This window comes from Mytilus galloprovincialis, chromosome 4, assembly GCF_965363235.1.
Source record: "Mytilus galloprovincialis chromosome 4, xbMytGall1.hap1.1, whole genome shotgun sequence".
Lineage (NCBI taxonomy): Eukaryota > Metazoa > Mollusca > Bivalvia > Mytilida > Mytilidae > Mytilus > Mytilus galloprovincialis.
The window spans coordinates 101,164,431-101,236,519 of NC_134841.1; the positions used below are offsets into that span (position 1 = coordinate 101,164,431).

The 72,089-nt window shown below is 31.9% G+C and overlaps 3 protein-coding genes across 5 annotated transcripts in view; 2 read left to right on the top strand and 1 right to left on the bottom strand.

The window, feature by feature from the left end:
- Window positions 1–1,559: 1,559 nt before the first annotated feature.
- Window positions 1,560–38,129, bottom strand: LOC143073628 (pseudouridylate synthase 1 homolog). Of its 2 annotated transcripts, none has more exons than XM_076249309.1 (17): window positions 37,994–38,129; window positions 34,373–34,435; window positions 33,215–33,306; window positions 32,162–32,255; window positions 29,879–29,947; window positions 29,479–29,548; window positions 26,472–26,572; window positions 26,016–26,043; window positions 25,395–25,473; window positions 24,470–24,515; window positions 23,547–23,640; window positions 22,083–22,153; window positions 21,092–21,136; window positions 20,466–20,540; window positions 20,161–20,231; window positions 19,601–19,715; window positions 1,560–1,903 (listed from the first exon to the last, which is right to left on the bottom strand). In XM_076249309.1, exons 1-17 carry the CDS (start codon window positions 38,081–38,083, stop codon window positions 1,580–1,582), a joined length of 1,527 nt encoding a protein of 508 aa, XP_076105424.1. In that variant the 5' UTR covers window positions 38,084–38,129; the 3' UTR covers window positions 1,560–1,579. The 2 variants fall into 2 exon arrangements, with proteins under 2 accessions (XP_076105424.1, XP_076105423.1); XM_076249308.1 differs by lacking the exon at window positions 19,601–19,715 and adding an exon at window positions 19,824–19,938.
- A 7,198-nt stretch (window positions 38,130–45,327) lies between these two features.
- Window positions 45,328–50,958, top strand: LOC143070883 (M-phase inducer phosphatase 1-A-like). 2 transcript variants are annotated; one of them, XM_076244993.1, is made up of 8 exons: window positions 45,328–45,430; window positions 46,836–46,960; window positions 47,861–47,980; window positions 48,174–48,290; window positions 48,731–48,823; window positions 49,480–49,589; window positions 50,153–50,270; window positions 50,816–50,958. In XM_076244993.1, exons 2-8 carry the CDS (start codon window positions 46,856–46,858, stop codon window positions 50,954–50,956), a joined length of 804 nt encoding a protein of 267 aa, XP_076101108.1. In that variant the 5' UTR covers window positions 45,328–45,430; window positions 46,836–46,855; the 3' UTR covers window positions 50,957–50,958. The 2 variants fall into 2 exon arrangements, 1 of the variants encoding a protein (XP_076101108.1); XR_012976754.1 differs by lacking the exon at window positions 49,480–49,589 and having other exon boundaries at window positions 50,816–50,930.
- Window positions 50,959–56,656: 5,698 nt separating this feature from the next.
- LOC143073802 (synaptic vesicular amine transporter-like) overlaps window positions 56,657–72,089 on the top strand; it is an 18,043-nt gene continuing 2,610 nt past the window's right edge. The window contains exons 1-11 of the mRNA XM_076249559.1: window positions 56,657–56,765; window positions 58,690–59,017; window positions 59,400–59,458; window positions 60,097–60,180; window positions 61,349–61,441; window positions 62,101–62,190; window positions 65,589–65,684; window positions 67,242–67,320; window positions 67,964–68,015; window positions 68,365–68,428; window positions 71,737–71,856. Coding sequence (XP_076105674.1) covers window positions 56,657–56,765; window positions 58,690–59,017; window positions 59,400–59,458; window positions 60,097–60,180; window positions 61,349–61,441; window positions 62,101–62,190; window positions 65,589–65,684; window positions 67,242–67,320; window positions 67,964–68,015; window positions 68,365–68,428; window positions 71,737–71,856 — 1,174 coding nt within the window. The remainder of the gene's footprint in view (window positions 56,766–58,689; window positions 59,018–59,399; window positions 59,459–60,096; window positions 60,181–61,348; window positions 61,442–62,100; window positions 62,191–65,588; window positions 65,685–67,241; window positions 67,321–67,963; window positions 68,016–68,364; window positions 68,429–71,736; window positions 71,857–72,089) is intronic.

The following is a 72,089-nucleotide window of genomic DNA, read 5'->3' on the forward strand; positions in this document are numbered from 1 at the left end:
TGAGGTCAGGAGTGACGTGTAGATGTTGCAAGGGACCTATATACAAATTAAAAATATCCTATTTCTCATAATAAGTGAGAAATTCACATGATAAGAAAACTATAAAATATTTTCAACCATGAAAATGTGGTCAAGGACAATAATCATATAACAGACAGAAACTGTAACATAAGGTATCTGCATACAAGGTATGAAGCATCGAAGTATCCTACCTTCTGAAATATAAATATATACAAATATTTTATACTACAAACAAGACAAAAATGGAAGGTATAGGAAAGAGGAAGAATCTTTGATTTTCAGGACAATATTTCAAAGTTCACTGCTGTTGCTGTTACCATGAAGGAATTTCCTTTGGATAGAACTTACTTACTAGTTGAAGATATTGATTAGGAAATAACTATAGTGCCTAGCAATGGCAACTGACATTCCATAAGAATTTAATTTGATTTTATTTTCTTTGTTTTAAAGCCACTTTTAAGCACCTCATTTTGGGCTATTTCATGGCAGCCATTTTTCATTGGTAGAGGAAGACAGAGTGCCCAGAGAAAATCACCAACCTCAATAACTGGCAATCCTAGTCTATTAAGATTGGTGTCCAGTGCACCTGCACAAACCCACAACCTCAGTGTTGACTGGCTAGTGATTGCAGTAGTAACTATTTAGTCCACTCGGCCATGGAGCCCCCCCCCTCCAATAAAAATTTAAAACTATGTGTAGTGCCTGTGGAAAACAAATCACATTTCTAGAGTAATTGACAAGCTCTTTTTCAAGTTATTCTTTAGTAACTGCCACTCTTTGCAGTGCCCAGAGTAAACAAATATCATTTTTATAGTAACTGACAAATATTGCATTGTCCAGGGTAAACAACTAACCTCTCTTGAGTGACTCACACTCTTTGTAGTGCCTGACAACTGATTATTTTCTTTTGCAACTTAATTTTATTTCAATTTTTAGGAGTACTGTGAAAAGTCTCTAGTATAACCACATCCTTTTACATAATTAGTAACAACAGACATTGAATGTTCAATGTTGAATTAATAATTATCTGCCCTGAAAGCTATTGTTTCCTCTTAACATTTACCATATTAATCAGTTATCTCCCCTGAAAGATATTTTCTCCTCTTACATTTACCATATTAATCAGTTATCTCCACTGAGAGCTATTGTCTCTTAACATTTACCATATTAATCAGTTATCTCCCCTGAAAGCTATTGTCTACTCTTAACATTTCTCTTATTTATCAGTTATTTCCCCTGAAAACTGTAATGTCTCCTCTTTACATTTTATCTTATTAATGAGCATGGTCAGTTTTTACAGTTTTAGCCACATGTCTTGATGTCTTTAAATCATTAAATTATTCGGTTGCTGCCGGACCCAATTAATGCATACCTGGTATCTCCTCGCATTTGTATTTAAGGACATTCTGTTATTCAGTTTTCAATAAGCCCATTGAATTAAAAGATTCTACTATTTCCAAGTTATGAAACATTTCTCTTGCATACTTTGTGAATATACTTGATATAAATCACATGGCTTGAACATTAAAAAAACGTAATTGTTGATGTAAATTTAATGCTATGATTGAACTTTGACAGCTTTAATATCTTGGTCTGCTTCTTCTTCATTTTCCTTGGTCAAGTCTTTATCTTCTATGTTTTCTGAATTTATTTTGACATCAGCTTCAGATTTTAATTTGACTTCAGATTCTGATTTCATTTCAACTTCAGAGTCTAAATGTTTATCTGAGTTATCTTCAATGGTTTCTGATTTTATTTTAACTTCAGATTCTGAATGTCCATCGGAGTTATCTTCATTGGCCTTAGTATTTTCAGAATTGTCAAAATTTGACCTTTTGCTTTTAAAATTAAACCCTGTTTCTGGTGTTATTACAATATCAGTCTGAAATAAACATAAAAACCATTATAAGTAACAGGTATTGTTAATAAAAGTCATTCTATATAAAACCAGGTGCTCTGCAGGGTGCAGCTTTATACAACTGCAGAGGTTGAACCATGAACAGTTGGGGCAAGTATGGACACAACATTCAATATAACTAGAGGCTCTAAAGAGCCTGTGTCGCTCACCTTGGTCTATGTGCATATTAAACAAAGGACACAAATGGATTCATGACAAAATTGTATTTTGGTGATGGTGATGTGTTTGAAGTTCTTTCTTTACTGAACGATTTTGCTTCTTACAATTATATCTATAATGAACTTTGCCCATTAGTAACAGAGAACTATATTTGGTAAAAATTTACATAAATTTACCAAATTAATGAAAATTGTTAAAAATTGACTATAAAGGGCAATAACTCCTTAAGGGGTCAACTGACCATTTTGGTCATGTTGACTTATTTGTAGATCTTACTTTGCTGAACATTATTGCTGTTTACAATTTATCTCTATCTATAATAATATTCAAGATAATAACCAAAAACAGCAAAATTTCCTCAAAATTACCAACTCAGGGGCAGCAACCCAACAACCGATTGACCGATTCATTTGAAAATTTCAGGGCAGATAGATCTTGACCTGATAAACATTTTTATTCCATGTCAGATTTCCTCAAAATGCTTTGGTTTTTGAGTTATAAGCCAAAAACTGCATTTTACCCCTATGTTCTATTTTTAGCGTTGGCGGCCATCTTGGTTGGTTGACCAGGTCATGCCACACATTTTTTAAACTATATACCCCAAAGATGATTGTGGCCAAGTTTGGATTAATTTGGCCCAGTAGTTTCAGAGGAGAAGATTTTTGTAAAAGATTACTTTAATTTACGAAAAATGGTTAAAAATTGACTATAAAGGGCAATAACTCCTAAACAGGTCAACTGACCATTTTGGTCGTGTTGACTTATTTGTAGATCTTACTTTACTGAACATTATTGCTGTTTACAGTTTATCTCTATCTATAATAATATTCAAGATAATAACCAAAAACAGCAAAATTTCCTCAAAATTACCAATTCAGGGGCAGCAACCCAACAACCGATTGACCGATTCATCTGAAAATTTCAGGGCAGATAGATCTTGACCTGATAAACATTTTTATCCCATGTCAGATTTCCTCAAAATGCTTTGGTTTTTGAGTTATAAGCCAAAAACTGCATTTTACCCCTTTGTTCTATTTTTAGCCGTGGCGGCCATCTTGGTTGGTTGACCAGGTCATGCCACACATTTTTTAAACTAGATACCCCAAAGATGATTGTGGCCAAGTTTGGATTAATTTGGCCCAGTAGTTTCAGAGGAGAAGATTTTTGTAAAAGATTACTTTAATTAACGAAAAATGGTTAAAAATTGACTATAAAGGGCAATAACTCCTAAACGGGTCAACTGACCATTTTGGTCATGTTGACTTATTTGTAGATCTTACTTTGCTGAACATTATTGCTGTTTACAGTTTACCTCTATCTATAACTAGAGGCTCTAAAGAGCCTGTGTCGCTCACCTTGGTCTATGTGCATATTAAGCAAAGGACACAAATGGATTCATGACAAAATTGTATTTTGGTGATGGTGATGTGTTTGAAGTTCTTACTTTACTGAACGTTCTTGCTTCTTACAATTATATCTATAATGAACTTTGCCCATTAGTAACAGAGAAAAATATTTGGTAAAAATTTACATAAATTTACCAAATTAATGAAAATTGTTAAAAATTGACTATAAAGGGCAATAACTCCTTAAGGGGTCAATTGACCATTTAGGTCATGTTGACTTATTTGTAGATCTTACTTTGATGAACATTATCGCTGTTAACAGTTTATCGCTATCTATAATAGTAGTCAAGATAATAACCAAAAACAGCAAAATTTCTTTAAAAATTACCAATTGGAGGGCAGCAACCCAACAACTGGTTGTCCAATTCATTTGAATATTTCAGGGCAGATATATATTGACTTGATAAACAATTTAACTCCTTGTCAGATTTCCTCTAAATGATTTGGTTTCAGAGTTATAAGCAAAAAACTACATTTTACCCCTGTTCTATTTTTAGCCGTGGCGGCCATCTTGGTTGGATGGCCAGGTCATCGGACACATTTTTCAAACAAGGTACATCAAAGATGATTGTGGCCAAGTTTGAATTAATTTGGCCCAGTAATTTCAGAGGAGAAGATTTTTGTAAACGATAACTAAGATTTACGAAAAATGGTTAAAAATTGACTATAAAGGGCAATAACTCCTAAAGGGGTCAACTGAACATTTCGGTCATGTTGACTTATTTGTAAATCTTACTTTGATGAACATTATTGCTGTTTACAGTTTATCTCTATCTATAATAATATTCAAGATAATAACCAAAAACAGCAAAATTCCCTCAAAATTACCAATTCAGGGGCAGCAACCCAACAACAGGTTGACCGGTTCATCTGAAAATTTCAGGGCAGATAGATCTTGACCTGATGAACATTTTTACTCCACGTCAGATTTCCTCTAAATGCTTTGGTTTTTGATTTATAAGCCAAAAACTGCATTTTACCCCTATGTTCTATTTTTAGCCGCGGCGGCCATCTTGGTTGGTTGACTGGGTCACGCCACACATTTTTTAAACTAGATACCCCAAAGATGATTGTGGCCAAGTTTGGATTAATTTGGCCCTGTAGTTTCAGAGGAGAAGATTTTTGTAAAAGATTACTTAGATTTATGAAAAATGGTTAAAAATTGACTATAAAGGGCAATAACTCCTAAAGGGGTCAATTGACCATTTCGGTCATGTTGACTTATTTGTAAATCTAACTTTGCCGAACATTATTGCTGTTTACAGTTTATCTCTATCTATAATAATATTCAAGATAATAACCAAAAACAGCAAAATTTCCTCAAAATTACCAATTCAGGGGCAGCAACCCAACAACGGGTTGACCGATTCATCTGAAAATTTCAGGGCAGATAGATCTTGACCTGATAAACATTTTTACCCCATGTCAGATTTCCTCTAAATGTTTTGGTTTTTGAGTTATAAGCCAAAAACTGCATTTTACCCCTATGTTCTATTTTTAGCCGTGGCGGCCATCTTGGTTGGTTGACCGGGTCACGCCACACATTTTTTAAACTAGATACCCCAATGATGATTGTGGCCAAGTTTGGTTCAATTTGGATTAGTAGTTTCAGAGGAGAAGATTTTTGTAAAAGTTAACGACGACGGACGACAGACGACGGACGACGACGACGACGACGACGGACGCCGGACGCAAAGTGATGGGAAAAGCTCACTTGGCCCTTCGGGCCAGGTGAGCTAAAAAAGAAGTTGTGGTATGATTGCCAATGAGACAACTATCCACAAAAGACCAAAATGACACAGACATTAACATATATAGGTCACTGTACGGCCTTCAACAATGAGCAAAGCCCATACCGCATAGTCAGCTATAAAAGGCCCCGATAAGACAATGTAAAACAATTCAAACTAGAAAACTAACGGCCTTATTTATGTAAACTAGAGGGTCCAAGGACCCTGTGTTGCTCACCTTAGATTTTTGTTGACAATTAATGCATGAAATAACAATAACACCTTTTGTTAAAGGAAACTTTGTGAACCAAAATCTAATCTTTCTTGTGATTGATCTACTTTCAACTAGTTTATTATTTTCAGTTTTGAGGTCTAAAACAAACTTTTCAAGTATTGTGTTGTTCTCTCATGGACATACATAAAATTGAGAATGGAAATGTCTATATATTTGTTCTATATAAACTCATCATCGATACCAGGCCTACATTTTGTATATACGCCAGATGCTATCATTACTGGTCAAGGATCATTAAGGAAACTTTAATTGATTTTGACATGTTAATTGATTTTGACATGTTCATCATAGGTGATCTGACCTTTAAATTAACATTCAAAATGAAAAGGTATTACTTGAATTGAACAAGAAGGTAGACACAGAGAACTAAGTTTTTGCTAGCTAAAATAGAGACGACCTTTATAGTAGTTCTAACATGTGTGAAGCTGCATTTTTGGGTTGTGACCATGTTTGTCTCCAACTCATTATTTTTTCTCTTCTTGACTGGAGGTTTTGTTTTTATCAATTTCAAAAATGAATGGGGTGTGAAAAATATTAAAAGACATCAAATTTAATTGTTTATTATGATAAATTTGAACACATCAAATACTTCAAATAAGGCATTATAATATTCATTGTTTTTTACATTTTTTTTTATATATATGTGCATTTAAATAGTTCACCTTTAGAACAATATTTACATTCTATAACAACACAATTTCAAAGTCAAAATATGACAGTAAAAACAGTACATATAAAAAGCAACACAGCGATTATATTATGATATGATTATTGTTTCCATAACTTGACCTTCAAAATGACTTTAAGTTAATTTGAAAAGACTTGTCGAGAAGAATATGCAACAGTTTTTTCCAACTTAAAAGAGTCTAGATTCTATATATAATTTATTTTGTCTTGAGCATTTAACAACTATCTGTCAAAGTAATTGTCATTTTTGTTTCCTTTCTATTCATGGTATACTGAGTTATAGTCCATAGTATCTCTATTTTTAAGTTTATTCATATCAGTTCTGGTGGATTTGCTTTAATGCAAGATTCAAGAGTTTACTCCATACGTTTATCAATTCTTGTATGATGTTAATATAACAACAACTGAAACAATCTATATAATTCTTATTTTCTTCAGTAGTTAGTTTACTGAATTTACTTTACATTGGCTTATTATAAAACAGTCATTAAATGTTCTCAAATTTCTTCTCTAATAAGCAAATGTTCACAAATTTCTGCTCTATTGAGCAAATGTTCACAAATTTCTGCTCTATTAAGCAAATGTTCACAAATTTCTGCTCTATTAACCAAATGTTCACAAATTTCTGCTCTATTAAGCAAATGTTCACAAATTCTTCTCTAATGGCAAATGTCACAAATTTCTGCTCTATTAAGCAAATGTTCACAAATTTCTGCTCTATTAAGCAAATGTTCACAAATTCTTCTCTATTAAGCAAATGTTCACAAATTTCTTCTCTATGAAGCAAATGTTTACATGAATTGTTCATTAGTTTCTGTTTTATAAATGACTTCTACATATTTATCAAACGTATAAGCAATAATGCAACTACATAGTTGAGTAGAATGACAAATTAATGCAATATTTAACTTTTTTTTCTCAACATTTAACCCTTTGCATGAATTAATGATTTACACATTTTGATAAACCTCAGTACTTAGAATAAGACATAATTGAAATCATAAGAAATTGAAAATGTTGGATTTATAGATTGTTTTTCAATTTGGAGAACTCCAAGTAATTATATTATAATAAAATATGTGGTATTTGTACAGAAAATGATTTATTATGTCTGATATGAACATGAGAGCATTTCTTAAACAGAAAAGTCAATGAATATTGGATGAGATAAATATACAGATTAATTTGGCATTACAAAAAGTAAACTGTACATACTTAATCATGATAAATGTTTAGTATATATCATATATATATATATAGTGAACAAAAGTATTGTAAATTGTATCAAGTTATCTATATGTAAATTACAATGAATATATGTACATAACAGCAAGGATTTCAACATTCATAAACATTTTGATTATTTAATCATAGTTCATCAAACAGCCAGTTAAATATAATCATTTTGTAGGAAGAGAAATGAGGCATGGAACTTGTGGTCTTCAAAATTCCCTTTTTACATCTATATTAAAGCAATGGGTTTTGATCGTATTCAAAAACAAATATTTCAAGAATTATATATATATATATATATACATTTATAACAAGTAAATATCAGGAGTGTTCACATGCGAAGTGCACACAACTCTCCACTGATACAATGAGCATTCAGGTAGTTGAGGTTCTAAAATTTGATGTCTCCAATCATTACTGACTTGAAATGAATGGAATTCTACTTTTCTTCCATAGCAAAATGGTTGACCAATCACCAAGGGCCTTTCTGCTTTATGGAAGTCAAAGCAACACAGTTTCAAATTTCTTTACCTCTGCTACCGTTAATCCAGTGTACCTTTAAAGAAGAAAGCTGTAAAGAAGCTTTCTTCTATACAGGTAAAACTGGATATCAGGAGTCTTGAAGCCAACTCATTTCTATTCCTACTTATGAAAAGGCAAATCTGTTGGAGTGGAAACCCATTTTCCGTTAAAACCACTCCTGCACATTTGAGGTTGCATTTTCAGCAACCGCAAATGTGTCATGTTTTTCAGCGGGTTTAATTTTCATTGTTTCAAACAAAGCTGATTTCGGCATATAAAATAATTATTACACTGAATCATTGTGTTTCAATGGCTACATATATAACTTTATGATCGGACCAATAGGAATCAAGAACATCTGTTTCAAAATTTACCTTACTATCAAAATTTAGGAAAATTAAGTCCAACAATGTACCATAAGATGTAGTAGGTTTAGACACAATTTGTGAACAGCAAAATGAATCTCTCATGAACTTTAGAAAAGAAGTGTTCCCAGTGTTTAAATCAATATTAAAGTCTCCCATTATGATAATTTTTGGATGTCTTAAATACACATCAGGAAGAAGGTTTGCAAGGAAAGTATCTTTTAGTTGTTGCAATTTGCAGTTTGGTGCTTTGTAAACAAAGACAACCTGAAAAAGACCTTTGGTGGGTGATATTATGTCTGCTATAACAAACTCTAAAGATGGAGTTGAGAAAGTGACTGTATTGTGAAGTATACAATCATTTCGATAATATAATACCAATCCATGAGGTGGTCTTGTATTAAAGTTTGTTTGCTTTTGGTCTAATCGAACTGGTGTTTCAAAACCAGGTACATGAAAATGGTCATTTTCATCTGTTGAAATAAGTCTTGATTCAGCAATACCAATTACATCAGCATCCAAGATGTTAGGGTCTGATAGAAGATCATTAAAATGAGCATGGAATGACCTTGAGTTGTTAAAAACTACTTTAAAATTGTTACTTGATAAGTTGTACAATGGCTTGAAGCACAACTGTAGAGTTGCATCTGTCCTTAGTCTGTGTAATTCTTGTCGAACACAATCTGCTACCGCTATTGCTTCTTGATTGAGATCTAATATCTGTAATCCAGTTAAAGATGTTACTCTGCTTAGGGCAACATAGTGAATATGTGGTATTTTCCCTTTACGTTTTGATTTCAGACTAACAACAACCTCATGTAATGTATCTCCTTGCGATTTATGAATAGTTTTTCCGGCTGCTGGAAACTGAATTCTTTCAAAGGTCTTATATTTATAAGTAAATGACCTTTTAATGTCAAACATGAAACTGAATTCTTTCAAAGGTCTTATATTTATAAGTAAATGACCTTTTAATGTCAAACATTGGAGTCCATATTTTTTCAACATCTTTTCCGTACAAGTGTGAATATTTTCTTCTATTGTTAGCACCAATTCTGGCATCTTCAAACTTAACCCATATGATACTTGGTCTTAAAGATGATGTTTTGCACTCAATCAATTTAAGTTCACAAGTTGAACCATTTGTAAGACCATCAGTGACTTCAATATTAGCTGTAAGATCATATTTCATACCAATTGCTAATACTACTTCTTTTGCAAGATTGGCTGTATCGGACTGTTTTTCTGGTAAAGAACTAAGTAATTTTGTTTTTACAGATGCTGGTAAATCCCCACAAACTGTGTCAACTGCTTTAACTTTAACCTTTTGTGAGCCTAATTTCGATATGTATTGCAAATTGAAATTATCTACTAAAGCATTTTCAACAAACAAATGAGTTGCATTAGATCTGTATGTTGGATCACTAATTGAAACAGTTCTGGTACTTAACACTGCAAAATCATTTTCAGTCAGCTGATTTTGTCTCAACCTATTTAGTAATAGAGCAAATTCTAAATCATCCTTTTGTCTCATTATTTCGGTAAGTTCATGAAAAGAAAATAATAATTTCCAGTAATTAGGAGCTAAAGCTGTTAATTCTTTGCTTAGATCATTGAAAATCCAGCTGTCAAATACAGGTTGGAGTTGGAAAAAGTCACCAATAGCTATGATACTCACACCACCAAATGAACAGTTGCTTCCCTTGATTTTTTTCAGCCTTCTCTCTAGTAAAGAGAACATTTTGTTTCCAACCATTGAAATTTCATCAATCAAAATCAGAGACAAATTTCTGTATTTCATTCTAAGTGTATTGAGAACATCGCATGACAATGACTGGTCAAGTCCTTTATTTGGTTGTATCTGGAAAGCATTGTGAATGGTCAAACCATTTATATTGTAAGCTGCCTTTCCCGTAGGAGCACAAAGAAGAATTCTTATATCGTCAGGGTCCTCACCTTCAATAGAACATAAGTGTCTGTGTAAAGCTTGAAATGTTGTTCTGACAACTACAGATTTTCCACATCCTGCTCCACCTGTCAAAAATGTATAAAATGGTTCATGTTTTGTTTTAACCCATGTGACAACATGTTGGAAAAATTCCCACTGTTTCTTATTCAAGGATCTTATCAAATCAAAATAATCTCTCTCACTTATTCTGTTTGCATGATTTGTCAATTCTACTGTTCTTGCTTCTATTCCAACTTCACGGGACATATCATACAGTCTATGTTCTGTTGGTCTATCTGGATTGAAGTGTACATACTGTTCAGATTCTGTTGGGCCTATTTCAGCATCTTCCATTTCTACTTGCTGTGTGGCAGGTGCTATTTGATCATTCTCATTACAATCATTTTCTGCCTCTTCTATAGCTTTCTCTAGATCTATCACTTTTCCTTCATATTGCTTAGCTTTTTTTTCTAATAGTCTTGCAACAGTCAAGTACATGTTTTCGAATGTTTTATGTCCGCATTGCAAATCTGAAAGTTCATTTCTCCATGGATAAAATAACATTAAGCGTTCTCTGTAGAAGTTTTCAGAGTCAGTCTTGTAATTGTATTTAACATATCTTATAACCTTAGGTGTTTTTCTTTGATATATTCGAATACCATTCTTCAGGGTTATGTCGATTTTGTTATTGATTTCTTCTATAATATCTGCATTTGCCTCTTCATTTTCACTTTCAGATTCATTTTCTTGCTGTTCTGTTTCATGATCATCTGAGGACTCTGAAGTTTTAGGATACTGCAATTCAAGCTGAGATACATAGTCTGCTAGACACCAGTTCTCCAGTTGTTTTGGTCTACGCGAGTATCTTTTAATATCATTGTCTGATTCTATTTCAGTAGAGTCTGGGCCTAGTTTTTCTAGGGCCGATGATTGCTTGAGGAGAAAAGTTCTTTTGTGTTGTGGAGATGTGTTAATGAATACAACTTGTCTTGTGGCTTTTGTTAAAGGCATCTGTAGTGTTAAGTATGTTGCTTCTTGTGCGCTTGTTTCAACAGAATTTGAAAAGTAATTCCCAATGTGCCTTACTTGATGCTTCAAGTCTAAATTTCCCTGTCGTGCTTCTTTTGCTGCTTGGTCTAGTAATGCACTCATACCTTTTTGTGACTTGCTTATATATGAAACAATATACACTGCACATGCAAATGCATCTAAAACAAACTGTAAATCGTGATTTGCTTGCCAGGCTATCAACACAGTTTTCATGTAACCATTTACACGGACTTCAGATGGTTTTCGTTTGAGAAAAACTTTTGGCCCACTCAAGTTGCTTCTTATGGCCTTAATGTAATTTTCATCATCCATTTGTAACACATCATCTAAAAACATGTCATATGTCATCTGGTCTATATCTTCTGAATTGTGAAGTGTATTAATTTCGTTTTGTATTTCTTTATATATAGTTTTGTACTTTTCTATGTCATCATTTTCTTTCAAAGGCTCTAAGATTACTGTTGCTTTCATAGGTGGAAGGGGGAAACCAAAACGACAAATTGGGTGACCTTTTTTTCTGCATGTTTTTGAATGTTTATGAACCTGCAAATTGACTAAACTAGTATCATTTTCTAAAAGTGAACAGGAGACATATTTATCAATAAATGCTACAACATCTTCATTTGAATTGCTTTCATAAACTGGTGCATTTTCAATCCAGATCAAGATATGAATATGTGGTGAACCTCTCTGTTGAAATTCAACTCTATAAAAAAAATCTGTCAATTTTCCAATAGGATCATGATCACTTTTCAACACCAAGTTAATAAACTGTTGGACACGATAGTCAAAATATCTAGAGCATGTCACAGGGTCTTTCTGAACAAGTTTCGATTTCTGATGCCAATCCATTTCTTCCAATTCATTGTCAGTATATTCTTTGCCATCATTTAATTTGCCAAGAATTCGTAACAAATCTTTCCAATTAGTGTCTGCAGATGAAAGAGAGCCAAACCATGTTGGAAGACCCAACTGTCTGATCATTGCAAACAAATCTTTCTTCCTCTTTTCAAGGTATACTGGAGAATTTCTTAAACTTCTAAAGATATAATAACCTTCATCTAATCTTACAAGATCGTTTACAGTGTTAGGATTCAGTACATCTTTTGCTGTCCATTTTTTTCCTTCTGATTGACACCTTCTTAGAGCAAGATTGACCTTATCACTTATGTTTTTTAACTGAATTTTTTTTAACTTGAAAAATATATTTGGTACAGACTGTGCTACTCTCCTATCCATGGACCTTAGTTCCCATTTGACAATATCAGTATAGTGAACAGAGACAGACCTGTCTTTGTTATCTGGCCTTCTTTGACCACAGAATATAGTTGGAAAAGATAAGTACTCTGCATCAGGATCACTGTAGAGACTAATTGGTCGTTGACCTTCACCAGGAGCAAAAGTTAAACCTGTATCACATAGTGGATTGTCGTCTGGAATGTGATCTAACAGTGTATCTGTGTTTCCAACATGTGTTTCACTTTCATCTACTTCACTGAAATGATCGGAGTCATTATCTGAATCATTCTGATCTTGGTTATCCTCTTGTTCTGCACTATTGTTTTCATTGTCATGTGTTTCTTCATTTATTTTGGCGATTTCTGTAATCCAATCCTCATTTATTTCTATTCCAGAAGACTTGTACAAGTCACTTGTTCTCATCAAATAATGTAATGCACAAATGACAGCAAATGGTCTCACATTTTCACTAAAATCACACTTTTTGAATTCCAGTTTCTTCTTTAGTTTAACTGATATTGTACCTGATTTCTCTAATGTATGTGGAAGAGAATTTATTGTAGGTTGAACTTCAACAGGCACATTTACTACATTGCCTTTAACTGATAACTGTCCACCTCTTGGCAACTGTCGAATCTGCATAAAAGGAATTCTTAATGATAACAGTCTTTCTTCTAAAGGATACAAATTTAGTTCTTTTGGTCTTTGGGGAAATCCCATTTTATTGGCTATTGAAAATCGAGGAATTCTTTGTTTTTTTATTGCATTGAGACAAGTATGACATATCCATTCTATGTCTTGTACAGATTTAAAATTAGTAAAGCAATGTGACATGTTAGCAGGAGTGGTCATTTTGACAGTTTTAGAATTAACTACAGAATCACAAAACCAAGTTTGTTCACATGAAGTACATATATATGTAGGACCATCATTAATTTTTGTTTTAAAATTTCTTATGCAAGCATCAAGAGTTATACCTTGAACTCTTTTCTTTTTTAGTTTTTTTTCATGATCTGTGAAATCAATGTTTTTTCTTTTAGTACTTTTAACTGTCTTATCATAACATCTGTCTATATCTAGTTTGTTCTGTCTAGAACTGTGTTTCTTCAAACGCTCATGTTCTAAATTTTCTGGATGTGACCTATATTCTTGTTTTCTGTGGAAGTCCCGTTCGGACTCATGTTTTCTGTAGTCTTCATCTTGTCTGGCAATTTTTTTCTTTTCTGTTTCATTTCTTTTGAAAACATCATTCTTTCTAGCCTCTCTTTTAGCAGCAAGTTCTCTTTTATTGAAATCTTCATTCTTTCTAGCATCTCTTTTAGCAACAAGTTCTCTTTGTCTTTCTATCTGTCTTAAATCAGAATTATCCCTTCGAGACTTTTTACTTTCAGCTTCAGCCCTTCTATAATTTGTATCCTTTCTTACTTCTCTTTTAGCAGCAAGTTCTCTTTTATTGAAATCTTTATTCTTTCTAGCATCTCTTTTAGCAGCAAGTTCTCTTTTATTGAAATCTTTATTCTTTCTAGCATCTCTTTTAGCAGCAAGTTCTCTTTTATTGAAATCTTCATTCTTTCTAGCATCTCTTTTAGCAGCAAGTTCTCTTTTATTGAAATCTTTATTCTTTCTAGCATCTCTTTTAGCAGCAAGTTCTCTTTTATTGAAATCTTCAGTCTTTCTAGCCTTTCTTTTAGCAACAAGTTCTCTTTGTCTTACTATTGGTCTTATATCTGAATTTTCTCTCTGAGACTTCTTTCTATCTGCTTCAGTCTTTCTATAATTTTTTTCTTTTCTTCTATTTTGCATGTACTTTTTCATATATACAAATTTGGGTACCTTTATATACTGGTAAGAATTATTTTTTTGTTTTGTGTTCCTTAGTTTCTGATCATCGAAATAATTCTTCATCTGCTTGGTCACATCTTTCTCAGCATCTTTACTACTGATACATACAGCCCAATATCTGAAGGCGTTTAGAAAAAAAGTCCATATAACTGTGATTTTCAACAATTAATAAATTCCAAAGCCTATAATTTTTACAACAATTAGTGGAGCTTAATTAACAAAACTTAAACTTGATTTGTTACTCATGATTGTCAAGTCACATATCAATTATCAGCCAAATATCTGAAAGCATTCAGAAAAATATCAGTTTAACTTATTTTCAACAAATTTCAAAGTCTTTAACCCTTAATTAAGGCAAAAATCAGCGGAGCCCAGCGAAACCTAACTTAAACTGTAACTGATCATGGTTAACTATCATACCAAAAATCAGCTCAATATCTAACTGCATTTAGAAAATAAAGTTTGTATAACTGTGATTTTCAACAATTTATCAAAGTCCAAAGACTGTATGACCCTAATTTCTGCAAAAAATAAGCGAAGTAGAACAAACTTAAACTTGATCTGTAACTCATCATGGTCAACTCATATACCAAATAACAGCCCAAGATCTGAAGGCGTTAAGAAAAAAAGTATGTATGAAAGGTTTGTTGTGGAATGATGGAATGACTGACAAGGGTAAAAATATATGGCCCCCACGACTTTGTTGCTGGGCCATAATAATTGCTACTTTAAAGTCACTAGATCATGGCCATGACCAAAGGGGCAGGGCCTCATATAATTCCCAAAACTGATATGAACTGACAGCAATCCGTTTTGTACACAATTTCATTGCTCTATCACTAATAGATCCTATTTTTACATAGTCAGATATTATTAAAAATTATAAAAATAATAGCAAGAACATCTTTTAATTTTCAATTTGTAGAGCTACAAATAAAGTATATATCAGTTCACAATTAAGTTACAACAGAACACAAATGCTTAAAATATTTTTAATTTATTTAAATGCAACTATAATGATTATTCATTAAACATTTAAATATATCCATTAAAAACTTGTTTTAACTTCATCCTTCTCTTTTACAAAAAAGTTTTCTCGACAACAACATTGACATAATTTGTTGCCAATGTTGGGAACATGCAAAAAATGCTAAATTTACATGTGTTTGTAAATTAGATACATTTAATTTTAATTGTATGCTACTTTATTTTCAACTGCACAACACAGTAAAATAAATATAAACAGCAAAATAATCACTAAGCTATTTCAATCACTGTTAATATTATTTGCTGTCCTTTTCTGTATTCTTCCCTTTCATCATCATTATTATTTTATACTTTAATTTTACATTCTAAATTTAGAATGCTAGCTAATCAGATTTTTCATATAATTATATAAATCCTATTTATCTACATGATAATATATCTGAAAATACTAAGCAGTTTGTGTGTCCTCATTATATTTTAACTTATGCAAACACTTCCACAAACATATATTGTACCTTGTCCAGACTGTTCACAAAAGGAAATGAAGTATAATTTTAACTTTTCATTGAAGAGTTTCTTTTTGCTATATCTTATTACCACAAAGAAAATTTTAAACAACAAAGTACAACTAACTAAAACTCATGACACTGAAAACATGGTCTTCATTCTAAGTAAATGGTATGGTTCAAATATTTCTTAAATATTAATTCAATACCAATACTTTATATTGGAATTATCCCAGGTTTTTGAATTATATGCCAAAAACTGCATTTTACCCCCATGTTCTAATTTTAGCTATGGTCGCCATCTTGGTTTGTTGGCCGAGTTACCAGACACATTTTTTAAACAAAATACCCCAATGATGATTATGGCCAAGTTTGGATTAATTTGGCCCAGTAGTTTCATCAGAGAAGATTTTTCTAAAAGATTACTGAGATTTACGAAAAATGGTTAAAAATTTACTATAAAGGGCAATAACTCCTAAAGAGGTCAACTGACCATTTTGGTCATTTGACTTATTTGTAGATCTTACTTTGCTGAACATTATTGCTGTTTACAGTTTATCTCTATCTATAATAACATTCAAGATAATAACCAAAAACAGCAAAATTTCCTTAAAATTACCATTTCAGGGGCAGCAACCCAACAACGGAATGTCCGATTCATCTGAAAATTTCAGGGCAGATAGAACTTGACCTGATGAACAATTTTACCCATGTCAGATTTGCTCTAAATGCTTTGGTTTTTGAGTTATAAGCCAAAAACTGCATTTTACCCCTATGTTCTATTTTTAGCCATGGCGGCCATCTTGGTTGGTTGGGCGGGGCACCGGACACATTTTTTAAACTAGATACCCCAATGATGATTATGGCCAAGTTTGGTTAAATTTGACCCAGTAGTTTCAGAGGAGAAGATTTTTCTAAAAGATTACTAAGATTTACGAAAAATGGTTAAAAATTGACTATAAAGGGCAATAACTCCTAAAGTGGTCAACTGACCTTTTTGATCATGTTGACTTATTTGTAGATCTTACTTTGCTGAACATTATTGCTGTTTACAGTTTATCTCTATCTATAATAATATTCAAGATAATAACCAAAAACAGCAAAATTTCCTTAAAATTACCATTTCAGGGGCAGCAACCCAACAACGAAATGTCCGATTCAACTGAAAATTTCAGGGCAGATAGATCTTGACCTGTTGAACAATATTACCCCATGTCAGATTTGCTCTAAATGCTTTGGTTTTTGAGTTATAAGCCAAAAACTGCATTTTACCCCTATGTTCTATTTTTAGCCATGGCGGCCATCTTGGTTGGTTGGCCGGGTCACCGGACACATTTTTTAAACTAGATACCCCAATGATGATTGTGGCCAAGTTTGGTTAAATTTGGCCCAGTAGTTTCAGAGGAGAAGATTTTTGTAAAAGTTAACGCAGGACGACGACGACGGACGACGACGGACGCCGGACGCCAAGTGATGAGAAAAGCTCACTTGGCCCTTTGGGCCAGGTGAGCTAAAAAATGAACAAAAAACAAATATTTAACACATAAAGAAACGACAACCTCTGAATTACAGGCTCCTGACTTGGGACAGGCACATACATAAATAATGTGGCGAGGTTAAACATGTTAGCGGGATCCCAACCCTCCCCCTAACATGGGACAGTGGTATAACAGTACAACATATGAACGACCTATAAAAATCAGTTGAAAAAGGCTTAACTCATCAGATGGACAAAAATACAAGTAGACGTGGCCTGGTACTTATACATCCCGACACAAGCTTGATACAGCTCTGAATTTGGATTGTGATCAAATTCTTGACATACAATGTAATATGAGTTTCTGACACAAAACAAATGTCAAGATCTTACATTTTTATCTATTATGCAATATTGTGCAATTAAAGATTTCTTCTTCTAATTTTTTAATAATTGGGAATTTGAGAAACTTGGGGGGAAAAATGAAAACTACTACCCCCCCTTTTTTTTTGCAATAAGTCCAAAACCTGACATTTGTACATTATTTACAAGTTGTGTAAGGGAGGTAAATCCGAACATACCAAACATTGTATGTAAACTGTTTTTTAATTACCTCCCTTACACTGCTTTTAAATTGTCTTAATTGTCCATTGACCAGAAAAACCTTGTTCCCCCCCTTTTTTTGCCCTGTATTCCAAAACATTTAGAACAATAACCCCCCAAAGTCATAACTAACCATCCCTTAAAGGTATGGAAACCTGTGGAATAATTTCAGAGAGATTCATCCACTTTAAATAAACTCATCATAGATATCGGGACTAAATTTTGTATATACGCCAGACGGGCGTTTCGTCTACAAAAGACTCGAATCCAAAAAGGTTAAAAGGCCAAATAAAGTACGAAGTTGAAGAGCATTGAAAACCAAAATTCCTAAAAGTGTTGCCAAATACAGCTATAAAGGTAATCTATGCCTGAGGTAGAAAAGCCTTAGTTTTTCAAAAATTCAAAATTTTGTAAACAGTTAATTTATAAATATAACCATATCAATGATAATTCATGTCAGCAAAAAAAGTTCTGACTACTGGGCTGGTGATACCCTCGGGGAAATAAATCTGCACCAGCAGTGCCATCGACCCAGTGGTTGTAAATACACTCATCATAGATATCAGGACTAAATTTTGTATATACACCAGACGTGCGTTTTGTCTACAAAAAACTCATCAGTGACGCTCGAATCCAAAAAGGTTAAAAAGGCCAAATAAAGTACGGAGTTAAAGACTTGCTGGTAAAAACTTATAGTGATCCATTCACTAAATCTAAAGTTATTGTCCCGAAAACCTAGTTTTTCCCTTTTTTTGCCCCCAATTCCAAAGCATTTTGAGCAATAACCCTCCAAAGTCATAACTAACCATCCCTTCATGGTATCGAAACTTGTTGTATAATTTCAGAGAGATTCATACACTTATTGTTTGAAAACTACAAAAATGCTTATTTTGGGCCCCTTTTTGACCCCTAATTCCTAAACTATTGGGACCATAACCTCCAAAATCAATCCCAACCTTCCTTGAGTGGTATTAAACCTTCTAGTAAAAATTTATAGAGATCCATTCACTAAATCTAAAGTTATTGTCCGGAAACTAAATGTGTCTTCAGACCACGCAGACGACGACATGATACTATTATATTATAAAATCAAAATATTTATCATGTGTTATTGAAATACAAACTCTTGAGTGATTAGAAATATTAGACGATATGATATTCAAACTGTCTGTCTAGCAATGATAACTCTTGAGTGATTAGAAATATTAGACGATATGATATTCAAACTGTCTGTCTAGCAATGATAACTCTTGAGTGATTAGAAATATTAGACAATATGATATTCAAACTGTCTGTCTAGCAATGATAAGGTCTCTTGGTTCAGATTGACCTGGTTACAACAAAGACATCACTTGCTTCACTTAGGAGATAACTGTATAGGCTTTGAAAAATATTTTTTTACTGCTGACGTGTTTAATAGTGGAGCCTTGAATGGGTATTTGCGAACATCAAATCACCAAATGAGCCTGTCAAAGCTTAAAATATAAATATAATATCAATTGTGAATTGAAGCTATGAAAATTGTCAACATTATCCAATTAAAATGAACATTACAAACAATGTTGCATTAGATTTACTATCTACCTGTAGTCATTGACTACCATTTACTTACATCTTCCTTGCATTTTTTTAAGTAATTTTGTTTTGCATATCTACTGGCTCTTTCTTCTTTGTCATCAACAACATCAAACACATGATGCTGAAGGTTACCAAGCCATTCCATCATACTAGTTTAGTCAAGGTCAAATATTGAATATGCTTTAAAGGTCATATATTATACTTTCAACAGTTTTTTGCTGTATAGATTCTACAAAATTAATGGTAAATCTACTCACATCTCGCTTGCATTTATCCAAGAAGCGTTTTTTGTCAAATCTACTGTCTCTATCATCTTTATCGTTGACAAAATCAAACGCATGATGTTGTAATGTACCAAGCCATTCCATCATACTTAGAGAGTCAAGGTCAAATATAATATTAATTTACAGAAAAATTATCTGTAGTGTATATGACATGCTTTTTTGTGGGTTTTATAAATTCTTTTAAATCTTTCCATTAAAAAATAAGAAGAGGTGGTATGATTGCAAATAAGGCAACTATCCACTAGAGACCTACTAGAGACCAGTTAATTGTCATGAACCTGTGCGAGTACAACATCATAAATAAGGATACATCTTTTCATCTTTCTCAGTCTTCATGATATCAGAATAGATATACTCTTCCTTAAATTTGGTAATTGCATCCTGTCAAATAAAAGCATATGTCACAAAATAGAATTTATTTTTATAATATTTTTGTAATATTCATGGCAACATCATGAAGAGAACTTTAGTGAAGAACCTTGTATCTAACGCCTGGTTGTAGATTGCAAAACTTTATGACAAAACAAATTAAAATATTATCCAAACATTATATAAACAAAAAGCCATTTGAAATGCCCCTTCAGTAAAGATATAAAGATTAAAATAAAGACTAGCCTGTTCATCAACCCAGTCTAATGGTGCATGTATTCCATCAGTACCATACTTCTTGTTGTAATTATCATAATGAGGCTGAAAAAGAAAACAATTACATTTTTATTTACATTACTAGTTATTTATCAACAAATTAATTTCATTCTGTTAAAACTTAAATATGCTTAACTATACAAGAGTGTGTCTGTCATTATTAAAACAACTGATTTATTGTGTCTTGTATGAACATAGGACACTTGCATCATTAGTCTAAATATAAAGTAACTAAAATGTAGTGTATCAGTTTGAATTAAAAAGAACAGTGTAAAACCAGGACTGGGTTCAATAAAAAATTGATCACTTAATGTCATTTAAAATTCAAGTGTTTGTTAACAGTATGCATCATCACCCCTAGATAAAGGTAGCCTTGCTCTGGTTCTCTGTTCATTGTCTAAAAAAAACCATCTTCTTCTACTTTTATATGTATATCTTTCCAATTATGGAACACCTCCTCAATGGATATTATCCATGTGGGGAGTTGATTAAAACTTATATAGTATGCACTGCACAAATACCAGCATATATTGAACCCAGGTAAAATAATCACACTTTATGTAAATCATTGATTTGTCATATTGATAAATAATTACCTGTTCTAGACATAGACCCTGTCCTGGAGCCTTTGGAATATCGACCTGTAAGAAAAGATTTATCAATACAAAATGTAGTTAATAGTTATTAAAGGTACCAGGATTATAATTTAGTATGCCAGACGCACGTTTCGTCTACAGAAGACTCATCAGTGACACTCATATCAAAATATTTATAAAGCCAGACAAGTACAAAGTTGAAGAGCATTGAGGATCCAAAATTCCAAAAAGTTGTGCTAAATACGGCTAAGGTAATCTATGCCTGGGATAAGAAAATAGTTAACTTAAGTTAAAAAGTGACATGTTAAAGCTATTCTGTTTTGTTTCTTCTTGTTCAAATCTGTTTAATTATAAATGCAATACCAGTCAGTTAGGCTATTTTGTGGTGAGATCAAATTTTGTCTAAACTCTATTTTTTTTTTACAAATATTACAATTAAAAGTAAACTTAAGACCATTCAAAGTTTATAAATAACTGTTGTCTGTGTAAAAGTATAAGTGTAGACTGCCTAAGAATAAGTCCATCAGTAATATACAGAAAATTAATACAAATCAATCTTTTTTTTTCTTTTGATGGCATTTATCGGTCATGAAGAAACATATTCATAACTTTTATACAGGTTTGAAAAAAAGGTTATTGATGAAAAAAACTATAACCTAACTGTACCTCATTGTAAAGTGCAAAAAGCTTAGCTTATTTATCAGTATTAAACCACTTAAAATGATAAAATTATTTCAAAATGTTACTCTTCATACTGTTTTTGGACTGTGAACATGCTTCATTAGATTCCCTGAATTTTTGTCAAATCTTTTTATAATTAAAAATAACTTTAACAAAGACTGAATTTGTAATGTGCTGAGAACCATTTTTCTATTTAATTTAAACATCACTTATTTGAAACAATGAGCAGTTATATTTCTGCCTTGCTGAAAACCATTTACTCAATCTAATTATAATCTCGTATATTCATACAATAAATAGAAATACGAACCCGTTCTGGTTTCCATGACTTGTCTATCACATCTTCTCCACAGTTACCTCGCACTATAGCTATTGTTATACCTGTCATCAAATATATCCAATGATCCAATCAAATGAATTACTGGTACAGTAACTGTACTGACATGACTAAAATTGGTTTATAAGAGTTATGCATGATTTGTTTCACTAATGGATGGATGGATGCTAATGTACACCAGGGAAGTAGCAAATTTTACATGTATATTCAGAAAGACAATAATTGTAACTGAACAGTAAGCAAGCAATAATAATCGATCAGAAACATGTTTTTAACATAGGAACATGACCTACATTGTCCTTGAAAATCAAACAGAGGCTTTTTTTCTAGTCATAGGTCAGCCACTGTTTTGATTGAAAATCTGACCTCAAAATTGATCATAAGTTATAAGGAAAAGATGATGAATTACAAGATTTTTTTTCTTTGATCTGAGTCTTAAGGTAAAAAGCATTGTGTATAAGTTTCATAACATTTGGTTTAGACAAACTTTAGTTGGAGAACAGAAACCAAACATTCAGCATTTTTTTCCATTTTTAAGGGGCACAACTCTAGAATGGTAATAGTGATACCTCCAAAATTTAAATTTGATATGTGTTTTGTGGTAATGAGTATTGTGTATAAGACTCATTACATTTGGCTGAGGCAAACCAAACAAAGTTAGAGAATAGAACCAAAAAATTCAGCATTTTTTTCATTTATAAAGGGGCATAACTCTGGAACGGAAAAAAGGGATGCCCCCAAAACTCAAATTTGATGTGTTTTGTTTCAATGAGCATTGTGTATAAGTTTAATAACATTTGGTTGAGGCAAACAAAACATAGTTAGAGAACAAAACAAAAATATTTAGCAATTTTTCCATTTGTAAAGAGGATAAACTCTAGAATCGTAAAATGTGATCCAACCCAAATTCAAACTTGATCTATGTTTTGTAGTGTATACTGTAGATTAATTTATTTTCGTGGATACCAATTTTCGTGGATTCATGGAAACTTACATATTCGTGGATATTTAATTTCGTGGTTTTACCGAAGTCTGCATACAAGCCTTTGTAAAATTTGTCATTCGTTGAACATCTAATTTCGTGGTTTGCCTGTACCAACGAAAATTGGTATCCCACAAATAATAATGAATCCACAGTAATTCAGCATGCCTCACACTTTAAATGTTAACATTGAGTTGAAGAGCATCATAACACATTGGTTGCAGTGGTAGAATCTATATATTTATGACAGCTCTGACATAACCCATCCCTGTATGCCATATTAATAATTGTCATTTGTTTCAGCTCAAAAAAATTGTCTTTTGATATCCATTTATAAATATGTGATGAAGGTTAACGTTGGGTATTATGCATGTTTATTTATAAATATGCAATAACGGCTGTGTTAACCTTGGTTTCCATGCATGTCTAATTATAACAGTCTTTACACAACTTACCAATCATTTTACGTATATGATGTAACATGAAACTTTGACCTCTGACTGTTATTACACAAAATTCACAGCCATCTCTGATGAAGGGTTTACCACACTGAAAAATAAATATAAAATTTCTTACCTCTTATTTAACATCATTTCCAATAAAGACTCTAATAGTATATTCTATTCTTTGGTAGATATTGTACATGTCTACAATGGCTAGAGGTATAGGGGGAGGGTTGAGATCTCAAATAACATGTTTAACCCTGCCGCATTTTTGCATCTGTCCCAAGTGCTCTGGCACCTGTTTGTTAGTCTTGTATGATTTTTAATTTAAATTTCTTGTGTATAATTCAGAGTTCAGTATGAAGTCCATTATCAATGAACTAGTATAGATATTTGTTTAGGGGCCAGCTGAAGGACACATCCGAGTGCAGGAGTTTCTCCCTGCATTGAAGACCTATTGGTGACCTTCTGCTGTTGTCTGTTCTATGGTCGGGTTGTTGTCAATTTGACACATTCCCCATTTCCATTCTCAATTTTATGTATTATAAATGAAACAGAGATGCAGGCAGATTTTGGCAAAACCATGACATCATTGATTGATGATTGGTGTTTGCTTTACGCTGCATGAGCACAAAAAGACTATATCACGGCAAGAGCTTATTCAAATACTTTTACAATTTTCCAATCATGAAATCAAATATCTACGAAAAATACAAGTTTACCTCAATCCACGAAATTTCTCTCTGTAAAAATAAATCACGATTTTCTTGTGCAAAATATGAAGACAAGAGAAATGAACCATGCATACATTTTTTTTTCTATATATAAATATATCTAATCATGTATGATAGTGTATAAAACCTTCTACAAATATAATTTCAAGCATTGTGAAAAAGAACTTCCGATCAGGTACAGTTTACTGAATATAAACTTACAGTGAATGATATAATATATCTTTTGGCACGTGCTTCTTTGGCATCTCTGGAAAGTTGAAAGTTATAATAAACATAATTAAGTAATACGCAAATAAAACAGGTTTTTACAGTTTTTCTTGCAGACGTTATGAACGACTCTCAAAATGAAGAACAAATATTTTTCCCATGCTAACAGTATATCCTATTGTTACATGAGATTACATTGGTATGTACATCTATGCTTCTCTAAAATTCTACGACATTAAATATTAATTTAGAAAATCTTAATTTCATGCAAAATACATACAAGCATTCAAATTGTGTATATTTTAAAAGAAACATAATACTATTTCTAAAACTTTTTTTCTTTTAATAAATTCATACAAAACTATTTGGGTAGTCCCTTTCTAATCTGAACAACTTTTAAATGAGATTTTCAGCACCATTCTGTCAAAGAATCATCTGAAAGCCTATAAAAATTAGTGTTTGTGTAAAATATAAAAGGAAAAGGACTTTTAAATTTTACATACAAATCTCTTTCTTAATTTGATAGAAATTTTGTTGAAATACATACAAGAGAGACAACCCAATTTTTACAAACAATTCCAAAATAAAATTCATTTCAATAAAATAAAATAAGCGAGAATATTCAGGTATGGATCGCAAAATCTGCATAAAAATCAATAATAATTGTTTGTCTCTTGTACAGCTGCGGACATTATAAGATTCATAAGGCTCTGTTTTTCTTTAGTTATCTCTCTACATGAAATATAAAAGGATGATATAAAAACCCATTCTTTGACAATTTGAAATATGATGCAGGTTGTGCATATAAAATATTTTCAAAAAATGTTTACATCAGATTTGTTGAAAATGGAAAAAAAGACACTTTAAAACTATTCTTTCTACTTTGTTCCATTGTTAAAGTAACATTTTTATATCTTACATTTTGGAAGTATAGTTGTGAAATCTGTGTGTTCCAACAAATCTGGCTAACATTTTGTTAACATGTTCTACAACATCATCTGTAAATGAGTAAACAGTGTACATAAATCATAAAATGTAGAGAGTCTTATAACAACAACACTTTAGGGACTGCTGCAGAAAATTTATTGATCGACATGTTTCGGTGCCTAGGGCACCGTCATCAGGATAAAAACAATACATAAAATCATGTTGAAGTGAAAAATGGGGTTGTTAAAATTTAAACGTCACAATGTTACAATGGTAAGTATAAAATCATAAAATAACAACAATAAGGTTAGAAGTTGTGAATTCAAGGGATAATCTTATTTTAAAACTTGATCTGTCACAAGATGTAATCAATAGCTTTTTTTTTAAATTTGAAGTTTAACTGTCCTTGTAGCGCCTTTTCATTATTTTTTTATAGAAACTGTCATAATTTTGAATAAGGACAAAACAACAAATCAAATTCACAAATACGTTTTTCTTATATCAACCTATGTATCTTACTTTCAGTGGGCTTTTAAATTTCTCTATATGATGCAAGTGTACAATGGTCACTGAAATTTAATTGGAATCAGTATCAGGTATAGAATGAACTTACCCGTCATTCTGTATTCATCAGTAACAATCTACAATAGAATAATAAGCAGTTTATACTTATGGTATATTTATATTTTAGTAGGGTTATTAATGTGTTCTTAAACAACATCATTATGTAAACAATTAAGTTACACTGATAACTGGGAAAATAACAGTAACGTTCAGCTATCATGGTTTCTAAAGGTGAATAAACAAGATATATCTGAACAATCACATACGATGTATTACTGTACATACAGTTCCTAGAGGAACAAGAACATATGACCCAGAGGTACACACATGTTTAAAATTAGATATCAAAGTTCATAAAGATGCAAGGGACATGCATATACAATTTCAAATATAAAACTTACATTTTCTAGTGGAGCAAAAGCATATGTTGGACAGATGTACATGTATGTACGGTTATCACAGTAGGAAAGACATATACATATGTACCTTCTAACATTAAACTTACATTTTCTAGTGGAGCAAAAGCATATGTCGGACAGATGTACATGTATGTACGGTTATCACAGTAATTCTTACAGTCAAATCCACCAGTAGTTCTTCTATATCCTGCAATTATAATGTTAAAACATTTATACCTGCATGTTCATTCATAACCCATTGATTCCATAAGCTTATATCATATTTATTTTCGTTCATTTCTTGCAAATAAATTAGGTTGTTAGTTTTACCGTTTGAATTGTTTTACATATAGTATTTCGTGGCCTTTTATAGCTAACTATGTGGTATGGGCTTTGCTCACTGTTGAAGGAAGTATGGTGACTTAAAGTTGTTAATTTCTGTGTCATTTGGTCTCTTGTAAAGAGTTGTCTCATTGGTAATCATAGCACGTTTTCTCTTTAAAAATAAATATATACTAGAACACACCCATGAAATCGCGGGCATATACAGCTGATGAACTGTATGTATGGAGAATTTTATAAAAGGTATCAAAAGCCCTTTCCCTTTTTCCAAAGTCCGATATTTGTTTCCTTTCTGTTAAATTCAATTATTTCCGTGTTTCTGGCTTCAGACCACAATTATTCTTCTCCTTTGCTTCAATTCATCTTTTGGTAAAAGTCAAATTAAAAATTTGCACCGCTTCAAACATGAAATAAATGTTACAGTACTGCTTATATATAGACCATTATTAGTCTAATAAAATATTCTTCTAGGACAATCCATCAGTGTTTTTTCTTTTGAGAGCCCTATTAACATGCCAATGGTAGGATATGAATCTTGTATAAATAACTAAGACCGACTTAGGCTAAATTAAGGGGTGGTCGGTTTGGTCCTGATCACGAAATCCCGGGCTTAAAAACATGAAATCCCGAGATGCAGAATTTAAAGAAATTCATATCTCGAAATCCTGAAATCAAAAAATATATTCCTGGGTCCCGTTAGGATCAATCCCCAAATCCAGAGCTTTAAAACACCTGATTACGACATCCCTAAAAAGGTCCTGCCTCTAATCTCTACCCTACTTTCATTTTTGCCAAATCACTACTTTCACTTTCAACAATAATTTTTTATGGGCCATTTATGGGCATTATGTTTTCTTAGTCTGTGCATCCGTGCGTTCATTCGTGCATTCGTTCGTGCGTTCTTTCAGTTGTTCTGTTGTCCCGCTTCAGGTTAAAGTTTTTGGTTGAGGCAGTTCTTGATGAAGTTGAAGTCCAATCAACTGGAAACTTAGTAAATATAGTGCCGATATGAATTGTTTTACATATAGTATTTCGTGGCCTTTTATAGCTAACTATGTGGTATGGGCTTTGCTCACTGTTGAAGGAAGTATGGTGACTTAAAGTTGTTAATTTCTGTGTCATTTGGTCTCTTGTAAAGAGTTGTCTCATTGGTAATCATAGCACGTTTTCTCTTTAAAAATAAATATATATACTAGAACACACCCATGAAATCGCGGGCATATACAGCTGATGAACTGTATGTATGGAGAATTTTATAAAAGGTATCAAAAGCCCTTTCCCTTTTTCCAAAGTCCGATATTTGTTTCCTTTCTGTTAAATTCAATTATTTCCGTGTTTCTGGCTTCAGACCACAATTATTCTTCTCCTTTGCTTCAATTCATCTTTTGGTAAAAGTCAAATTAAAAATTTGCACCGCTTCAAACATGAAATAAATGTTACAGTACTGCTTATATATAGACCATTATTAGTCTAATAAAATATTCTTCTAGGACAATCCATCAGTGTTTTTTCTTTTGAGAGCCCTATTAACATGCCAATGGTAGGATATGAATCTTGTATAAATAACTAAGACCGACTTAGGCTAAATTAAGGGGTGGTCGGTTTGGTCCTGATCACGAAATCCCGGGCTTAAAAACATGAAATCCCGAGATGCAGAATTTAAAGAAATTCATATCTCGAAATCCTGAAATCAAAAAATATATTCCTGGGTCCCGTTAGGATCAATCCCCAAATCCAGAGCTTTAAAACACCTGATTACGACATCCCTAAAAAGGTCCTGCCTCTAATCTCTACTTTCATTTTTGCCAAATCACTACTTTCACTTTCAACAATAATTTTTTATGGGCCATTTATGGGCATTATGTTTTCTTAGTCTGTGCATCCGTGCGTTCATTCGTGCATTCGTTCGTGCGTTCTTTCAGTTGTTCTGTTGTCCCGCTTCAGGTTAAAGTTTTTGGTTGAGGCAGTTCTTGATGAAGTTGAAGTCCAATCAACTGGAAACTTAGTAAATATAGTGCCGATGTGGCATCCGTGTACTATGGACACATTCTTTTTTCCACATGTTTTACTTATTTTGATATACATGTATATGCAACTTGTATGACCCCTTAAATAGTAAACATTTCAAAGAAAACAGTAGACAGAAAAAAGAGAGTCTCTACACATTAAAGTAGTATAATCGTAGTTTACATGTAGATAAACCCGAAAAATAATTGTCCTCTCTAAGGAGGTATTATAGTTGTGGTTCTTGCGATCTAAACACCATGATATGGCTTATTTATTTTTATTTTTTGTTATCTATCAAACGATTGGTTGTTCTTGTGCATGTTTCAAACCGGAAGTCTTATCTATGACTAAAAGTCAGTCTGATGACGGAATCAATATCCGGACTCCTTTTTTTCGTTTTTCTCTAAAAATAACTCAATCTGAATAATCATAAGAATGGATGACAAATGCAACTATGCATGTTACTGATAGAACACAGAGGCATGACGATTAATTTGTCGTGGAAGGAAGAGAAGCAACACACAAAATGAGGTCTTCTCGTTTAATAGTATAGATGAAAGCAAAAATAAGTCAGTGACCTACTTTTCAAATTTAAAGATCAAGGAACCAAGTAATTTTGGTAAACTATAGCTATAATAAGATATTAAAAACAACTTTAGACAGTTTGAATGTAATGTTGATAATGGATGATCAAATTCATTAAACTTATAAGAAGCAAATGACATCAGTTTTATGGTAAGTTATTAGTTATATTATCATACCTACCAAATACTCGAATCTGCTCAGGTAAATGACTGTTGATCTTCTCTAATAAGTTCTCAATGTCTATAATCACGTAATAAAATAATAATATTCTATTAAACAGCAATTAATTCACTGACATAACAGGCCAATTCAACATTCTGATTCAATATGTAATGAATGCACATATATTAATTCTGTATCATTACTGGTTGTAGAATAATGGAACAAATAATTACAAACATTTAAAAATTATCAATTTGCACTTATATAAAGTTAACTGACTGTCAGCTTGAGCACAGTTTGGCTAGCTCATGTTTATAAGAGAAGGTGTATATGTACTCCTTAAGGCTGGGACACCACACAGATAGTAAGACATCTCTCTCTGTACAATTAGTATATATAGTATGTGATTTATACTTATCTTCAATGACAATAGATTCTGGGCTGCAGAAACACCCTTATCTGTTCTACACGCTCTTTGGAAACTCATCTAAAATGTATAGATTTATTAATTACTTTAAATTAAGTTTGAACTAGAACTGCATAACTATCATAATAAGTTCTTTTGTGCTTAGTGCTGAAATGATAAGTTAAGCCCTTCTCAACTGATTTTTACAGTTTGTTCTTATGTTAAGTTGTAACACCAGCTTTAAGTAGTTGCTAACATGATAGTAGGATGCCGTCTGCTATAACTGTGTTTCGTTTATCACGTTTATTGTTGTAATTTAAATCAGAATGTTAGGTACTTATTTTTTTTTATCTTTCAAATTTTGTTATCTCTTGATTATACAGCAAAGTGTAAATTATCCACATATGTCTTGCTGTCTCATTAGCAATTATAGATATTAAACAATTCTTATTATTTGTATATATTCTCTTTTAGTTCTGGACTCTAGTATCTACATATGAATTAGATTCTAATATTAATATCGTCTTGTCTTAATTCTAACATAACAGGCTATTATTTGAGTTCAAATAATAGGCTGTTACATATAGTTTTGTTTTATAGATAAAAAATATGACAAATCTATTTTTTTAAATGTCAATAGTTGCTTTGGTACACATATGTAATAATGTTAATCCTGATCAGCTAGAACATAAAATATCTGTGTACGGATTTTTTATTTGTTCACTATGTTTTGAGCAATTGATTTTTTATTGTCATATTTTGAGTAACTGATTGTTTATTTGTGCCTTGGTTCTCTATTTAAAGGGAGTTAACTCAAAGGGACTTTATTTGTTAAACATTGTTAAACATAAAATTATTGAAACCTATGTCACAACTTATTTGTAATACTTTTAACCGCTTAAATAAAATTTTATATCCTTTACCACTGAGGTGGTGATGAATAATTTAATTAATTTTAATGTTTATAGCTTTTTCTCTACATAATGATCTTAACTCAAGATTTCTGATGTCATTCATAGATTAAAGTTACTAGAACACACCCGCGGGAATTCAGAGCGTGGTTGAAAGTGTGTAAAGTGTTGTAGGAATAATTTTGTAAAAGATTTAATGTCTTGAGAATTTCAGGAAAAGTATCAAAAGTCATAGGTACTTGGAGACAGGACAATGTATTTTTTTTATCACTCCTCCTTTATTTCCAAAATTCCCGTTATTTTGCTTTCTATTAATTTCATTAAGAACATCTAGTCAGGAGCCTGTAATTCAGTGGTTGTTGTTTGTTTATGTGTTACATATTTGTTTTTGGTTCATTTTTTGTACATAAATAAGGCCGTTAGTTTTCTCATTTGAATTGTTTTACATTGTCATTTCGGGGTCTTTTTATAGCTGACTATGCGGTATGGGCTTTGCTTATTGTTGAAGGCTGCACAGTGGCCTATAGTTGTTAATTTCTGTATCATTTTGGTCTCTTGTGGAGAGCTGTCTCATTGGCAATCATACCACATCTTTTTATTTTTGTGATCAATGAATTTTTGTAAAAGATTTAATGACTAGAGAATTTCAGAAAAGGTATCAAAAGTCATGGGTATTTTGGGTCAGGACAATTGCTTTTCTAGCCTCCTTTTTTTTCACCCCAAATTTCCATTTTTTTTTTTTTTTTTTCTTAATTTTAATTACACATGAATAATTTTAGCGCTTATCTGTATATTATGAACATACATTACTATAAATAAAGTGTATTTGCTTTTTACTTTCAATTCTCAGTTTACTAATTGATCCACTGCGGTCGTTAATACATTATACAGACCCTCTCTATTTAATAAACTTCAAGACCGCCGTGGATAATAGACTTGAAAATGATATCAGATATAAAATTCACTCTTTTCGTAGTATGTGTATGTTCAAAATATACAGAAAAACGCAAACCGGAAGTATAATCTGACTTAAAATTTCGTCCAATGATGGAAACAATATCCGGATGCCTTTTTTCTTGTTTTTCTCCCAAAATAACTTAATCTGAATAATCATATGAATGAATGACACATGCGACTTTGCACTGTTCCTATATGACGATTAATTTATTGTGGAAAGAAGAGAAGCGACTCACAAAATGAGGTCTTCTCGTTAATAGTATAGATACATCATGTACATGAAACATCAGAAACTCATTTAACATACAATTTTAGGAGATAATATCTGAAACCAGCAATCGTTGATCTTCAAAAATGTATAGAATAACATAAAACAAGTAATACATAATACATATATGTTTTGTGTTTAATTTTGCCTAAAGATTACCTTCTGTGGAACATCTGCATGCTCTTGTGGTATACACTGAGTTTTTACCAATGCCTGTAATATCTCATTTTCTATTGTGTTAACTTCTTTGTTGCTGAAAAATATAACATCAAGTTATATGGTTTAATATTTCAAAAATACTCTATTAGTCACTTTCAAAACCACTCTCAAAAGCATTTACATATTTCTCTGTAATGCATATCTAATTATGTTTATTAGGGGCTGTAAGGATATGCTTATCTAATGAAACAGTTAGATTTTCAATATAAAGGCCATATTTTTTTATTACATGTACTTCATACATTCATGACATTTGTTATTCTAATCCAAATAAACCATCTAGTATGATATTTTCCCAGGCATTAACATGGACAACACATCTAGACAGGGATAGCAAACAAATGTCCTGACTGTTAGTTTTGTGGTAACCCAGGCATTAACATGGACAACACATCTAGACAGGGATAGCAAACAAAAGTCCTGACTGTTAGTTTTGTGGTAACCCAGGCATTAACATGGACAACACATCTAGACAGGGATAGCAAACAAATGTCCTGACTGTTAGTTTTGTGGTAATCCAGGCATTAACATGGACAACACATCTAGACAGGGATAGCAAACAAATGTCCTGACTGTTAGTTTTGTGGTAACCCAGGCATTAACATGGACAATACATCTAGACAGGGATAGCAAACAAATGTCCTGACTGTTAGTTTTGTGGTAACCCAGGCATTAACATGGACTACACATCTAGACAGGGATAGCAAACAAATGTCCTGACTGTTAGTTTTGTGGTAACCCAGGCATTAACATGGACAACACATCTAGACAGGGATAGCAAACAAATGTCCTGACTGTTAGTTTTGTGGTAACCCAGGCATTAACATGGACAATACATCTAGACCATGTAGACAGGGATAGAACACCATTACTTTCTCAAAATCTCAATAAAATCTCTAATCCAAAATTAATATCTATTGAAAACCAATGGTAGCTATCTTTAAAAACCCTCAATGTCATCAACACTGTCATGAATGTTTTATCTTTACTTACATTTGAATTCCATGATACCCTTTACCATTGTATCCTATTAACATAGCAATCTTTCTTTTCTGAAGTTTTTTGGGCTGTTCACCAGATTCAGTCTAAATAAAAGATCATTATAAATATATAGCATTAAATATAAGGCTAACTCAAAGTTTATACTTTCTATCAATATCAGTATTTAACATAAGTCTTGGTCAGACTGTGAAAAAGAAGCAAAATGAATATGTCAGAACAGTGTAATTTGGAAGTCAAAAATTGATTTATTCAAAGCACAAAACTATAGGTTTGCTGCTTCAAGATGTTAATGCTACTGAGTATTTTAACAACAATGGTAGATATTGGGTTAGATATATTGTAACAAGTAGTCAATGATAAAATGGTGTCTATTGGAAACCTGAAGGAGAAGAAATATATCAAACCTTTTATCAAAATCTTAGAGAGACACATCAGTTTCTGGTATTTTAACATTCAACTTACTACCAAGTATACATGTACATCAAAGTATGTATTTTCTGTTAAATGTAAAGCTAGTGTTTTCTCTTAAATATAAAGCTAGTGTAATCCAAAGTTAATGATAGTTTCATCATTTCTGATTGTTATATACATAAGCCGATAATGATTTTTTCATCACCACGTTATGAGTCTTTGTTTACTCCTTGGTTATGATTGTTATTGTCTTATAAATACATAAAATTGAGAATGGAAATGAGGAATGGGTCAAAGAGGCAACAACCCGACCATGCATGGAACAGAAAACAGCAGGTCACCAACAGGTCTTCAATGCAGCGAGAAACTCCCGCACCCGGAGGCGTCCTTCAGCTGGCCCATAAACAAATATTATATATAACAAATATATATATATACAAAAATGGCCCCTAAACAAATATATATATACAAAAATGCAGCTAGGTTAAACATGTTTATGAACACATGTGGAGCAGGACCTGAGATAACCCCTGTTTTTGTGGGGTTAATGTTTCTCAGTTTATTAGTTTTCCATGTTGTGAGTTGTCAAGTTTGTGTGCTGTTGTTTGTCTTTTTATTATTTTAGGGTTTTTTTGGGGGGATGGCATCTGTCCATGTGGAACATCAGTTTGTTTTTCATCATATGAGGTGACATTTCTCTTTGGTATCTTTTTGCTCACAAATATACAAACTATTTACCTTCTGTTTTTTATGCTGGTCAGAAAGTTCCTCAACTAAGGGTCTCTTGTTTCCTTTGTCAGCCTATATGAAATAAAAACAATCAGATAAACATATTTATAAATAAAAGTGTTACATATACTTGCTTTATATGAGAAATGTATTCAGTATTATTTGTACATGATGTACATACACACAACTACATGAAGTATGAATATGGCTCCAACATGGCCAAATCCAACCAGCAACCTTTGGAGGAGGACGTTGGACCTGACATCTCATTAAAACAACCTGTGACCTTTTGGTTTTGGAGGAGGACGTTGGGACCTGACATCTCATTAAAACAACCTGTGACCTTTTGGTTTTGGAGGAGGATGTTGGGACCTGACATCTCATAAAAACAACCTGTGACCTTTTGGTTTTGGAGGAATGTTGGGACCTGACATCTCATTTAAAACAACCTGTGACCTTTTGGTTTTGGAGGAGGACATTGGGACCTGACATCTCATTTAAAACAACCTGTGACCTTTTGGTTTTGGAGGAGGACATTGGGACCTGACATCTCATTTAAAACAACCTGTGACCTTTTGGTTTTGGAGGAACGTTGGGACCTGACATCTCATTTAAAACAACCAGCAACCTTTTGGTTTTGGAGGAGGACGTTGGGACCTGACATCTCATAAAAACAACCTGTGACCTTTTGGTTTTGGAGGAACGTTGGGACCTGACATCTCATTTAAAACAACCTGTGACCTTTTGGTTTTGGAGGAGGACGTTGGGACCTGACATCTCATTTAAAACCTGTGACCTTTTGGTTTTGGAGGAACGTTGGGACCTGACATCTCATTTAAAACAACCAGCAACCTTTTGGTTTTGGAGGAGGACGTTGGGACCTGACATCTCATTTAAAACAACCTGTGACCTTTTTGTTTTGGAGGAACGTTGGGACCTGACATCTCATTTAAAACAGCCAGCAACCTTTTGGTTTTGGAGGAGGACGTTGGGACCTGACATCTCATTTAAAACAACCTGTGACCTGTGACCTTTAAAAATGTTTTACCATACTAAACCAGGTGCTCCGCAGGGCGCAGCTTTATACGACCGCAGAGGTCGAACCCTGAACAGTTGGGGCAAGTATGGACAAAACATTCAAGCATGATACAGCTCTGAATTTGGATTGTGATCAAATTTTTGACATTACATGGTTTTTTTTTACACAAAACAAATGCCAAGATTTTACAAATCAATTAAAGATTTCTTCTTCAAACTTTTTAAATCTAAAATTAAATAGTTGACACAGCATAGGTTTCTGACACAGAATGAATGTGGTCTAATGAACTTAAAAGGTTTTTTTTGCCTTTGAGCAAATCACTATGCTGTTGAATATTAATCCTCTCAAAAAAATGTTTGAAGAAATTTTCTTTTTATTTATGAAATCTGAAATGAGAAAAATTTAACCCCCCCCCCCTTTTTTTTCACATCCCCGTTTCCCTTTTTCAAAACTGATATCAATTCAAATTTCTAATGGAGTTTGCAACAATAACTACTCATTTAAATACATCATAAAATATTAAGATGCAAAAAAACTGCTTGTTATCACTGAATGGTAAAGATTATTTAAATTTATCAGTTGGTAGTAAAAAGTGTATATACATTGTATATTGTATATAACAAAGATTTAAGTTGATTCTGGACAAAGAAAGATAACTCATATTAAAAAAAAATTCTTGCTATTGCACAAATAGGATATTTCTTGCTTACTATTCTGGACAAAGAAAGATAACTCTAATTAAAAAAAAATTTGCTATTTCACAATATTGTGCAATTAGATATTTCTTGCCATTGCACAATACTGTGCAATTGAAAAGACTTGCTATTGCACAATACTTAATATAATAATTTTAGATCCTGATTTGGACCAACTTGAAAACTGGGCCCATAATCAAAAATCTAAGTACATGTTTAGATTCAGCATATCAAAGAGGCCCAAGAATTCAATTTTTGTTAAAATCAAACTTAGTTTAATTTTGGACCCTTTGGACTTTAATGTAGAATTTGAAATTTGAAAACAGGACCAAAAATGAAGAATCTACATACACAGTTAGATTTGGCATATCAAAGAACCCCAAGGATTCAATTTTTGATGAAATCAAACAAAGTTTAATTTTGGACCCTTTGGACCTTAATGTAGACCAATTTGAAAACTGGACCAAAAAAACTTCAATAATCAAGAATCTAAGTACATTTTTAGATTCAACATATCAAAGAACCCAACCAATTCATTTTTTGTCAAAATCAAACTAAGTTTAATTTTGGACCCTTTGGACCTTAATGTAGACCAATTTGAAAACGGGACCAAAAGTTGAGAATCTACATATACAGTTAGATTCGGCATATCAAAGAACCCCAATTATTCAATTTTGATGAAATCAAACAAAGTTTAATTTTGGACCCTTTGGGCCCCTTTTTCCTAAACTGTTGGGACCAAAACTCCCAAAATCAATACCAACCTTCCTTTTATGGTCATAAGCCTTGTGTTTAAATTTCATAGATTTGTATTTACTTATACTAACATTATAGTGCGAAAACCAAGAAAAATGCTTATTTGGGTCCCTTTTTGGCCCCTAATTCCTAATCTGTTGGGTCCTAAACTCCCAAAATAAATACCAACCTTCCTTTTGTGGTCATAAACATTGTGTTTAAATTTCATAGATTTCCATTTACTTAACCTAAGGTTATTGTGCAAAAACCAAGAAAAATGCTTATTTGGGCCCTTTATTGGCCCCTTATTCCTAAACTATTGAAACCAAAACTCCCAAAATCAATCCCAATCTTTCTTTTGTGGTCATAAACCTTGTGTCAAAATTTCATAGATTTCTATTAACTTAAACTAAAGTTATGGTGCGAAAACCAAGAAAATGTTTATTTGGGCCCTTTTTGGCCCCTTATTCCTAAAATGTTGGGACCAAAACTCCCAAAATCAATACCAACCTTCCTTTTATGGTCATAAACCTTGTGTTAAAATTTCATAGATTTCTATTCACTTTTACTAAAGTTAGAGTGCGAAAACTAAAAGTATTCGGACGCCGGACGACGACGACGACGACGACGACGACGACGACGACGACGACGCAGACGCCAACGTGATAGCAATATACGACGAAAATTTTTTCAAAATTTGCGGTCGTATAAAAATCTAACATAAAATTAATTCAAAAGTGACTAGGTGACCTGCTTCATATAGCATGTAAACAACCCTACTTGAGTCCTATGAATTCAGACTTTGGAACAAAAATGTATTTATAATGCATTTAATGCAATAAACATGATAAAACTGTTCACATAAAGATATGTTGATCCTCCTTTGCATTAAAAAAAGTTTGAATAAAAAAACAATTTGATCATGTTTTTGGACTGTCATTTTCAAATACGGTTTTACCAGTACACCAGCATTTCCAATGTTCACAGTCAATCATGCAATCTCTTCTCTTGTCATGCTTGTATTTCCTGTGCATGTGTATTGATATAATTCAAAGTGGTATGTATGTATAAATCATGATTGCAAACAATAATTGTCATAATTGTTACAGTTTTTATCCCATAAAATCATAATTTCCAAATTACAAAATGTATATGAATTACCTGCTGAACAGCTGCACTACTAGGTGAAATATCAGTCATTTTAACAGATTTTATCACTTGTGTTATCCTTTGTAAAACCTTCCTCAACATATGTCCTGCATTAATGACAACTGATTAAGAACTAATTTTATTTACTCTGAAAAAAAATAAGATAAAATAAAAATAAATTAATTGCAATAGACAACTTTCGAGTTCGATGCATTTCCGTCAAAAACCTTTTTTTTAGTTAACATCATTCTTGCATTTAGGGCTGTCATCACTTCTGTTCCAATATTGTGATATTGCACGAAGCAAATAGAATTCTTATAATTGTCTTTCAGCACTGTTGTTATTAGGGAATTGTGATTAAGTACCTACAGAACAAATATTATTTCTAGTGTATCCTGTACAATGATGATCACTAAGACATTTATAGTGCAGGGATACAGGCGATCCCCTCAATCTGGTAAATGACGTCATAAAGGTGCACATAATTGACAAGTTTTTTCCGGTGACAGACAAACTGGAATGTCTATTGCTGTGGATCACTTTATTTCCTAAACATTATCTTTATGTAAAAGACAGAACATACATGTGCAATACATGTAATAAAACAAGCAAGCTAAAGAGACAAATTGTGTCAACTTTAACCTTAGGATCAGATGTACATATATGCAACTATTCCAGTCATTATTACATTCGATAACTCTGCATGTTACTCGTTTAATTAGTATGATTAGGATTATGTAAAATTTACTGGTTACCAGATGAATGATTTAAAAATTAAACAATATATTTATTTCACCTCGGTTATTTAATATCCATTAAGAGGTCTTCTTTTATAAAAAATAAAATAATATCGTAATGAATTTCATTGACAACACTAACCTACATTGGTATTATTATTATTTAGGTATTGTCAAAACTTACATCGTGATTAGGTGCCATGTTTATTTTCAATCTTTGATCACGTTGATGTTATGACTTATTAGTATCTCCTTAATCTAGCTATGTCCTTGGCCATCATTATAGTTACAATAACGTGTCATATTTAATTGCAATGTAAACAGTGAAATTAAATTGAATTATGTGCATTTACAAAATATGTGTCGAACATCGTCCACGTTTGAAAATTATTTGGTCGCCATTTTTTTCAAAATTTAATAAAACAGCATGTTACAGCTTTATCAAAAGGAACCAATGTTTGATTCTATGCCGCTTTAAGGTAAGACAATGACTGAAAACGCAAGCATCCAACGGTTATTTGATTTTCAATGTAACAATCTTACAAAATATATTTTTACCAAGTCGTCCCACGCTGTCTATGAGGTCGTCATCTTGAAAAATAATACCAGATTTTCTGAAAATTACTTATTTTCAAATCAATTTGGAAGGGACATAATAAAAAATTAAACTATTGCATATACGATATTTCAAATATTTATGAATATAGTAATAAGCACATATTCCCACAATTATTCCATCTGTTTTGTTTAAATCGCAATTTTAGGTTTAACACGACAGAAAATCCAATATTTATCGGAGTTGGATGATTAAAAGTGTGAATTTTTACTTATCGAGGCAACAAGACAAATTTTCAAAAGCATTTGGAAGGGAGAAGACCAAAATTTAAACTTTTTCAAAAGGCATGAATATATTTCTAAATTTATGAGGAATTACTATATATTCCCACACTTCTTGTATCATGAACAATGATGAACTTAAAGTACTTTATTTTATCGATTCTTGAAAGCCCCTGTGCATTTCTATACATTTTACTCGGGCTTATTACGGGTGATGTGTGACGTCGTCAAAGTCATGTGATGACTGCTATAGTTGGATATGGAATATTGTAGTACACATGTTAAATTAAAAACAGGGTGAAATTGTTTTAAACAGCAACTTCAGCAAGTTTCTCATCACCAAACAGACAAAAACAGTGTTGAATATAAAAAAAAAATGTGGTATGACTGCCAATGAGATTACTCTCCACAAGAGACCAAATGACACAGAAATTAACAACTATATATCATCGTACGGCCTTCAACAATGAGCAAAGCCCATACCGCATAGTCAGCTTCTTCTTTCATAATTCCCTCCTGTTTAGGAGCACTCGGATGAGACCGATAAATGTTAACAGTATATGTACATTAAAACACACAATAAATCCTCTGTAAAATATGAATGAACAGCATCCTCTTCCATAAAAACCAGTGTATTTACAACAAGTCGTGAATTTATATATAAGCATTAATATGGGGACTTTTAAAGTAATGTAGTATTAAATTGGCAAGAGATATACTAAATAAATTACATGTTCCATGTCAGCTAAAAAACAATTTAACACAAATTATTTAACGAGAAAACTAACGGCCTAATTTATGAAAAAAAATTAAAAAGCGCTTTTACGATTAACCTTTGTTCTAGATTTTATCCCATTGAGGAGGATAGGTCGTGGTATGTTCATTTTTGGGGGAACCGTGCTGTCTTTTAAACATTGCACGGTTTTTAATATTACAAAACTCACGTTTTTTTTCGACCAAAAAAATAGTCGGTGTACTTAAGAATCTTTTAATTTACCTTTCAATTGATGTATTTTATAAACACCGTGAAGACTATCACTAGAAAGTAAAAAGAAAAATGTAAACCGGCTTAGCAAAAACTAAATTCCGAGTTTTCATCAATTTTGTCATGTTTTAATTGCTATGAAATTATTTTACAAAAACACTCGATTTATTGACTTTTTATGGTCTCTAAAGCTTCTGAATTTTATGTGCTGTAAGTTTTTTCTGTGGGTTTTGTCTAGAAAATCGCTGGTTTTGTTCACTTTAAAAATATATTTTGCTTGGGAATCTCGACAAGTGTCACATATTGAGCAGGATTTGCTTACCTTTCCGGCGTTCTAATGTAAATCGTAATTGCTTAAAGACCCTTAAAGGGAATTTAAGAAGACAGATTTGTAAAAGCAAATTGCTTGTTTCTGAATCCTTAATATTATTTCATTTGTAGTGCGCAGAGGCGGATTTAGGGGGGGGCCAGGGGGCCCGGCCCCCCCCCCCTTTTTGGGAAAAAATTTGGTTGCTTATATAGGGAATCACTGAAGCGTGACTGGAGCGGGCCCCCTCTTAGGTCAGTCAGTGGGCCCCCACTTATGAAAATTTCTGGATCCGCCACTGGTGCGTCAATACCGTAAGTGTAATCAATCAGTCCACACTAATCACTGCTAATATAAAAGCTTTTCTATAAAATCATAACCCCTAAGTTATAAAAACTTATATCCATAGACTAGATAGGTAAATACTATTCCGAAAAAAGTACAAACTGTTTTATCATATTTTACTATAGTCTAAAATAAGGACAACATATTGACAAAACGTCATGTTTGTGTTCTTCAAAACAGCTAGTGCTATATCCACGAAAATTCGACTGAATGAAATGCTTTATATATTAAGTATTACAATATTACTGAATATGCGTTCCTGCAACGACCAACGCTATTCTTTGGCAAAAACAAATAGTGTTCATTATGGTCAGAGTCTTGGAAAATGTTAAGTTATCAAAATATATAGGTTTTTAAAACATATAAGATTATATGATATTTCGTTTGTGTAAATTATGCTGACAAAAGAACATACATAGACCATATCAAAATCGAATTTTCGCAGCACTCACAGTACATATAAAAATGCAACGGCTTCTGTCAAATGTCTTGCAAGATGTCCAATGTCGGATTTCGCCGCTTTTTACAAATATATTGTCATTTGCAACGTTATTAATTGAAAATTTAGATTAGTTGCATGCTAAATTGGGCTTTTCCGTAATTGTACTTTAACTTTACAAAACAGCTACATAGTTTTTGATAATTTGCGTAGTCAAAACGACTTCGTTTTCAAAGAAATGAAATGTCTTGCAAGTTTGTCCACTGCACGATTTTGATGATACGTTTTCAACGTTGTCGATTCGGGTTACGGTATTTATGGTGGATCATCTGTATATATTTCCTCAGGTAGGATTTCCTTGATAGTTAGATACTATCAACAAGACCACAAAGTATAAAAAAAAATCCGACAACTGGGGTTGTTTGTTTAGATGAGGTTCTTAAGTTGTGAAAAAGTTTTGTATCACGGGAGGATAAAAAATAATCTTTTTCAAATTTTCAAATTTGAGAAGCGTAAAACTGCGATTTGTTTGTTTATTTCTCTGCAATAATATTCCATAAAACTTGAAAGCGAAAATAAAATTGGGCCTAAAGCGTGGCTATATACCTCTCCACATCATACAAAGCTTGTAAACATATGAGATGAATTATCCCAAATAATCATTAATCGCCGTAGAACGTAAAAAATTGACGTTACCATTTGAGACGCAATATCTGAATAAATATTGTTTAAACCAGAGACATATATACACATATATGTCTCTGTTTAAACTAAAGGGAATTTGTGTTTCTCTTGCTTTAGTTTTCAATGTTTTTTCTTTTCTTTTCTTTTTCCATGTCCGTGTTATGTCTATACCAATAACTGTCATGTCTTGCTTGACCTGCAAAACTTGATTTAATTTCAATGTTTCTCATTCGGTAAAGTTTAAGGCTTTGAAATTTGACATGACCTAAGGTTCAGGATATTTTGTGATGACTGTCTTATATGGTAAGGTACGAGTCAATTACCGGTGAACCTAATTACAAAACAGCTATATCCTGTGCCTTATCACTTCATAAAACTGTTTTAAAAAAAAATAAGGTGTTTAAAAATGCAAAATATAGTATGCAACATTTATAAATTGGTTTTAACAAAGTTTGTAATATTCTTTTCAACATTAGCTAGAATAAACATATCATCAGCATATGGTGAAATGCAAACGTATTCATTATTTATATCAAAATAAAAGAACGAAACAAGGTCAGTTATATAAAAATTATATAGCAAAGGCGGAGATGAACATCCTTGTTAAACGCCAATGTCAACATTAAAACATTCTGAAAAATGACTGTTCAATAGTATTTAACGTAGTATATTCTATAATTCTATATCTTATCTAAATCATGTTACTGCAACATTCAGTCTATATAGCTTTGATCATAGTACAGGGTCCATATAGCCTTTACATTTTTACCAAACGTATTTTATTCTCAAAGGCAGAGACATATATATAATATATTATATGTCTCTGTCAAAGAGAACAGTTAAGAATTATGAAGTTCAACACAATTGTCTAATAATATATATATTGAAACAATTTATGACGGATCTTCTTGATTATTTGTTCTGAATCTGTTGTACAAATATGACAATTCACAGCTTTTAGACAATTCTGTAAAATAAGGACTAGGACTATTTGAACAGAGCTTTATGAACAGATCAATTTTCATTAATATGGATTTGAGTTGGGATTTATACATATTTATCTTATAGTCCAAGTTTGAGGCTAGATGTCATTTAGAAAGTCTTATATTCTGTAAATTTTGTATTCCGTTCTACTTTTGCACAAGAAATAAAATTTCTCATATTAAGTCACAAAATTTGATCTTCGTTTTAAAACAAAAAAAAGGCTTTACAAAATTATTTTAAAAAAAACAAGTTCACTTGGCAGAACCAGAGACATGTAATACTATAATAATAGGTCTCTGGTAAAACATTTAATTTTCAATTCCCATGAGCGTAGGATATTCGTGTCATGTATTCCCATTAAACAAAAATCTTACGGTAGCCATTAATCAATTAAAATATTCAAACTAATTTGACCACTGAATATACAGAAGGTGTCGACACTTTAGTTGTTAACTATCACATGTCAAATTGGTGAAAACAATAGAATTGGGTGATATCAGAGACATTTATTACATACCTCTTGCGAAATTAAAAGATTAATACAAATCTTATGTAAGAGTTAAAAAAAAAATAGAATAAGATTTCTTCCTATTTTTTAGTTTCATTCAAATAATAATAAATAACGAATAAATTTCAAACAACCATTTATTTTAGCCAGAAACATATATACATGTATATATGTCTCTGTTTTAGCAAGGATTTGTATTACTATACAAAACCTTGGTTTTAGCAATACATTGTATTGATAAAATGCCTGTAAAGTATAAGCAATGGTGCCAAAAGTTGTTAGCGAATATTACAGCGTTTCCGGAACCATTAAGATATTGTTGTTTTAACCATTAAATACATTTAAAAGGCACACGTCTAATTTAAGTTGGACATAATTCTTGTGTCAACACTTAGGCACACTTTCTGTTTTCTTTATAATAAAATGGCGACACGTCTTGATAGCTAGTTACTCATTACAATTAAGCACATTCATAAATGTGTTATGGGTTCATCTATGGATTCATGTAGTGTTGTTATATTGAAGTAATAATCTTTTTCACATATTTAAAAAAAATCAACATGTAAATCTAATGAACATTAATTTTTATTAAATATCTCTTTCTATATTCTATTTTTATTAATATCATATCTCTGTTTTTATAAGTGAAATTGTTCGTGTTTTGGGGATATGTTTTGATTTTTTTTTAATTATTTTTTTTTTGGGGGGGGGGGGTATTCTTTTGATCTTTTGATCTCTCGACTCCTATTTGTATTTTGTGTCATTATACTCCAGCACGGACGTTTTTAGGATTAGCTCCTTTCATCATACCTCCCTCTCAGTGCCTTCGTGAATTGGTTTTAGAGAATGGAGTATCTATCTAGAAAAAGTTGAACGTTAACATATATACTTCTTAATGTTTAACAAAATGAAATTCATAAAAAATACTGTCGATGTAAACAAAAACTTGTTAAATGATAATTTTGTCTCAGATTAAATAAACTTGATTCCAATCGATTTTCGAAACTTTATACTTCAAGTATATACTATCCTTAACCTAAATTATCTCTGCGCCAGAAGTTGCACAAGGCCTCCACGCACTGCGATTTCACTATATACAATGTTTCATCACTAAAGATTATTGAATTTGATATATAAAAAAAAATGATTCTTTGCTCCAGACTTAATATCATAGACCCAAAATGCAGATGTTTAAATATTTGTTTTTATCTTAATAATTTATTAAAAAAAAATATTTTTGCTTAAAAAATAATTTAGTTACAATATTGATTACTCTCATCATTATTAATTTATATTTTTATTGGTCTTTTGAAAAGGAAACTAAACATATGTTTTTTATTTTATTTTGTATTTCAAAATTATATTTTGTGAAAAGATGACAAAGTGCCGCGCTTGGGGTATTAGCTTGGGTTTGTCAGGAGTATGTTATTTGGGTCTGCCAGGTGTATGTTAGCTTGGGGTATTCAGACGGAGGTCCCAGGTTCTGTTGATTGTCATGTAAACAGTTTTTATTGGTCGGATGTAGTTATTTCCTGTCCCTTATTTAAAACCGATTTCACCTTTGTTTTATTTACATACGTGTTTCAGGTATTCGACAATCAACATCCTAGTATATTCCTTCAGGTGAGTTTTTTTTCCATTTTGATCATTTTCTGTTGTCTTTTCTCTTCATTAAGAGTTTAACGTGTCCCCTTTATATTGACAGAAACAGATTTTTTTTTAATTTCCATAACTGAATTATAGATTTTTAAATATTTTTGTTTTAATTATTATCAGAGACATATGATACGTATTATATGTCTCTGTTATTATTAAAACATTTTTGTATTTGTTTATCAATCTTTCATATGTTTTTTTTTTAAATAATGTATATATAGAACTGTTATACACATTGAAACTTGAACAAAATACTTGAAGATAATAACCAAAATAATATTCGCATTATCTAAATAAGTTTTAAAGAGATTGTATTTTATTCAAACAAATAAATTGAAGTTTTTAACATTTTGAAATGTTTTGCACTCGTATCTCTTATTTTTTACTGCTAACATAAAAAGAAGGAAAATACAGCAACAGGATAAAAATAATACTATCATAATGTAGAAATTAATTGACTTGCATTAAGTAATTAAATTATGAAAAAGTCCCAATTTTTTTTTATACCGTTTTTTTCTGAAACAGGAAAGATATTTTTATATATTCAATTCTATTTATATATGTAAGTCCTCTTTTAACCCTTGCATTGTTCGAGAACTGCATTTTTCGCACGCTCTTAAGTCAAAATAATCTTTGAATCTAAAATGATTGTGGGAAAATCAATAACTTGAAAACATAATTGATATGTAGGTAGCCGAATTTTCTATTTCAGATTTTGAGGTTGTAATGTTACAAAATCTGGTTCTATTATTCAAAGTGGCAATATGGAACAAAAAAATAATTATAATCGTGTCGTAAATATGTTAAGTTTTAGTTTTATATAAAAGAAAAGCATCATAATTATAAACTGCCGAAATTATCATAAAAGAGTAAGGTTCAGAGATATTGTCCAACTGTGATAAACCATAGAAACAGCTTCGTTTTTTTCCTTCGTTCCCTTTAAATTTGAAGTTGCCGTAATAAGGTTTAATAAATTTATTCATAAAGTAAATTAGTGATTCAAAATCAACATGATACAATTATCAAATAATTTTGATAAATAACACTCTTTAATTTTATTGACCACGCAGAGGGCTGAGAAATATACGTTTCTGGTCCCAGATAGTATTCTATTCCAAGAGCCTGATAAAAGCGGTACATTAATTTGTTATCTATCGAATTGTCGCCAACTTTTTTTTTTTTTTTTATGTAAGATGCAACTCGAATTTAGACGATATTAAAAAAGAACGAAAACAAAGAAGAATCAAGATCCCTAAAAAGAATTGCAAAAAAAGATAGATTTAACTTAATAGAACTTGCTACACGTTTCAAAGTCTTATAGTATTTTTGTAATTTACATATATATAAACATGTATTTTGTATTTTTCAATAGGTTCTTTATATTCAGCCATTATGGATCTTCCACGCGACAGTTTCTTCCAAAAGTGTGACGACATGATGGCAGCCTTATTTGATGATGATGATTCTGGTCTTGGGATGGACTTTGATTTCAGAAATGTAAGTGATTATCATACTAATATTGCATGTTCTCAGGATAGTAAAACACCGACTTAAACGTAGTCTGATTTTTTTTTTTTTTTTGAAATTCACAGGAAAACTAAACAAATATAGAAAAAAAAGATATGGTATGTTTGCCAATGAGACAACTCTCTAAAAGAAATCAAACGACACATAAATTACCAATTATAGGTCATCGTACCGCCTTCAACAATGAGCAAAGCCCATAACGCATAGTCAGCTATAAAAGGCTCCGATATGATAAATGTTTTAACAATTCAAAAGAGAAAACTAGCGGCCTAATTTATGTACAAAAAATTGCAATTCGTAATGTAGAATCAAGTTCATATTACCATAAAAAGGAATCAAGTTCATATTACCATAAAAAGGAATCAAGTTCATATTACCATAAAAAGGAATCAAGTTCATATTACCATAAAAAGATAAAATGAGAATTGTTTTGTCTTCAGATTTACTAGAAAAATCTATGTTTCCACATATGACTTTACTTCGTAACATTGAAAATAATATCACAACATACCAACCAAGTATCAATACGTTAAACTCAACTTGCTTGCTTAATTGTTTTTGATAAAGTGAATAAAAAAAGCAAATATTACATAAACGAAAGAAAGTGTCAATGAAACAACTAACTTTAATAATACCATCTAATAAAAATGAAAATGACAAATACAAGTACTTGAAGACCTTGGAGATTTAGAGGACAGAGACATTTAAGCGCCCTGACTGAATGAAATATACGGTTTTTCAGTTGAAAAACCCTCTTACGAGAAAATTAATGAGTTTCAGATTTAAAATTTAAAACAATGACCTATTTACATATGCTTGAAGTTTTCGCTATAATACTTAATATGATAATATCCTTTTATTTTCTATTAGGATGGCGCCATTTCACCAGCCAAGCCAGCAGACAAATCACAGAAGCGTCAGAGGAGGTTCTCTCCAGAAAGTGGTACCTACAGCAAACAGAGCCATGATCTTAAAGCAGCTAGATCGGAGGTAGGTATCGTTACTAAGTAACTTCACCTTTAATTTACACTATTTGTAGAATGAATATAGCAGCATAGATTTTTAAGACCGAATTGTTTTGGGGCTGCATTATTTTTCACCAAATTTTAAGTTTACTTCAATTGAATTATATTTTTTAAGAGCTAATAATACATGATAGTAAATGCATTTTTTTACATTGTAGACCCTAGCTACTGAACCTATAGCAGATGGTGACATGATTGGAGACGGTTCCAGAAACTGTCGTCTGCCTACAGTGTTTGATTCCCGCCATGACCTCAAATGTATTTCAGCAGATACGGTAACTATAAATAAATTATTTTAAATAGTTTTAATAATTAAACCATAATTTGGGAATCAGTTTTTTTGACATATTTGCCACTGGAAATTGATCAACTAGCAATCATTGAATTTATCGATTAAACATAACGAGATATAGGAAGATGTGGTGTGAGTGCCAATGAGACAACTCTCCATACAAATAACAATTTAAAAAGTAAACGACTATAGGTTAAAGTACGGCCTTCAACACGGAGCCTTGGCTCACACCGAACAACAAGCTATAAAGGGCCCCAAAATTACTAGCGTAAAACCATTCAAACGGGAAAACCAACGGTCTAATCATTTTCTATTATAATAAATGGAAAAGTTACAGATCTAAAGATGAATTTAATGTTTTGTCAAGTTTTAATGACCTGGCACATATAACCTAAATAATAATTTACTGTATTTCTGTAACAGCTAGCCGACGTCATTAGAGGTTCACACAACATTGGTAACTACTCCATAATTGACTGCAGATATCCGTACGAGTTTCAAGGTGGACATATAACAGTAAGTTTTTATATTTGTAATATGTATCCATATAGTTTCCTTGTTCAGGAAGAAATATCGTAAGAAGTTCTTACAAAAAGTGAACATGCATATAGAATAGAATAGAATCGAATATCTAATTTCCCAAATACAGGGCCTATAAATGGCATAAAATCAGATACATTTTATTGACATAATTGGTAATTACAACAATAAATCACAGTGTTCATGTAAATGTATATTGGCATTGGTCAGGATCAGAGCAAAAGACTATAAATATATTGTGAATAAAAGAATAAAATTACATGATATGAATTCATAATCCCTTCCCCTGGATCCGCCACGTATAAAAAAGAAAGATGTGGATATTGCTCAATGAGACATCAAGTAAAAACGAGAATAAAACTCAAGGGACAGCTAGAGATCAACATATTGTCTCCTAGAATAAATAAACAAATGTCTATTGAATATGTCAAATTCTAAAACGCTCCGAAACTTTTTTTTTTCTTTTTTTTTAATTAATTTTAACATAGACTTTCAACAACTATCAAAACTCTATTAACACCCATTAACGCTTTCTTCAAATGATATAAATAAAAGCCTGCTGTATTTGTATTGTATGTATGAGTTGTTCCTATTCTTGTGCTATGTCGTAAAATGACAAATTAACATTTTAGAATGCAGACAACATGTTTAAGCCAGAAGACCTCGGCCGTCTGTTTACCAGCACATCGCCTTCAGTGTTGATCTTTCATTGTGAATTTTCCATTGAAAGAGGTCCAGCTATGTAAGTACCATTTACAATTTATACACGTAGACTTGTTTATGTAGTATTTATGAATGTACTTGCTACTTAATTGTAACGCTTTGAATTGACCAGCAACTAATAACAACCCTGCAACATAAATCTTTTGTTTTCTTATTCCTTTGAAAACTTTAAAAACAATCTTAATTCACCTCTTACAGCTAGTTAAACTATCTATTTGGAAAATAAAGTATTTCCCCAAAAGAAGCATTTCTTATCACTAAAGTTTTTGTCGATGTATTGATATGGATAGGACATTAATTAATTCTGAGTGAGTTTGAATAATAAGTTTCCGGATTTCCCACCAATAATCTCATTGCTAAACAAACTTTCTTTAAGCCCACGAAATTATAAAAAATCCAATAGCCATCACTTTTTGGTAACATCTCCGTTGGTTATAACATTCAGAGGTTTGTCTTTTTTTTTTGGTCCAAAATATGATATTTTTTTATTACAATGTAGTTACTAACTTTTTATATTTCATGTAACATTTGTTTTCAAATTGTAACTCTCTTTTATAAATTGTCTTTTTTCTTTCTTTATAGGTGCCGCAATCTTCGACAGAAAGACCGAGAGACCAACGGTGATAACTACCCTCATCTGTTTTACCCTGAGATATACCTTCTACAAGACGGTTACAAATCATTCTATCAGACATACCCAGTAAGTTGATATACATGCAGTTTTGAATATAATTTTTGAAAAACCTTAAACGTATACTTTAATTTAATTAAATAATCTGATTATGCGATATGGGTGCTCATTGTTGAAGGCCGTACGGTGACCTATAGTTGTTAATTTCTGTGTCATTTTGGTCTCTTGTGGAAAATTGTATCATTGGCAATGAGTTCTCCGGTCAGTCTTGAAATGTTTTGGACTGGCAATTCACAAACGGATAATGAGAATTAGAGGAATTATGAACTATATAATGCCAAACTGGTTCCCGAGTAAAGATTGTCCAGAAGTCAAAGAAAATAAACGCTCTTTACTTTTTGATCTCCTAGAAGATATGTCTAGATATTTGAATTACGAAGATGGCTTTGATTTAAAAAAAGTTAAAACAATTGTGAGCCAAGTTGAAATTTTGCACTGATTGAGCACTGAATATGTATTGTATAAGCTCCGGAAGTCTTGCGTACTTAATCTAAACAATTATTTGAAACTTTTTTTGTTTACAACATGCATTATATATTCTCCTTTTTTTGCAGGAACTATGTACTCCGGAGGGCTACCTGCCAATGCTTGATAAGAGCCATGCCTCCGATCTACGTCACTTCCGTGTAAAGTCCAAGTCATGGTCTGTTGGTCAGAAGAGTAAACCAAAGAAGCCTGTCCGTTTGTTCGATTGAATTGATTGAATTGTTAATAATTGTTATATATTAGACATAGTCTGTTTCGTTATAGATATTTATATACAAATTAATGCTATGTAATAATAGTGCATATATTTCTTTATAATAATAATTTAAAACCAAATCATACTGTGTTTGTGTGTTTTCATTGAAAAATCCTTTTCATAACTTGGCCTATGTCTAGTACTTAAGCAGGTGGGGTTCGTGTTGCTTAGTCTTTAGTTTTCTATGTTGTGTCTCGTGTACCAATCCTTAGATATAGGAAGATGTGGTGTGAGTGCCAATGAGACAACTCTCCATCCAAATAACAATTTAAAAAAAAGTAAACCATTATGGGTCAATCTACGGCCTTCATCACGGAGCCTTGGCTCACACCGAACAACAAGCTTTAAAGGGCCACAAAATTACTAGTATGAAACCATTCAAACGGGAAAACCAACGGTCTAATCTATATATATAAAAAAAAAAGCTTGTCTGTTTTTTTTTTTTTTAGCCATGGCATTGTCAGTTTATTTTCGATCTATGGGTTTGACCATCCCTCTGGTATCTTTTGCCCCTCTTTTAAGCAATTCCAAGTTAAATTACAACTACAAGATTGAATATAATGGTTAGTTGAAACCATGCAACAATTTTTATATGTGGAATTGTTATTTTGATAGTGAAAGAATTGGGGTTTGGATATTCCTTTGATATCTGTCGCCTTTTATTTCAGTAGAAATTATCTTATTTGCTCTGGTAATTTTGAATGTCACCAGACACTATCAACAGAAGCTATATCCAAACCCAATTAAAGATTCGTGACGAGAAAAGCTTACTATTTCACTATATGGAATTATCCATCTGATTTACAATTAAAAAAAAATCATCATAGTAATGGCGTAAATGAGAGATAGGTTGACACATAATAATTATAAACAACAAAGGTTTTTTGCATATTTATAAAGTCAGCCTAATTTTCAAACGAACATATGGAGAACTGTCTTATAGAGGTTGTCTTTTTTTTTTTTGGACAGAAATTCGGTTTGTTTTGTGCAAAAAATAGATCTGTAGATTTCTCGTTTCGATCCTTTTACATGCGTCATATCGGAGACCTTTTATTACTTCCTATGTGGTATTTCTCTAAATCGATTTAATGTTTTATCTTGTTCATACGACTTTTATCAGTAATGTTGCACACATCTTAAGTCTTTGGTACATGATCATATATATAAAACAAGAATGTGTCCAAAGTACACGGATGCCCCATCCGCACTAACATTTTCTATGTTCCATGGACCGTTAAAATGTGGAAAAATCTCTAATTTGGCATTAAAATTAGAAAGATCATATCATAGGGAACATGTGTACTAAGTTTTAAGTAGATTGGACTTCAACTTCATCCGAAACTACTTAACCAAAAACTTTAACCTAAAACGGGACAGATAGACGGAATAACGAACGGACTACTGGAACAGACGAACTGACGAACGAACGGACGGACGCACAGACCAGAAAACATAATGACCATAAATGGCACACAAACATGGGACATAAAAACAGCTTGTCACGCATACAAAATCGTCCGTGAGTCAATCTCACATTACATTCGTTGAAAAAATGATTCAATATACCAAACATATTGTTGATGACAATATAATAATGATTATTGTATTTAAAGTGTCACATTGTCACATTGTCAAATGAACAAAATCAAAGATGAATACTTGATAGGGAAAAGCAACGGTTACCACTAAATGAAATATAGCTGTGTTAAGTTTTACTTTCAGACACAAAAACAACGAAAGTCATTAGTTTATAATAGCATGTATTTTTTTTACTAAGATAGAACTATTGTTAATGGTTTGTGCGTGCATAAATGGTTCCAATTATTCTGCTCCAGACATGCATTTGGACAATCAATGTCTCTCAGTCAGTGATGCTCGAGGCAACATATTGGAAATTATGAAAATAACAATTGTTATCATTGCAATGCAGTAAAGAAAAACAACAGCAAACCAAAACCCAGCAATAGAAACCAGGCGAAAACTGTTTGTTACACATAATAATTATTTTTTACTCTTCTTTTGATTTTCACCAACAAACTATACTTTATAATTATTTCTCCCTTGTACGAGTATCATTTTGAGTGATGAAAAAATATTGAAGCTATAAAAAAAACTAGAGGCTCTTAATCCTGAAACTTTGTTGTCATTATTTGATACTTATGTAGCAAGTATATTGAATTATTGCTCAGAAATATGGGGATTTCATATGGCACCAAATATCGACAAAGATCATTTGTATTTTTTAAAAAGTGTTCTTAAAGTCAAAATGAGTGCTGTAACTAATATGATTTATTGTGAATTAGGTAGATTGCCTATGTGCATTGAAAGGCAGTATAGAATGGTCAAATACTGGTTAAACATTTTGAGTACAGAAAATTGTATATTGAAGAATTGCTATGATGAGATGTGTGACAGAAGTTGTACAAAAAAATTAACAAAACTGGTGTTGTAAAAAATAGAGATATTTTGTTTAGATATGGATTTAATTATGTTTGGTTAAACCAAAGTGTAGTTTGTAAAGATATTTTTCTATCAAAATTAAAAGAAAGAATGCTTGGTGCATTCATTAGTGAAGTAACTGTGTTTTTTGAGAATTCAAATAAATGTTATTTGTATAGATACATGTATAGTACACATGCACTACAATTTTATTTAGATAGACCTGTAAGTAATATACAAACCATACATTTGTAAATATCGTATATCAGCTCATATAGTAAGCATAGAAAGTGGCAGATATTATAATGTTGATAAAAATAATAGACTATTTACATATTGTTATACTAGCTCTATTGAAGATGAATACCATTTTATACTTGTATGTAAAAAATATAGTCAAATTCGAGAAAAGTATATAAAAAAGTATTATTGGGGAAATCCTTCTACATACAAACTTATCCAGTTGTTGTTATCTCAGAAATATTAAAGAATTGAATAACTTAGGTATATTTCTAAAATCAGCAGAAAAACTTAGAACTTAATTGCAGTAACTAGTATACATGTATTTGTTCTCACTTTATTTAAGTATTATATCATTCTCCGCACGTATTTCGTATTTTGTATTATGTATAATGTATTATATTTTCTTTCATGCACACCTTTATATTTATATATATTACATATCTCTTGTAAAATTCTTATATTGGTGTAAAATTGTGTATATGTATCCTATAAAATGTATTGCTTTCGGAATAAAGTATTATTAAGAGCCTGTGTCGCTCACCTTGGTATATGTGCATATTAAACAAATTACACAAATGGATTCATGACAAAATTGTGTTTTGGTGATGTTGATGTGTTTGTAGATCTTACTTTACTGAACATTCTTGCTTCTTACAGTTTTCTCTATCTATAATAAACTTGGCACTTCTGTTACAGAGAAAAATATTTTGTAAAAATTTACAAAAATGTACCAAATTAATGAAAATTGACTATAAAGGGCAATAACTCCTTTAGGGGTCAATTGGCCATTTTGGTCATGTTGAATTATTTGTAGATCTTACTTTGCTAAACATTACCAATTGGGGGGCATCAACCCAACAACCAGTCGTACAATTCATGTGAAAATTTCAGGGCAGATAGATATTGACTTGATAAACAATTTAACCGCTTGTCAAATTTGCTCTAAATGCTTTGGTTTCAGAGTTATAAGCCAAAATCTACATTTCACCCCTATGTTCTATTTTTAGCCATGGCGGCCATCTTGGTTGGTTGGCCGGGTCACTGCACACATTTTTTAAACTAGATACCCTAATAATGATTTGGGGTAAGTTTGATTAAATTTGGCCCAGTAGTTTTAGAGGAGAAGATTTTTGTAGAAGATTACAAAAATTTTCGAAAAATTGGAAAACAATGACTATAAAGGGCAATAACTCCTTAAGGGGTCAACTAACCATTTTGGTCATGTTTACTTATTTGTAGATCTTACTTTGCTGAACGTTATTGATGATTACAGTTCATCTCTTTCTATAATAGTATTCAAGATAATAACCAATAACGGCAAAATTTCCTTAAAATTACAAATTAAGGGACAGAAACCCAACAACCAATTGTCCTATTGATCTGAAAATTTCAGGGCAGATATATCTTGACTTTGGTTTCAGAGTTATAAGTCAAATCTTCATTTTACCCCTATGTTCTATTTTTTAGCCATGACGGCCTTCTTGGTTGGTTGGCCAGTCACCGAACACGTTTTTTAAACTAGATACCCCAATGATGATTGTGGCCAAGTTTGGTTAAATTTGGCCAAGTAGTTTCAGAGGAGAAGATATTTGTAAAAGTTAACGACGACGGACGACGGACGCCAAGTGATGAGAAAACCTTATAAAAGAAGCTTTGTGAAACTGTCATTAGGCTTATAATCGTGTGCGTCAGCCGCGTATTTTGCATTCCGAAGACTGACGCTCAAATAAAAAGAAATAAAAAGGCCAAATGAAACACGGAGTTGAAGTATATTGAGAACAAACCATTCCATCAGGTTATGTACTATATTCATGTTGTATAAAAGATTAATATGAGAACAATTATAAAAGTTTAGACACCACAGCTTTTCGTATTTAATTTCTGGATTTAAATAAAAATACTAGTATTGTGTTCCTTCATTTTCTTATAACACATTGTCAATCATTTTTTGGCATATTGTAAAAATGGCGTTGATTTTAATGAAGGAACTTTTCGTCAAATTATTCATGCTATGGTCAGTCTTGTACAGATTCGTTATAAAACATTTATAATATCCATTTATGATTATTATGACGATTGATTAAATATGTTATAACCATATTTGTCCTCTTAGATTCCATTATGACATTAAATCGGGTGTAAAATATCTAAATGATTCTGTTTCTATTACTTTCCCAGATTTCTAGCTAGAACATATCTTCTTTTTGTTGGTTCTACAACATTCCAATATTTCTAACAAGGACGTATCTTCTTTTTGTTGGTAAGTTAGTTTTTTTTTGTTTGTATGTTTTAAGAAGGACGCCAACTAGTTCAAAAAATACATTTCTACTCCTTGTATATCATCATTTATTTTTCCCTATTTATAAGTACAATATTTCTAACGATACGCGTACAGTTACCTCGATGAAAAAAAATTGCTCAAAATTTTACAATTGAATAGTCACAATGATAAACTGGTTATTCCAAAATATTAAAAACTGTTTGATAAATGGACATTTTCTCAATTTTTTTACATCCTTTTCATCGAAATCTGTCATTTTTTTCTTTCAATTTGTGCCCTTCTTTGACCGACTGCTTTTGCTTTGCAACTTCCGCCTATGGACACGGACAATGATTCCTCACGATGCAGATAACAATTGCACACTTTCTACAAGAGCCAACCGTGGCTGCAAATTTATACATCCCGAACATCAAAAAGGACATCCACTATGGCAATGGATTTTACTGTCTATCTGTTTAGTGGCAATGTTGACTAGAGTATAGAAATGTGGTAACCTTGATTCTCTTCCGATCGATCTTGGGGATCATTTAAAGCTTGGAAACGAAATATAGAGTGGATAAATACTGCTATCAAATAAGGCAGTATATAGAATGGATAAATACTGCTATCAACTAAGGCAGTATGGTAGACTATCTATTTATTCCGTTGATATTTTTTTCTCACTTTTTTGCAGATTATTCTGGTTCCAAAATGGAAAGACTTGGAAAATACTTAAATAACATAAAAGAAGACCGAAAGTTTATTGTCGCCATTGTGTTTTGTACCAATATTATAGACAATTTACTAATAAGTTGTATCGGTAAGTGCACTTGTAAACTTATTAGTTATTTTGGATGAGGCAAGATGATCCCCAAAAGATTAGATCTATAAATAGTTACGATGTCATTCCTTCGCCAATTATTGAGAAAAAACATTAAAAAGTAATGGGTAAATTTTTAGAGCTCGGTGAATTTCGAACCTCAGTTCTTGGACACGAGAGAGGGTGTGTGGGCAAGGCTTTAACGATGAAAGAGGGTGATGGCCAGCACTACTAAGAAGGCGATGGAATTTGTTTTTCAATCTGAAAGAAAGGTTCCAATGTCAAAGAGACGGCATTCCCACAGCACACTAAAACAAAAAAGTAGTTTATTGGCAATCCCATACTTTTCATCAATTATATCCAGTGTTTCCACAACACCATACGTTATAAAGCGTCCCTAGTCGAGATAATATTAGAAGTCTATTACTAGGCTTGTAATGGAATTCTGATAATATGAATAACAACAATACAAGAGGTAATTGTTTGTCAACTCTTAGAGGGGTATACCCACAGTAACCCACTCATTATTCCATCTTGACATCTTAAGTAAAGGACTATCTCTTGAACTGAATTTTAATGTGCGTATTGTTATGCGTTTACTTTTCTACATTGGTTAGAGGTATAGGGGGAGGGTTGAGATCTCACAAACATGTTTAACCCCGCCGCATTTTTGCGCCTGTCCCAAGTCAGGAGCCTCTGGCCTTTGTTAGTCTTGTATTATTTTAATTTTAGTTTCTTGTGTACAATTTGGAAATTAGTATGGCGTTCATTATCACTGGACTAGTATATATTTGTTTAGGGGCAGCTGAAGGACGCCTCCGGGTGCGGGAATTTCTCGCTACATTGAAGACCTGTTGGTGACCCTCTGCTGTTGTTTTTTAGTTGGTCGGGTTGTTGTCTCTTTGACACATTCCCCATTTCCATTCTCAATTTTATCATTCGTTTACCAAGACCGAAAGACAATTATATTTAGGAAGAATTGATTTATTTCAATCGTCATAAGTAACCGCCAACACTCCATATTCCTGAAAATACTATTAAGACGTTTGTTCTTCCATGAAATCGCCTGATTAATATCTTAATGTACTTGTCAAATGTATTTTGTTTGCCACAGAGAAAATAATATGGGATTTCCTTAAAAAATTGTTAAATGACTAACATGATTGAGTGTGATTATTTCTTTATCAGTTTGTTAAACATTGGCAAATCAATGAAAATGAAAGTCTGGCGAGAGAGAGAGAAGTATTTGATTGTTATCAATCACATTGTGTTATTATCATTGCAGTTTCCCTATCCCATTCCGGTCGTGGCTGCGTATTCAAACATCCAGCACAGCCAAAAGATGGTCATTTGTATTTTACCAATCTTCTATACTTGGAATTTTGACTTAATTTAAATCAGCATGATACAGCTAAGAATATATAATTATTGTGCATAGAAATCATACCCTACATAATGATTATTTTTGTGCTCCATTATAAAAAAAATTCAAAGAGCTAGATCTTCTTCAAAAGTTGACCAATCTTTCTAAAACTATGAAGACTTCTTTCAACTAGATGCATGCGTACAGTTGTAGTTAATTTTCAAGACTTTTTCAAGATGATTTTCGTTAAAATAACATTTATCCAACTGTTTTAGGAAAGCCTTGAAGGGAACATTTCAGTACTGCTATTCAAAAAGGGACCGAAAGGGGACTTGGTAAATTATGTGTTGTGTTTCTATACGGAACCCTAACACAGTAAATGGTTATCAAAGGTACCAGGATTATAATTTAGTACGCCATAGGGAAAAACACATGCTGTATTACCAAACGATAAATACCACTGTAGAAACTTTGACCATCGGCTTATATTGGAAACTAAGAATTAGATACGGATTTTTTCCTGCTTTTATTCTTTAGTACTAAAGTGAATTTGTTTTGCAGTACCTATAATACCCGAGATGCTTGTAATCCAAGATGAACAGATGATGGCAAACTGTTTGACTATACAGAACCTGTCCACTCCAAATATTAGTATGAGTGAACAGATGATAGAAAGGTGTCTGACAGGGAACGAGCAATCTGTAAACGTTAGCCTCAATGTGACAACAGATGAACCAAGTACAAGTTTTTCAAGCATTAGCTTTGCAAAAAGACTGTTTGCGTTGTCATTTAATCCAGCGACAGAGAACAGTAAAATAGGATGGATATTAGCAACCAAGGCTTTAGTTCAGATTGTATTCAACCCTTTGACTGGATATTTAGCGAATTCGTAAGTTATAAGTATTCATTGTTAATGCCGTTCAACATTGTAAAGTGTATTTGAATGATAATTTAGAACATGATTTATTTATTAGTTGTAATTGGCTTTGAACTAGCATTCGGTACTCTCATATCGGTGTGTAATGTCGATAGTTTTATATTAGTATTTTGTTATGCTTTGTACTAATCTACTCAGTTTAGTCATTTGTTACTCAGTGGTTTTAACACCTTTTTATCCTGTCCTGTTACTCAACTGTCCCGGTTAGGGAAGGAGTGAGCGCTCATAATTATGTTTGACTCGGTCCCATACTTCATGTGCCTGTATCAAGTCAGGATTATTGTTCTGCTTACAGAAACTATCACAATTGCAATGTTTATTTTACTTATTGTAGATTTGGAAATAACATAGTGCTGCTCGGAGGTACTATCATAATCGGTATTTCCTCAATGGGTATGTTTATTTTTTTTACAGATGATCTAAGGTTAATATTTAAGTAGGATGTCCTACTATTATGTCTCATATCACACATGTTACAAAAGAGAGGCGAAAGATACCAAAGGGACATTCAAACTCATAAGTCGAAAATAAACTTAAACAAGAAAAGACAAATAGACAAACAACAGTACAGAAAAAAACCCATAAAAAACTCAATACTCAGCAACACGAACCCCACCAAAAACTGACGGTAGTCTCTGGTGCTCCGGAAGGGTGCATGAGCAGATCCTGCTCCACATTTGGCACTCATAACAATGTGTCACACTATGACATGATCACCTTTCCGAAGCATCTGATACCAATTTTTCTATTTACCAAAACTACTTCCATTTCACCCTTTTGCTCAATTCCCAAATTAAACATCTTTATAAGATAGTGGAGTAACGGACACATTTTTACGTTATCGTATTTAGGTAACAAATGAAAAATATTTATTTAATACCAAACTTTTTTTGAGACATTTTTTATTTTCTAAATGACGCCTTTATTGCCTACGAATAATATATTTTATGTTAACATATTTTTGAGTTCTGATAACAACTGCAATATTATACTAGTGTTACCATTTTACTTTGGTATTTCTGTTGAAACAGTATATTCCATTTCCTCTTCGGTGCCTGGTTTATTGATAGCTAGAGGAATGCACGGCCTTGGATCCTCAGCTACTAATGTTGCAGGTATGGTACTTATAATCAAAGCACTATAAGCGCTGTAGGTAGTTAACCAAAAACTAATGTTGCAGGTATGGTACTTATAAATATCAGATATGGTCTTTAATCACACAAAATGGGAATAATGAATGGTAAGGGTTTCTTGATCATAATGGAGTGTGCATATAGATGTAGTGTGAGTGATATGTTTGCCAGATATTCAATGAAGTTATGTCTTTCAAGGAAGTTGTGTGAAAATCAATGATCTATTTTTAGTATTATAACATCATGCGCGTACTTTTTTTCATCATTGCGCAAAGGAAATTCCTGAAATAAAGACTCTTCTAAGTTTTTAAACAGCTCTGTTTTTGTCTTTATCAATTGTGTATCTGAATTTAATTTATATACATATAGATATCTACATGGAATCAGAATCCTCAGAATATTAATATCAACAGGCATTTCTTCTGTGTCTCTCTTATGCACTTTTATTAACCAAATAAGTACATTATTGCCAAAAATTACTGTTTATTAAAAATTACATATTTTCTGTAATGACCTTGTTTTTTTCTGTAATGACCCTGTTTTTCTGTAATGGCCCTGTTTGTTTTTTTTCTGTAATGACCCTGTATTAATGCCCAGTTTGTCTGTATTAAGCCGAGTCATGCCAGTTAGGGTTTTTAATAAAGTTAATAAAATTAAGTTGTAAAGAGTATAATACCTTTTTGTATTTTATTTATTTAGTAACCAGCAACTAACATTAAAGAACCATATAAAGGGATCACTGTTCATCCTGTTTTTCAACACATAACTTCTTTCAACTTAATATCTTAGATATTTGATATATTTAAAGCTTTATCATGGTGAAGAACATATTATCATTTTTCAAACTAAACTGTCATTAAAAGAGAAGGAGAGTACATCAAGTTGGCAGCAACACATACACTTTTGTTCAGTTGGCTAATAAATGTATTAAGAAATTGTAGTTTTTATAATGGCCCAGTTATATGTCCTCGGTCAGTAATAATGGCCTCGGATGTCTGTAATGGCCCTCGGCGTTGCCTCGGGCCATTACAGACTTCCTCGACCATTATTACAAACCTTGGACATATAACAGGGCCATTATAAAAACACCCATTCATTAATACTATAGTATTGCTTCTATAACTAATCTTGCGCTTTTAACTCACTTCAGGTATGAGTTTATTGGCTGAGCAATATCACGAAGATGGCGAGAGAAGTCGTGTAATGGGGATAGCAATGGGAGGAATAGCAGTCGGAGTTTTGAGTAAGTGATTTGAACTACAAAACAGCAGTTTAGCTCAAAATCATTTTAAACAAAAACAAACAAACGAAAATTAAACGATAAACGAAGCTGGTTATTCTTATATTAATTAATATCTAATATTTAGTCACCGTATTTTAAACAGTAGAATGATTTGATTGGCTAGGGAGAACTATTAATACTCTTTTAATCAATAGCAAAGATAAAATTGAGCTATTTGTCATCAAAATAATCCAAAAAAAAATAATGATTTACTCGTTCCAGTTTATCGGCTGTAACTGAACGTTAGGTTTACTTATAGGATAAGAAATAATGATGAATCGTTTTATGTTCCTCGATAAACATTATTTTCGATATCTAATCAAAAAAGCCTCTTTAAAAGAAGACACTGTGTCACCTGTCACCGCCAAGATATTTATTTTCATCTCGAACAACTACAAACGTGTCTAACAGGATGTGGCTATTGTAGAAGACTTACAGAAGAACGTCTCAACCTTACTTTTTAGTTTAAACATATTTATTTATAGTGGATTGGGAAAGTCTATTCTGTATCATATGATCTACAAGACTGTTTCTCCCACTTTTTTGTGTAAAATTATTGTCACCTTTTTCATTATGATGCCTCTACCATCTTGATGTATATTAACTCTGGTCCATTTCAGTTGGATACCCATTTGGAAGTCTGCTTTACTTCTATGTAGGATCCAGTGCACCATTTATATTGATCATGGTATTTGTTGTTATTGATATAGGCAAGTATATCTATCTCCATTTACGGCTTGTAAAAAGATTGAAATGAACCTATTATGATTGAAAGGGTTCAGGAACTAGGGTGGTTATTTTTTTGAGAAAACACGAAGACATAAAACAAATAAATAGGACTGCATATCTACGTGTAAATGGTAAAATTATTTGCGTTTGATATCTTTAACTTACTAAAATGAAGATATGGAAAGTTTGCAAATAAGACATCTTCCCACCTGGTCACTGTCCAGCCTTCAACAATAAGCAAAAACCCAAAAATAGTTAGCTATTAAAATGTAACAAACTGAATTGTTTTACTTTAGATAACAAACGGTAGAATGTACTACCATTAAACGAAACACTATTAAGAAAGACGGCAACCAACGACCATCACTAGGCTCGCCTGGGACAAGCACATACAGAATGTGACAGAGTTAAACTTGTCTATGATTTTTCAACCCTCTCGCTTACTTTTTGTTCAAACACATCATTATAAAAAAGAAGTAAACATCCCAGTAAACCTCAGTTGAAAGGGTATTAGGTCCATTGATCGAACTTAAGAACCCAATTAATTCGATTAGATATCAATGATCTTCTGCTTTGTATTCCTTTTGGTTGGTGATTTTATGTATATATTTTTATGTGTTTCAGGTTTTATCATCGTTGTTTGTAGACCAGTGATATTAGGAAAGGTACGATTAATTACAATATTTTAATAATATTTACCATTACGTGTGCTTTATAAACCGGGATACATTGATAATACACAACCATGTCTAGTTGGAACGAGGACGTTAAACCCAATGCCTCGTGAATAGAGTTAATAGTTATAAGAGTTAGCTTGCTGTCTATCTATCAAAGAACTTTTGGACTGACTGTTAAAGGGGTCCGTATATGAACTTTTGCAGGGCAAAATCTAAGCCCCTTTCCAACATACCTTCTTTTTACCAATTTTACGCCCTTCATCCTGGTCAATAAACTTTGCATAAACCCGTCTCTTAGATGTATTGATAATTATATATTGCATGAAATAATTGTTACCAATATTCTAAGGTAATTTGACAAACAACAGCAAATCAAGCAAACAATATTATAAAACTGTTACCGTGACATCTTCAATATTGCTACTATTGTCGCTAAATACTCTCCACTTATGAGTACTTTTATATAATAATCAAAACTTTAATGTTTGATATTGATTTATTGTATCCACAACTTCAAAATGAATTTTAAGTCACATTACTTTCATAATATTTACCTTTAACCTGCAGAGAAGTTATCATGGATCAACCATAACAGTACTTCTGAGAGACCCATACATATTAGTTGGAGCATGTAAGTACGGGGCGCCGAATGGGACTCTTGTGATTTTGTACTCGAAATTCAATTTTGTACGGACAAAAGTGAGTTTTGTTCACAAAAATGAGTTCAGTTTAACAAAATTTGTAGCATACTACAAATTTAAAATTTTGTCATACAAAATTATCTTTCAGTGGACAAAAGTTACTTTTGTCATGACAAAATTCATTTTTGTAACACAGACTTTACTTTTGTTAACTAATTTGAAAATTGGGCGACAAAAGTCAATTTTGTATGCAATTTTGTTTAGTTTGGATTCTGTGAACTAATTTGCATACAAAATCGACTTTTGTGTGACAAAATTGACTTTTGTGTGACAAAATTGACTTTTGTGAGACAAAATTGACTTTTGTGAGACAAAATTAACTTTTGTGAGACAAAATTCAATTTTGTGAGACAAAAGTCAATTTTGTATGCAAATTTGTTTAGTTTGGATTCTGTGAACTAATTTGCATACAAAATCGACTTTTGTGACACAAAATTGACAATTGATTTTTGTCTCACAAAAGTCAATTTTGTCTCACAAATGACGACAAAATTGACATTTGTGAGACAAAATTGACTTTGGTGAGACAAAATTGACAAAATTGAATTTTGTCCGACAAATTTGAGTTTTGTCTCACAAAAGTCAATTTTGTCTCACAAAAGTCAATTTTGTCTCACCAAAGTCAATTTTGTCTCACAAATGTCAATTTTGTCTCACAAAAGTCAATTTTGTCTCACAAAAGTCAATTTTGTCTCACCAAAGTCAATTTTGTCTCACAAATGTCAATTTTGTCGTCACAGACAAAATTTGTGAGACAAAATTAACCTTTGTGAGACAAAATTGACTTTTGTGAGACAAAATTGACTTTAGTGAGACAAAATTGACTTTTGTGAGACAAAAATGACTTTTGTGAGACAAACCTCAATTTTGTGAGACAAAATTCAATTTTGTTTCACAAAAGTCGATTTTGTATGCAAATTAGTTCACAGAATCCAAACTAAACAAATTTGCATACAAAATTCAATTTTGTTTTGTCTCACAAAATTGAATTTTGTCTCACAAAAGTCAATTTTGTCTCACAAAAGTCAATTTTGTCTCACACAATTGACTTTTGTGTTTTAATTTCCATATCAGGTAACAAAAGTCAATTTTGTATGCAAATAAGTTTATATTTGCATACCTTTTTGACAAAATTGACTTTTGTCATGACAAAAATGAATTTTGTCTACAAAAATGAATTTTGTTAACAAAAATGAATTTTGTTAACAAAAATGAATTTTGTCATCACAAAAATGAATTTTGTCATGACAAAAATGAATTTTGTCATCACAAAATTGAAGTTCTCATAAAACAAGTCTGTATCACATAGTTTTGTAAGACAAAAATGATTTTGTTATGACAGAATTTAATTTTGTACAAAACCACAAGAGTCCCATTCGGCGCCCCGTAGTAAGTTTATAACGTTTATGATCTGAGTATTTTAGTTAAACTCAGTTTAAGTTAAAGTGTTTCAGATGTGGATCACATTTTTTTTTTTACCTTTTTGGAACTCCTGAGTTCGCCCTCGCTTTTGGTAGGGTTCTTATCGAAAATTACTAAAACTATTGATATTATAATTATACTGTTTAGATATGTTATATTATTTCATAATTATACTGTTTAGATGTTATTTTATTTCATAATCATACTGTTTAGATATGTTATATTATTTATCATAATTATACTGTTTAGATATGTTATATTATTTATCATAATTATACTGTTTAGATATGCTATATTATTTCATAATTATACTGTTTAGATATGTTATATTATTTCATAATTATTGTAAATATAATAATTGAAAGCACGATGTAAGCGATAAAAAGCAAATGATGAAGCAAGGATTTTAAGGCAGTAAAAAAAGCCTCAGTCCAAAACACAAAATATGCTATGTCACTTACATCACTAACCAAACTAAATTATTTCAATCTTAAATTGTATCAAAACTATTTTTTTTATTAATTCTGTATGAATATATATATTAGTATCCCTGATGTTTTTACAGTTTTTATGTTACAGGCATTATTATGTTAGCTACTATGTCAATTTCAACAGTAGAAGCAACTGTACCTATTTGGGTTCTTGATACAATGGATGTCGAAAAATGGGAGCTAGGTAAGATAATTTTTTTTTATAAATTTGAGAATGGTAATTGTCAATGTGTCAAAGACACAACAACCCGACCAAGGAACAGAAAACAACCGAAGGCCACTAATGGATCTTCAACAACTGTAGCGTGAAAATACCGCACCCATAGACGTGCTCGAGCCAGCCCCCGAAATGTGAACTAGTCACACCACTCAACATATAAATGAAGAAGAAAAAAAAGGCTCCTGACTTGGGACAGGCGCAAACATTCGGCGGGGTTAAACATATTGTCCGTTATGAATAAACGAAATTGCAATATCTTACCATGTCATTATTGACATATTCATACTATCTAAGAAGACCATTTTCGTCAAGCATAGACTCTATTTTTATGAAAATTGACACTAACTTGCTAGGCTTAAAAATAAAGAACTCTTGAAACTGCCTGCTCACTTTGGAAAAGTGATAAAGATACCGAGAATCTCCATTGACATTTCCAGAAGGACTTGACTACACGTCAGATATATAGTCGGTTAATCGTCTACTTTCATTAAACAAAATGTATGCTGACAGCTCCTACTCTAAAATACACGTAGAAAAGGGCAGACGATACAGTTACAGGGGAGGTAATGACGTTGCTAACGTAAAATGTTATTTTCGCGACGTCAAACTGTGACATGTCGGGGAAAAGATGCATTTTTCGACTGATTTTTATCATTCAAACTGATTTAATTTGAAAACGAGTACATGGACCCCTATTTTTTAAAACGACGTTTTGTTTCATTTTGCAGGGAGATTATGGGGTCCAAATTTTATAAAACTGTAAATAGTGCAATTTTTTAAATTTTGATAAATATACAGCAAAAAATGACGTGTTTTTTTCTCAATTCATGACCATTTGATAAATATGAGTTATTCCTGAATAAAAAATGTTTAAATTTTTAGGATAATTATAAAATACAGAAATTACAAATTATTTAACAAAAAACAATTTGTATTTATCTTTTAAAACAAAAACGTTACGACTTTCCTTCGAAAGGAAAAATACGACCACAAATTCGAATTTGAGCAAATATACAAATTTTCGACCTCATTCAACTCAAAAAGTAGCACATGAAGGTATATTTTTTATTACATATTTTGATTTAATCAGACAAAAAATAGCCTATATGGAAATTTTCATCAAACTGTAAATACAGGATCAAAACTGTATCGTATGCCCTTAATGGGCTATACATTTGACCTGTAGTCAAACCCCTATATGGCATGCACATAGAAATGTGATAAACCCTACAAACCCATATTATTGTTTTTACATCAATTATTAGAAGTTTAGATTTGTCATACCAATTTACTTAAGATAGATTTGCTAGATAATAGTCCTCTATTACATTAAAAGCCCAGATTCGGTCGTAGTAAATATAAAACTTATGATACCGATTTCAATGCGGACGGGCACGTGTTTCGCGGATAAGCTTTGTTTGGTACGATCAAGATGGAGGAAAGTTCTTTAGTGCAAAATATATGAATAATTGCTTTATTCTTAAAAAGATTTGAATAATTGTTTTATTCTTTTTTTTTTAGCTGTGTTGTTTATCCCGGATAGTGCCGGTTATGTGATTGGAACTAACTTCTTCGGGAACTTTGCTTTAAAAATGGGAAGGTATTCTATTAGATTTGAAATTGATCAATTTAATAAATAATAAGAAATCCTTATTGTTAGTCAATAAACTACAAGAATCATACCGATCGTTCAAGGGCTGTATAGCCAGTCAAGGTCGTTAAAACTACCATTTGTTGAAGATTCATAAATACAGAAGTCTTCAAGATTACAAACATGAGTTCCTTTACTATTTCTACAACATTTCTCAAGCGTGACTTTTTCACCTCGTGAAACTGTTAACCTTCAGTCTTAATTCAGCTGAAAAGACGCAATAGTTCCTGATATATTTTACATGGAAGACATTTGTCATCTTGACTTGATCCAGTTATAGTATATTTTATACATGGAAGACATTTGTCATCTTGACCTGTTCCAATAAAGATTATCCAGTTAGATCAGTAATGCCAAATTTAAAAAATGTATACTTTAGTATAACGTATAACCTGTCGTAACAAGGAGAAGGATACACTAGTTCTGTGAATCGTAGATTTAAATAACCTGCAAACTTAAAACAGAAGTTTTCGAATTGTATGTAGAAAAACAACAGTTCTTTTTCATACAGCTCTAAGATAGTAGTTCTTATTTGACTTCAAAGACCTATTTTAATTCTAAAAGTGTCAATTGGTTATTTTTCTTGTTTCAGATGGATAGTCAGTATAGTGTGTTTGTTGTTAATCGGTATTTGCCTGATATCGGTAAGTACCAATCAATAGTCTGCAAGTCTTTATATGATGTATAATACTAATATCTGTTTCTAAAACAATTCGAACGAACACATTGCAAGCATTGAATACCATATAGCCACTCAAATGGTTTTTTTATTTGTAAGGAAAGTTCAATAGGAAATCTACTCTCGCAAGATTATAGTTAGCTTACGCACCATTTAAAGCAAGCCATCGAAAAATTCTCTTAAATTTCTAAGACAAATTATATTGACCTATGAGATGCTTTACATTTTGTTAGTAGACAGGCAGCTCATAATACTTCAGATGGAAGCTCGTACAGCCGACACCTAGCCTTTTATTTTCAGTGTTATCATTTCAGATCCCCTTTGCCACCACGCTGCCACATTTAATTGTCCCCCATTTTGGATTTGGATTAGGACTAGGTAACTATATCATTTTGATTTGACAGAAATATTATAAGTTACCAAATACTTAATATAGATCATTATTCTTCTCGGATGTATTCATTTTTCAGTTATACCAGAGACATATATATACATTTAGTATACATATCTCTGGTTATACATATACGTTTTATTACAGGCACTCGTCTCAGAATTTTTTTCTATATCAATATCTGAAAAAGTCTAATTTTTGGCAATAAGAAAAAACAAAAAAAAAATCTTTAGACCCGGTATTTTAATAGCACAAATCGAGGAACACACATTGGGGATCTAGGAACTGTTGTCTGTAATTCAAACAATTGTTTAATAAGGAAACAATGGCAATTTTAAAAATGGTACAAAAAAATCCAGTTCTTTCCTGTTACCAAAGTGAATCAATTTTAAAAAGTTTCTAATGGGAATAAGGAATAAGTTTAAGAAACTATTTGTGGTTTACTAGTATATCCTGCAATAGTTAATCAAATGCCAATTATTGATTTTAGCATTTGCAATACAAAAATATACTTAGAAATATACTTAAATATAGTCAGATATGTCGGTAACATGAAAGAATCTTGAGTAACAGGACAACGGTAACAGGACAGAGTTGGTAACAGAAAGGATTTTCTGCTTTATTTTAAAGTTTAAGAAAAATACATCATTTTAGATTGGTCACAATTGAAAGATAACAGCAAACAACGTCATTTATTCTTTGAAACTGTATTTGCAAGATGAAAAATCTGCCTAGGTAATGAAAAATTCTTAAATAAATTCCTTTCTGTTACTATCTACTATACTAGAATTGCACAATGTTCTCTGCTGTTATCAAAAGCAAAATACCTATTTTTTTTATTCAATATACTGTGTATTATTTTGAAATTTATTTGATATGGTGGTGATAACTTATATTAAATGAAATGGTAGGCATATAGTAGATTAACTTTTTGATTCTTCAGTGAAATTGTCTTGAACATCCTTCTTGTTACTGATGATGGTTATGCTGTTACTGTTTATCAGGTAACATGACAGAACGTAACAAAAAGGAATTACGCGATAGTTTTTGTCCTTTTTATCACATTAAATGTAAGTGTATTTCCTGTGACATATAACTTTTAAAAAGATGATACAAAAACACACTTAATGTTGTGGTGCACACTTAAAAATATTCTCAGAAAGTGTAAAAAAAGGATATAGCAGGATCGACACCAATAAGTATTTTTCTATAAATTCTTACCTTGTATGGGCTTGAATTTTCAAACCTGGCCGCCTTTCCAACTACTTCTTTGTACTAATGCATTCAGGAAATGATGCTCTTCACAATACATAATGGGAAAATAAATATTGGTCTTGTAAACGTTTCCACAGGTAAAAAAACCCAGTGGTAACAGGAGGGAAATCACCCCTGGGGACAAATTTTTTTTCTCTTAAAATTTGCAAAATTTTATTACATGCTATAGTTATAATATAAAAAGACAATTTAGGGGCAAGTTTATTATATAATATATCATATATGTGAGAATCGGACGCCTGTTTAATTAATTTGGATATTATTTAAATGATTTAGTTTTCAAAAAAACACAGGTGACAACATGATTTTAGGGGGGTTGAACATTTAAATTACAATATTTTATTGGAAGAAATATAAGAATGAGTGTTTAATTGGCAGGAGTTGGTGCATTATATAATTTAATTTATACTAAAACTTAAAATTTTCAAAAAAGATGGTTGAATAAAAAAATAATTGCTGGTGAAGTGCGGGACATGGAAATTAGACTTTTTCAGATATTGTCTCATTATATATATACCTTTATGTGTTATATATAAAGGTATCTAGGAATTTTTTTCTGAGACGAGTGCCTACAACTTGTGTTTTATGTAATTATTTATGATATATTGGATTTGCATATTATATATATATATATATATATTATATTTGTACTGATGAGCATCATTTGCTCAAAGTAATAAAATAATTGAATAGAATATCAGTTTTTCACAACTTATTTATGAAACTTTTAATAACAAGCAAAGTCAACGTGGGTTCCGTTGCATTTCAAATTTGCCAAATCTTGATTCCGTATACCTAGCCGCATCCTTTTCGCAGTTTACTTTATCGTCATGGTGATATCTGTGTTTTCTAACCTTTTTTATTACTCTCTTGGTATTTGCCGTCTATTTTTCGAAATTTTAAACTATAAATTGTTTGACTTCTCAAGAGATACAAGAGATAAATTGTTTCCAAGTCTAGCAACACAAATATTTTGCAATAATTATGATATATAAGAAAATTGTTTTATATTTCATAAACTTGCACCTACACATAAATGTATTACTGAAGGATAAATTATACCAAAAATTAAATGGTGCGAAGAAATATATTTTCATGAAAATTGTTCTAAGTTATCCCCCTTTGACTTTCCGATACACTCTCACTATCGTACCATATATTTGTCAGAAAAAACTTTTTCTTTCGTACATTAAATTTTCATACGCCCGTCAAATTTTTTAAAAATTTTAACAACGTATTATAGTATACAAATGTCGTCTGTCCGGCGTAAATATATGTCGCACCGTAACTTATGAACGACTTATCCAAATTTCATGAAACTTAACATATTTGTTCATGATGGTCAAACGATCTGTATACTTTTTGGTGAAAATAACACAGGCACTTGTCTCAGAAAAAAATCCTACATACCTTTATATAACACATAGGAATATTTTTTTTCTGAGACAAGTGCCGGTGGAAAATGAGATTAAAACTTTTTGAGTTACAAGACTTTGTAACTATTAAAACAGGGGTGTGTTTTTTTCACATGTCGCGCCGTATCTCAAAAACGATTTATGATTATTGCTTAAAACTTTACACACTTCATAGTTTATATATTAATTTGAAGATCTGTATACTTTTTGGTGATGATTCAAAATTTTATTTTTTAGTTATTGAGTATTTTGAAGAAGAAAAAAGGGGGGGGGGGTTATATTAATCTAAAGATCTGTATACTTTTTGGTGATGATTCAAAATTTTATTTTTGGGTTATTGAGTTTTTTGTAAAAAAAAAAATAACATGTCACGCCGTATTTCAGAAACTATTTATGATTATTGCATAAAAATTCACACGCAAGACGACGGGCGTATCATTCGCTTATGGCGCAGCTGTTTATTATATTTATAATATGACTGTTAGTAAGACAGCAACGTAACAACTAAGAGACACATATCCGCTTAAGTTCTTCGACGATAGTGAATGCATATCTCATTAGAGTTAAACAGAGATGATGGTTTGAAAGACTAACATATGTTTTAGGTATAATAGATGCAGCGATAGTACCATTGTTAGCCTTGCTAGTAGACACTCGCCATGTAGCCATGTATGGATGTGTGTATGCCATTAACCAACTTGCAGTGTGCCTAGCGTATGGATTAGGTAAAGACAATTACAGTAAAATTGCATTTAGAATCTTATAGTGATTTGTTAAAAGTAAAGGGTATCATTATCATAGGTACTTGGGGACAAGCCATTTTTTTTAAAGCCCTCCCCTTGATATCCGTGACTGTTGTGGATAGTGAAACTTGGAATTGATAGCAAATATCAATACAAATTATTTCTACTATATTTATGTTTATATTATATGATAAAACGTAAAAATAATTGAAATT

What these genes read in the sequence shown, in the direction of transcription:
- LOC143073628 (XM_076249309.1), bottom strand. Translation starts at nt 38,083, where the DNA reads ATGTTGAGGAAGGTTTTACAAAGGATAACACAAGTGATAAAATCTGTT. An exon ending in GGGTATCATGGAATTCAAAT is followed by an intron (nt 32,256 to 33,214) that starts GTAAGTAAAGAT and finishes TATATTTTTCAG; the next exon opens with CAACAAAGAAGTTAACACAA. An exon ending in ACTGAGAAAGATGAAAAGAT is followed by an intron (nt 19,716 to 20,160) that starts GTATCCTTATTT and finishes TGACTAAACTAG; the next exon opens with TATGATGGAATGGCTTGGTA.
- LOC143070883 (XM_076244993.1), top strand. Translation starts at nt 46,856, where the DNA reads ATGGATCTTCCACGCGACAGTTTCTTCCAAAAGTGTGACGACATGATG. An exon ending in AATGTATTTCAGCAGATACG is followed by an intron (nt 48,291 to 48,730) that starts GTAACTATAAAT and finishes TTTCTGTAACAG; the next exon opens with CTAGCCGACGTCATTAGAGG. An exon ending in ATTGAAAGAGGTCCAGCTAT is followed by an intron (nt 49,590 to 50,152) that starts GTAAGTACCATT and finishes CTTTCTTTATAG; the next exon opens with GTGCCGCAATCTTCGACAGA.